Source organism: Pygocentrus nattereri, chromosome 15 (genome assembly GCF_015220715.1).
Source record: "Pygocentrus nattereri isolate fPygNat1 chromosome 15, fPygNat1.pri, whole genome shotgun sequence".
Classification (NCBI taxonomy): Eukaryota; Metazoa; Chordata; class Actinopteri; order Characiformes; family Serrasalmidae; genus Pygocentrus; species Pygocentrus nattereri.
In genome coordinates, this window is record NC_051225.1 from 17,237,773 (window position 1) to 17,309,861 (window position 72,089).

Below are 72,089 nucleotides of genomic sequence, written 5' to 3' on the forward strand. Positions count from 1 at the left end.
TAAGCAATGAAGCCCAGACCTCCCTTTCCCCAGCCACTTCCACCAGCTCTCCAAGGGGGATTCCGAGGCGCTCCCAGGCCAGCTGGGCGATATAGTCGCGCCAGCGTGTCCTGGGTCTTCCCCGGGGTCTCCTCCCAGGTGGACTCGCCTGTGACACCTCCCGAGGGAGGCGTCCAGGAGGCATCCTAACCAGATGCCTGAACCACCTCAGCTGGCTCCTCTCGACGTGAAGAAGCAGCGGCTCTACTCCGAGTCCCTCCCGGATGACTGAACTTCTCACCCTATCTCTAAGGGAGAGTCCAGACACCCTGCGGAGGAAACTCATTTCGGCCGCTTGTATTCGCGATCTTATTCTTTCGGTCATTACCCAAAGCTCATGACCATAGGTGAGGGTGGGAACGTAGATCGACCGGTAAATCGAGAGCCGTGCCTTATGGCTCAGCTCTTTCTTTACCACAACAGACCGGTAAAGAGCCCGCATCACTGCTGACCCAGCACCAATCCGCCTGTCAATCTCCCACTCCCTTGTACCATCACTCGTGAACAAGACCCCGAGATACTTGAACTCCTCCACTTGAGGCAAGAGCCTATCCCCGACCCAGAGAGGGCTCTCCACCCTTTTCCGCCTGAGAACCATGGTCTCGGATTTAGAGGTACTGATTCTCATCCCAGCCGATTCACACTCGGCTGCAAACCGATCCAGCGAAAGCTGAAGTTCGCGGCCTGATGTCCCCAATAGGACCACATCATCTGCAAACAGCAGTGATGTGACCCTGAGGTCACCAAACCAGAAACCCTCCATCCCTTGACTGCGCCTAGAAATTCTATCCATAAAAATTATGAATAGAATCGGTGACAAAGGGCAGCCCTGACGGAGTCCAACTCTCACTGGGAACGAGTCTGACTTACTGCCGGCTATGCAAACCAAACTCCAGCTTTGTTTGTACAGGGCCTGAATGGCTCATAGCAAAGAGCCATGTACCCCGTACTCCCGAAGCACCTCCCATAGAATACCCCGGGGAACACAGTCGAATGCCTTCTCCAGATCCACAAAGCACATGTGGACTGGTTGGGCAAACTCCCATGAACCCTCCAGAATCCTGGAGAGGGTGAAGAGTTGGTCCAGTGTTCCACGACCAGGGCGGAACCCGCACTGTTCCTCCTGGATCCGAGGTTCGACTATAAGCCGGACTCTCTTCTCCAGTACCCCTGCATAGACCCTTGCCAGGGAGGCTGAGGAGTGTGATTCCCCTGTAGTTGGAACACACCCTCCGGTCCCCTTTTTTAAAAAGAGGCACCACCACCCCAGTCTGCCAATCCAGTGGCACCACCCCGATGTCCACGCAATGTTGAAAAGGCGTGTCAGCCAAGACAGCCCCACAACATCCAGAGCCTTGAGGAACTCAGGGCGGATCTCATCCACCCCTGGAGCCTTGCCACCAAGGAGATTCTTAACTACCTTAGCGACTTCGGCCTCAGTAATGGACAAGCCTATGCCCATGTCCCCAGACTCAGCCTCCTCACTGGAGAACGTGTCGGTGGGATGGAGAAGGTCCTCAAAGTATTCCTTCCACCGCCCAATGACGTCTTCAGTCGAAGTCAGCAGCACACCATCTCCACTATATACAGTGCTAGTGGCACACTGCTTTCCCCTTCTGAGTCGCCTGACGGTTTGCCAGAATCTTTTCGGAGCCGACTTAAAGTCAGTTTCCAAGGCCTCACCAAACTCCTCCCATACACGGGTTTTTGCCTTGGCAACAACTGAAGCCGCAGATCGCTTGGCCTGTCGATACCTGCCAGCTGCCTCTGGTGTCCCACAGGCCAACCATGCCGGTAGGACTCCTTCTTCAGCTTGACGGCATCTCTCACCTGGGGTGTCCACCACCGGGTTCGAGGATTACCGCCCCGACAGGCACCAACTACCTTACGGCCACAGCTACAGTCAGCCGCTTCAGCAATGGAGGAACGGAACATGGCCCATTCTGAGTCAATGTCCCCCACCTCCCCCGATATCTGGTCAAAGTTCTGACGGAGGTGTGAGTTGAAGATCAATCTGACAGGTTCTTCTGCTAGACGTTCCCAGCAAACCCTCACTATGCGTTTGGGCTTGCCTGGTCTGACCGGCATCTTCCCCCACCACCTGATCCAACTCACCACCAGGTGGTGATCAGTTGACAGCTCAGCTCCTCTCTTTACCCGAGTGTCCAAAAACACATGGCCGCAAGTCCGATGACACGACTACAAAGTCAATCATTGAACTGCTGCCTAGGGTGTCCTGGTGCCATGTGCACTTATGGACATCCTTGTGTTCAAACATGGTGTTCGTGATGGACAAACTGTGGTTTGTGCAGAAGTCCAAAAACTGAACACCACTCGGGTACAGATCAGAGAGGCCATTCCTCCCAATCACACCCCTCCAGTTCTCACTGTCATTGCCCACGTGAGCGTTGAAGTCCCCCAGTAGGACAATAGAGTCTCCAGGAGGAGCACTTTCAAGCACCCTTCCCAAGGACTCTAAGAAGGCTGGGTACTCTGAACTGCTGTTCGGTGCATAAGCACAGACAACAGTCAGGACCCGTTCCCCAACCTGAAGGCATAGGGAAGCTACCCTCTCGTCCACCGGAGAAAACCCCAACATACAGGCACCGAGTCGAGGGGCTATGAGAAAGCCCACACCTGCCCGCCGCCTCTCACCATAGGCAACTCCAGAAAAGAATAAAGTCCAGCCCCTCTCAAGGAGATTGGACCCAGAGCCCAAGCTGTGTGTTGAGGTGAGCCCGACTATATCTAGCCGGTATCTCTCAACCTTGCGCACCAACTCAGGCTCCTTCCCCGCCAGTGAGGTAACGTTCCAAGTTCCAAAAGCCAGTTTCAGCAACCGAGGATCAGAAACGCCAAGGCCCACGCCTTCGGGACACTGCCCGATCCACAACGCACTGAACCCCTACTACTGCCCCTCCCATTGGTGGTGGGTCGATGGGAGGGGGGACTCATGTAACTCCTTCGGGCTGGGCCCGGCCGGGCACCATGAGTAAATGCCCGGCCACCAGACGCTCGCTGGCGAGCCCCTCCCCCAGGCCTGGCTCCAGGGTGGGGCCCCGGTAACCCTGTTCCGGGCAGGGTACACAAGTCCTGTTTTTGTGTCTTCATAGGGGTTATTATGGATCACACTTTGTCTGACCTGTCACCTAGGACCAGTTTGCCATGGGAGACCCTACCAGGAGCTTTTGCTCCAGACAACATAGCTCCTAAGATCATTCAAGCACGCAAACCCCTCCACCACGATAAGGTGGTGATCCAAGGAGAGGGAATATAATATATATTACATATAAAATGTAATATTCTCTTCATATGGAATCAAGTAAAGTCAGAGCACTTTTTGTTTAGTTATTAATAGTTAATCATACTTTCATGTTGTTGATACAGAGAACTCCATATAATAAAAAAGTAAACTGAATTAAATTATTCCCACATTGTTAGTACCTATAAAATTAGTTTCAGGCTGATCTTCAGTGTGTTAATGTCTGCTGATACTTGATGATATCTGGTCAGTGAAGTAAATAAAACACAAAGACAAAAAAATTGTGATATTACAGGCCTTGTGCTCTGACAGTTTGGAGCCATGTTTTACATCAATACAGATTTTATTTATGGTCTGTTTAGAGCTTAAGAGTGGACAGTTAGTGCTTTAAAGACTGACTACCTTTATGATCTTGATTATACATAAAATGTTTGCATATGATCCCTGATTCCTACAACAAACACTGTAAATAACAATTACAGTTAGCAAATTTGACTATACGTATAATTTGTCTTCACAACACTGTATGATGATGAAAACATGTGAATCTTGCAGAAATGTAAAAAAACTTTAATTTTCCTTTAACGTTTTACATGTTAATAAATCATTACTTTTAATAGTCCTTACTTTTTTATTATTGCTTAATGCATTGTGAATGCTGATGGAAATATTTAGAAAAGTATTTGGCAATGTGGAAAAGAAAGTCACCAATTTGTACTGAATGGAAACAAAAGTCACTCTGTAATAAAGTTGCAGTGACTCTGTGGAAAGTTGCACAACAGGGTTTTTACAGCTCTCCCTGAGTAAGACGAGGCGCGTGTGTGACAGGGAGATCACTTGATTACCACAGAGGAACCCAGTCACTCACACACACTAACACACACACACACACACACTCACACAAATTCAAATTCAATTCAGCTGGACTAAAAGCGACAGCATTATAAAGCAGAAGCTGATAAATCCCTGATGTCACTGTCATACAGTTTTTTTTAGTAAGAGCATTAAAAGCGCTGGAGAGGGAGATTACTACTTTGTTGCTCACAACACACTTATTCAGTCCGCACTGTAGATGTAAAGTTGGAGACGATAGCTCATCTGCTGCTGCACAGTTTGTGTTGGTCATCCTCTAGTCTCTAGAACAATCCAAGTGCAATTTACTTGCATGCAAGTTTCAAGCCACTAAAGCTATGTGAGAGTTTCCCCTGGTAAAGCCAGCCAGATTATCAATAACTGGAGTCAATTAGAGTGAAGAGTCTGCAGATTACCAGCATTTAAACACAGTCTAATGGAATTTACAGTTCTTAGAAGCTCTCTTAGAAGATGCTTTTAGACCCATAATATGGATAGTTATGAATATTTAATCTAGCCCTTTCGGGCAGGTTTCCCAGACTCATGTTATGCCTAATCCTAGACTAAATAGAATTTCCTGTGGTGAATCTGCATTCGCCCAGCAATTCAGTCCAAAATTAGACTTCATTCATGTCCAGAAAAAAAGAACCTGAGTCGAAGCTACTTTAACGGTAAAATACTTTGCAGCCTAATGTTACTGTATACTTTCCCTAAAGATGAGAGACAAATCAAATAATGGCCCATAGAGAAAGGAGAGATTATTGTATAGAATATGCTGCAAGTTAATGTAATGTTCATTATGTAATGTATTACAGTCAAATACCATTTCAAACATAACACAATATTATCTCAAATATGTTGCATATTGGCTAATTATTAGACATTAGATATTGGTATCTGCACTAGGAGAAATGTTATGTTTTTGTGAAAATAAGTGAAAATTATCTAAAAAAAAGTCTACATTCTCTACAGACACACTTCTGCACATTTTAATGCACAATTACTGTTTATTTTATTATATGTATTGGGTAAAATCAATATGAAATGTGACATTATATTATATTTATATTATATAAAATATTTTATTTTTTGCCAACAGAAATTATGCAGAAAAATATGATATATCGTTTTTTTTCCCTTATTTCTTTCAGTTTACTCACTTTTGCCAAGAATGTAATACAGGTCACTGATGTGGAATCACTGTATCACTTCATTCATTTCCAGAAAAAAAGAACCTGAGTCGAAGCTACTTTAACGGTAAAATACTTTGCAGCCTAATGTTACTGTATACTTTCCCTAAAGATGAGAGACAAATCAAATAATGGCCCATAGAGAAAGGAGAGATTATTGTATAGAATATGCTGCAAGTTAATGTAATGTCCATTATGTAATGTATTACAGTCAAATACCATTTCAAACATAACACAATATTATCTCAAATATGTTGCATATTGGCTAATTATTAGACACGGACCTGATTAAACATGACGTGCTTTGCCTTGGTAAGAAAAACATCCCAACTCAGTGAAAAACAATGTTATCAGTGAGTTTAATATTATATTAAAGATACGTTGCCTGAACTGAAGGTTACACAGCCAAAGTGTTGGAAAAGTGGATGTATTTATTGATTATCTTGTGTTTGATTGTGAGAACATGGCAGTAACTTAACCTAATAAAGACTTTCCAAGCACTGTTATCACATAGTAAAGCTTATTTCCTTTCAGTTGACTTTCTTCCTGTTTTGATGTCACGCACTCAGTGCACTTTATAGTTAACCTTCTGATTTGACACAGTTACTTATTATATCTAATTATTCTTATAACAGTTTAATTATTCTAATTCTTTTAATAGCACATTTTTATACAGCATCTTCAGGGTCTGTATAGATATGTGACGTGACCTCTGTTGTACAGTGTTTCCAGTGTTGCTGTATAATACAAGACATAGATGTATACAGCACTGAGCAGAGGTCAGACTAAGATGATGCCTTAGTTTATTGATATGATAGAGCCCCAAAGTTTAGAACATAGCTGCGTTTTCTGCTTCTCATGATCCAAACACACTCAGCAATGCTCGTGAGTCGTGTGTTTGGGCTCATTATATTCAAATAATTTCTTCCCAAACAAATGTTTTTCCAGAAGGTGCTGCATGATGGACAATTGTTTTTTAATTTTCTACATTGCTGATGCCAATTAAAGCCAGGTGTTGTTATGCATCTGTAAGCATCTCAGACATGACAGCTTAATAGCTGTTTAACTGGTGTTGACCCTTTTGATGGGCTACTAGGCTCTACATGGTGACTATGAGTCCCATTTTCTCATATTTTTTGAATTTCAGATTTGCAAACTCTCCTTTAGTCTTTTTTTGATGCACATGAGAATGAAATTTGAAGCTAAGGTGTTTGGACAGTTGTTTGTGTGAACATCGGTGCCTCTAATGTTCGGAAGTCAATGATAACTTCAGGAATCTTCTGTTGGGAGGACCCGACTGTAACCTTGTGTTGTAGGCTGGAATATTAAATACTGATGTTACTGATTATAAAACTGATGTTATGTCCAATGACATATTGTTTAAATGTTTTTTTTTCTCTCTTCTCTGTTGCATAATCTTCCACTTTCTTCAGCATCTCACTCTCCTGTCTATAATAACCTTCAGGTGTTGCTGCTGATGGAGGTGATGTTTGGGCCTGCTCTCCATGTAGTTGCCAGTCTATTGTAAGCGATAAACTGTCCACTTTGGTGGATGTGAAGCCCTTTGTTAAAAGACTAGACTGGAAGCCATGGGAGGTGTAGCCTTGTTTTGTTTGGGGTTTGTCTTGTTGAGGGGTTAGGTTATCGCTGTTGTCGGAAGAAAACCTCATTTCATTTTTTGACATAATTTAAAAATCCATGTTGGCCTTTATATTATGTGTAAATTTCATGAAGGATGGATCAAAATAAACAGCAAAAAATGAAAATTGTCTGGTCCCATTGACTTACATTAAAAATAATGTAGGTATTTCCCTTCTCCTGTAAGGTTACCATTTGGAGATACAAGGTTTTCTTCCGACAGCAGCGATATGTTTCTGTATTTTTGTTTCTTTTATTTTGATTAGGTAAGTTAGCTGATTGGGGATGTATATTTTTATTTGTTCTTTTTGGCTGAGACTCCTGAAACTTAAACTTCCACAATCCTGAATAAAACTCATGAGACTAGTAATATGTGTTTGAGTGTGCTTGGTCTAGCGGGCTGGTAATGGGAAGTTGGGGGAGACACATTTGTGTTGCAGCCCCCTAAACGGGCTGTAACACTGAAAATAGATAAGTTGTGCTAAATGGCTGTGTTGATGTGTTGATAAAAATACTTACAATTATGACTTGGCTTTGTAATTCCACCACCAGATCCTGCTTTCTGTTTTTGGACATCCTCTTTTCTATTACACAGAATAGTCACTTCAATTCCTCTGGTCACGAAGGCCGCAGTCGAGTCAGGCTTACAGACTTTGACAAGCCTAACAATCAGAACAGAACAATAAGGTTGGTTCTACTTTCTGCACTCTTGGTGGAAAGCTGGCGAAGCTGACGTCCTAAGAAAGACAGAGTGAGTGTTTTAGTGTTCAGTGGCACGGTGACCGTGTGAAAGCTGGGATCAACATAGCATGACCTCAGTCTCAGACTGAGTCAGCTCTGATGACAACACCATGGCCTTAGAAGATAAGGGACTTGTGTTGATGAGGCCTGAAAAAAACTTTAGCTTCCTTAAATACATTTCCCATGTAGACCTGTATTCTCTTCTGAAAGTAGAGAGAACTGTTAAAATGACATTTTTTAGAATTTTTCTTAGAAAGACACTTCAGTATGTAACATATATGGACAGGGCTGGGCAGTGATATGCATTACTTTTATAGTACCAAATAAAAAAATATGCTTCCAGTTATTAATTCACATCACCAATATTTTCTCCATTAAATTTTCTTTTCTGATGACATAACAGAAGTACCTCTCCTTGGATCACCACCTTATCGTGGTGGAGGGGTTTGCGTGCTTGAATGATCTTAGGAGCTATGTTGTCTGGAGCAAAAGCTCCTGGTAGGGTCTCCCATGGCAAACTGGTCCTAGATGACAGGTCAGACAAAGTGTGATCCATAATAACCCCTATGAAGACACAAAAACGGGACTTGTGTACCCTGCCCGGAACAGGGTTACCGGGGCCCCACCCTGGAGCCAGGCCTGGGGGAGGGGCTCGCCAGCGAGCGTCTGGTGGCCGGGCATTTACTCATGGTGCCCGGCCGGGCCCAGCCCGAAGGAGTTACATGAGTCCCCCCTCCCATCGACCCACCACCAATGGGAGGGGCAGTAGTAGGGGTTCGGTGCGTTGTGGATCGGGCAGTGTCCGAAGGCGTGGGCCTTGGCGTTCTGATCCTCGGTTGCTGAAACTGGCTTTTGGAACTTGGAACGTTACCTCACTGGCGGGGAAGGAGCCTGAGTTGGTGCGCGAGGTTGAGAGATACCGGCTAGATATAGTCGGGCTCACCTCAACACACAGCTTGGGCTCTGGGTCCAATCTCCTTGAGAGGGGCTGGACTTTTTTCTTTTCTGGAGTTGCCCATGGTGAGAGGCGGCGGGCAGGTGTGGGCTTTCTCATAGCCCCTCGACTCGGTGCCTGTATGTTGGGGTTTTCTCCGGTGGACGAGAGGGTAGCTTCCCTACGCCTTCGGGTTGGGGAACGGGTCCTGACTGTTGTCTGTGCTTATGCACTGAACAGCAGTTCAGAGTACCCAGCCTTCTTAGAGTCCTTGGGAAGGGTGCTTGAAAGTGCTCCTCCTGGAGACTCTATTGTCCTACTGGGGGACTTCAACGCTCACGTGGGCAATGACAGTGAGACCTGGAGGGGTGTGATTGGGAGGAATGGCCTCTCTGATCTGAACCCGAGTGGTGTTCAGTTTTTGGACTTCTGCGCAAACCACAGTTTGTCCATCACGAACACCATGTTTGAACACAAGGATGTCCATAAGTGCACATGGCACCAGGACACCCTAGGCCGCAGTTCAATGATTGACTTTGTAGTCGTGTCATCGGACTTGCGGCCATGTGTTTTGGACACTCGGGTAAAGAGAGGAGCTGAGCTGTCAACTGATCACCACCTGGTGGTGAGTTGGATCAGGTGGTGGGGGAAGATGCCAGTCAGACCAGGCAAGCCCAAACGCATAGTGAGGGTTTGCTGGGAACGTCTAGCAGAAGAACCTGTCAGATTGATCTTCAACTCACACCTCCGTCAGAACTTTGACCAGATATCGGGGGAGGTGGGGGACATTGACTCAGAATGGGCCATGTTCCGTTCCTCCATTGCTGAAGCGGCTGACTGTAGCTGTGGCCGTAAGGTAGTTGGTGCCTGTCGGGGCGGTAATCCTCGAACCCGGTGGTGGACACCCCAGGTGAGAGATGCCGTCAAGCTGAAGAAGGAGTCCTACCGGGCATGGTTGGCCTGTGGGACACCAGAGGCAGCTGGCAGGTATCGACAGGCCAAGCGATCTGCGGCTTCAGTTGTTGCCAAGGCAAAAACCCGTGTATGGGAGGAGTTTGGTGAGGCCTTGGAAACTGACTTTAAGTCGGCTCCGAAAAGATTCTGGCAAACCGTCAGGCGACTCAGAAGGGGAAAGCAGTGTGCCACTAGCACTGTATATAGTGGAGATGGTGTGCTGCTGACTTCGACTGAAGACGTCATTGGGCGGTGGAAGGAATACTTTGAGGACCTTCTCAATCCCACCGACACGTTCTCCAGTGAGGAGGCTGAGTCTGGGGACATGGGAATAGGCTTGTCCATTACTGAGGCCGAAGTCGCTAAGGTAGTTAAGAATCTCCTTGGTGGCAAGGCTCCAGGGGTGGATGAGATCCGCCCTGAGTTCCTCAAGGCTCTGGATGTTGTGGGGCTGTCTTGGCTGACACGCCTTTTCAACATTGCGTGGACATCGGGGGTGGTGCCACTGGATTGGCAGACTGGGGTGGTGGTGCCTCTTTTTAAAAAAGGGGACCGGAGGGTGTGTTCCAACTACAGGGGAATCACACTCCTCAGCCTCCCTGGCAAGGTCTATGCAGGGGTACTGGAGAAGAGAGTCCGGCTTATAGTCGAACCTCGGATCCAGGAGGAACAGTGCGGGTTCCGCCCTGGTCGTGGAACACTGGACCAACTCTTCACCCTCTCCAGGATTCTGGAGGGTTCATGGGAGTTTGCCCAACCAGTCCACATGTGCTTTGTGGATCTGGAGAAGGCATTCGACTGTGTTCCCCGGGGTATTCTATGGGAGGTGCTTCGGGAGTACGGGGTACATGGCTCTTTGCTATGAGCCATTCAGGCCCTGTACAAACAAAGCTGGAGTTTGGTTTGCATAGCCGGCAGTAAGTCAGACTCGTTCCCAGTGAGAGTTGGACTCCGTCAGGGCTGCCCTTTGTCACCGATTCTATTCATAATTTTTATGGATAGAATTTCTAGGCGCAGTCAAGGGATGGAGGGTTTCTGGTTTGGTGACCTCAGGGTCACATCACTGCTGTTTGCAGATGATGTGGTCCTATTGGGGACATCAGGCCGCGAACTTCAGCTTTCGCTGGATCGGTTTGCAGCCGAGTGTGAAGCGGCTGGGATGAGAATCATTACCTCTAAATCCGAGACCATGGTTCTCAGGCGGAAAAGGGTGGAGTGCCCTCTCTGGGTCGGGGATAGGCTCTTGCCTCAAGTGGAGGAGTTCAAGTATCTCGGGGTCTTGTTCACGAGTGATGGTACAAGGGAGCGGGAGATTGACAGGCGGATTGGTGCTGGGTCAGCAGTGATGCGGGCTCTTTACCGGTCTGTTGTGGTAAAGAAAGAGCTGAGCCATAAGGCAAGGCTCTCGATTTACCGGTCGATCTACGTTCCCACCCTCACCTATGGTCATGAGCTTTGGGTAATGACCGAAAGAATAAGATCGCGAATACAAGCGGCCGAAATGAGTTTCCTCCGCAGGGTGTCTGGACTCTCCCTTAGAGATAGGGTGAGAAGTTCAGTCATCCGGGAGGGACTCGGAGTAGAGCCGCTGCTTCTTCACGTCGAGAGGAGCCAGCTGAGGTGGTTCAGGCATCTGGTTAGGATGCCTCCTGGACGCCTCCCTCGGGAGGTGTCACAGGCGAGTCCACCTGGGAGGAGACCCCGGGGAAGACCCAGGACACGCTGGCGCGACTATATCGCCCAGCTGGCCTGGGAGCGCCTCGGAATCCCCCTTGGAGAGCTGGTGGAAGTGGCTGGGGAAAGGGAGGTCTGGGCTTCATTGCTTAGGATGCTGCCCCCGCGACCCGAACCCCGGACAAGCAGAAGATAATGGATGGATGGATGGATATATATTATATTCTGACTTTACTTTGGTTCCATATGAAGATAATATATTACATCAACTCAATTCTTGCCAAAAGTGAGTAAAATAGAAGAAAAAAAACGTGTTGATGTAGCTTAAACTATAAGGCCAAAAGAATGAGGACACCTGGGTTAGTTGGACATCCCATTCCAAAGCTATGGGCATATGTAACGCAGCACAAGGTAGCGGACGCATGTGCAGAGGTAAGCGACTTTTATTGAGGGCAAATCCAGAATCAGGGTCATAACGGTCCAGGGTCAAAGAGCCAATACGTAGAGATCGTGGGTCAGACATGACAAACAAACTATAAATAGACACAAACAAACATAGACCAATACATCCGTCAAAGACCGATACAAAGACCAGCAAACACAACGTGCAAACACAGGGCTTAAATACAACAGGGATAACGAGGGACAGGTGGAAAACAGGTGGAGACAATCAGGGGTGGAGTCACGAAACGAGGGGCAGGACTACAGATACCAAAACAAACGCACATGGACAGGACTGGATGCAGGACTGGACAGGACTGGACAGGACGCACATGAATCATGACAGCATAATTACGGGGTAATTGTGTAAAATCCCTCTGTATGTTATAGCATTAACATTTTCTTTCACTGGAACTAAGCATCTGAGCCCATAACCCTAAAAAACAGCCCCAGCTCATTATCCCTCCTCAACCAAATTCTACTGTTGGCACTCTGTATTCTGGTAGGTAAGGTTCTCCTGGCATCCACCAAGCCAGGAGAAACCCAAATTCGGCCATCAGACTGCCAGAGAGTGAAGTGTGGTTCATGATGTCAGCTGTTCCAGAATCCAGTGGCAGCGCTTTACTCCACTCTATCCATTACTTAGCATTGCACATAACCATCTGAGACATGTGCATCATGTGCAGCTGCTTAGCCATTGAAACCGACTTCATGAAGCTCCTAAAGCACAGTTCTTGTCTTGATGTCACTTATACAGACAGTTTGGATCTCTGTATAGTTACTGATGCAACAGAAGATGGGCAATTTCTACATGCTATATGCTTCAGCACTCGGTGGTCTCGCTCTTTGAGTTTGCATGGCCTTTCACTTCATGGCTGAGGTGTTGTTGCTCCTAGATGCTTCCTTTTCACATCAGTAGCACTCATGACACTCTCCTGCCAGTGTTAGTCTATGGAGGTTGCATGGCTATGTGTTTGATTAGTAATGGGTGTTGCTAAAATACTTGAACTCAATAGTTCTCAATAATGTTCACATACTTTCAAAAACTCTTCTGTTCACATGGAACTAATGTACACGTTTGAATCAAGTGCACTTCTGAATTTATGTAGTGATGTGATTCTTTCTGTTACATTGTTTCAAAGCCCTCAAAACCCATTCTGCAGTACTAAGTGGTTTCAACTTCAGAATAGAAGTATTTTGCTTTGAATGACTCTGTACTTAATTATGTGTATTTTATTAATACGAATGACTGGACATTCCATTTTGTCTTTACCAATACAATAATAATCCTTTCAAACCTTTGATTTGATCTAATTTTGAATGTAACACAAAAATACTAGCCAGTACATAACTAGCAAACACAGCTTTGAACAGCTGTGCACACATACAATCATAATATTTTCTTTAAAACACACACAAAATTACAGGTTGTAATGTTATATCACATTGATTTTCTGACTTCTGACTTTGGGACACATTTACTTCAAAACAATGGGATCTAACTGCTCACCCTGTGGCCATGAGGGACAGGAATGCAGCCTTACTACCTGCTCTAAAATGCAGGGCGTGGCTAAAATAAGCTCCACCTACAGCCTGAATCTCTGTGGTTCTGTAGTGACATGAAAAGTGGGACAGAATAAAGGTGAATAAATGCGTACAGTGATTCCACATCAGTGACCTGTATTACATTCTTGGCAAAAGTGAGTAAACTGAAAGAAATAAGGAAAAAAAACGATATATCATATTTTTCTGCATAATTTCTGTTGGCAAAAATAAAATATTTTATATAATATAAATATAATATAATGTCACATTTCATATTGATTTTACCCAATACATATAATAAAATAAACAGTAATTGTGCATTAAAATGTGCAGAAGTGTGTCTGTAGAGAATGTAGACTTTTTTTAGATAATTTTCACTTATTTTCACAAAAACATAACATTTCTCCTAGTGCAGATACCAATATCCAGGTACTAATGATGCAAAAACATAAACAACCTTAAAATTACAATGTGATTTGCTTGTATTCTCCCCCTGTAAAACCCAACAGCACATCTTAATGATATAATTAACGCAATTGAAAAATATTAAATATGAGATATTTACACTGGAAAAGTTAAGCTAACTAAGAAATACATTTTTGATAATAACTTCATTCAAATGTATGCTGTTCACTAGTTTTCTTTACGTTGGCCTTCCAGGAAAATCCAAACAGTCCAGTAAAGGGATGTTTTTATAGACTGTTCAAGGCTGAGTGGCTGTTTTGTTTTTCCCTCTTTATAACTATATATGCACCCCTGTAACAGAAGACAGAATGAATGTGTCTGAAAAATAGATTTCTTTAGCTTTTGTGTCTCTGAAACGTGACATATTTACATCATGACAGATGAGAAGAGAGTCTCCAAACTGTCCAATCAGACTGGGTGATAGTAAAAAGTGGGTGAAAGGTCACTTTGTGGGGATTACTGAGGAAACTGACTGAGAGCGACTGTTACAGGCGTCATTAGAAAGTGCATGACGGACCCCCAGAGACGCCCTCTTTGTTAACTGAACTTAACCAATGACAGTGTGCTCGGCTGTGTATCTGAATCAGTCCAGCTGTTGTGTTTTTTGTAAATATAAATGGAATTTGTTGTTGTAGGGTAGATTTCATTTCTCCATCACCTCAAATTCAGTCTTCCTCTCTCTGCTCTGTCCCTCCATCTCCTGTTTTCTGATTCTGTTTGCTCTGTATTTTGTTGATTATTGTTTATCATTATTTTCTTACTGTTTTATTAAACTTATGTTATTCATATTTGCTCTTGCATACAAAGTAATATAACTGAAGAGAGTGGGTTGGTGGTTCCCGCCAGGGTTTGCAGGTCTTGAGAGGTCACCTGGTGGAGGATCTAACTATGAGGGACACTATAAGAAATCTGGCATAGATTTGGTCAATTTTCTATAGATTATCTTATGCAGTACAAACAACTGGTGTAGCAAACTGGACAATTCATTTTCCTTAAATATATTGATGAAGTTGTTCCTGACTCTTCTGAGAACCACGACCAAACTATTCCAAAACATTATGTCACTGATTGTCCTCTGTAATAAACAGCATTCCTTAAATGCCAAAATCATTGTAAACTCAGCCTTGGTTAAAATTTTCTTGCAGTAATAAAAATGATTATACAGTCTATTAATATTGAGATGTTGTTGCTCTTCAATCTAATGTTAATCACTAGGAAAACTTGGGCCAGACGATAGTCAAACTGCATAAGGGCATTCATTTTCTCAAAGACTTCTGACTGTATTGAAGGAAAAAGCACCCCAAGGTTTCTCTCTTATAGAGGGACACTTGTGGGGCAGGGGGTCCATGACCTTCCCAGCACCCCTCAAATTGAACTGTGCCCCTAAATGTTTAGAAGGTACCTTGTAAGTAACTATTGTTAAGTAATTGTATTAATTTTATTATCAGCTTATTTACATTTATGTGGCTTTGTTCTTTTCGTTCTTATCGTTCATATAATTATTTTTAAACATTTTTAACAAATGAGAAGAGACTTACAGTAACTGCATCTGTGGATCCATTCAACACAGGCTGACACTGTAAACGATCATAAGCATGTTTATATTTAAATATTGAGGGTCATTATGAGCAAATCGAGACATTCAGTCAAACATGGAGCTTTAGTTTTTTGGTGTGTGGGGTCTCACTGGCAGCTGCTGCTGTGTCATGAAACAGCTTCTATGCCGAAGTAGGGCACTTAATGTTGTGTAGGATGTTGTGTAGCTGTGACTCAATAGAAATGGCCTTTTGCAAACATTTAATGCACTGTTTGTGCGTAGTGAACGTAATATAGCATCAGCTCCTAAGAAAAGGCAGACAACATGATGCGTACGGGTGAACAGACCTGTTAAAAAGGTAACAGACAGGAATAAATGCCCAACCCAGCGACACCCCACGATACACAGGTAATGCTGCAGAACACGACTTACAAGGAAGGTAGACACTTTTAACCATTAGTTACACGTCACACCCACATGATTGCACTCAGAAGCACAACTACTCTAACACAGCAACAAAGTTAGCAGCAACAGGAGCAATGTGGCCTTTTTAACCTCTAAGATCCCAACGGCAGCACAGCCCATGGAGGATGCCACACAGCCTCCCTGCTCAAGGATGGGCCATCCTGAGGCTTTAATTCAACAGAAGCCTGAATCTGATGCTTGGATCTTTAGTAATATCTCCTTGCTGATCACTCTTAACTTTGAATATGATGCTGAACTTGAAGTTGGGGCATGTTTGAGCTGAAGTCTACTGTCTCAGTGTGGCAGACTTCACTCTGCTCTGACTGTCTTTTATGTCTGTCTTTTTTTTGTCCACAGGGTGGAGCCAGTGGGGATGACTGGCTGCCTTGAGTAGCAAGGGAATAAAACCATTTCTAGTTAGGCCGCTGTACCACGTCTGCACTCTGACTTTTCCATATGTATGTGCCCCTTTTATCTGCTTGGTCTTGAGATGGCAAAATATTTTTAAAAATTGAATGGAAAGTAATTAAATATATGATATGTTAAATGAAATATGAAAAATTGTTTATTTAAAGAAAGATTGTTCTATTGTGAATGGATATTCATGCAACATGTTTATTTTGCCTGCAGCTCAGTTCATTGGAATGAATCTTCATTCTTCTATGAAGTCTTGAGCTGTGGCATTGTTCCAAACACACTTTTAAAATGAATAAAGATTTTATTTCAGAGGATGGCAGTGTGTCCCCCTTTTGATGGGTGTATATGTAATAAAGTTGTTACCTTGTTAAAGACTGATCTGCACAGTGTTCCAGGCCTGCTTCAGGAGTCCACCCATACTGGGGTTTTCCCAGCACACCTGATATAATGTTACCTCAAATTTAAAGTTAGATTTCTATGTGCCAAATATTGATTGTAGTCAATTTCTGGTCAAAAAAATCTTTAACAATGAAATTTACTTAAGGATGAAAAGTAAATGTTATATGTGAAATCACTGGAAAGTATCCACAGGCCAAAACAGAATCCATCTCTAACGCTAGTAAGTTTACAATTGTGTAAATAATCAACCAAATGACAAAAACCCAAACAGTTCTTAATAGGAACAGTGGTGTATGTGTGATACTGAGTAATCAGCCCTGCTCACTCTTACTGGAATGTCAGTCATGGAGCTTTAATGCTGCCACTCATAATGACCTCACTGTCCTTCCAGATCCCAGTGACATCATCCAGAATCCTGGAAGCAAAGGTTTACTTCTGACATCTGAGGCACATGTATACTTTGTGTGAATAGTGAGGGTTCAGTAAAATGTATGGTATTTTCTATCAAAACAAAGTGTTTAGTGACCCTATATGGAATAATGGTGCAGGAACACAGTTTGACCTCTTCCCTGATTCTTTCAGGCAAATGGTTCATGGATTGACAGTGTAATGTTTAGAGCTCCAGAAAAGTCATAAAACATAATGACAAATATGACAGAAAAAACAAGAGGAAACAATATTAATGCTTATTAATGGTGTTAACAGATACTGTTTTTCTTCATCTGTAGAGGCGATACTGAAAAAAGAAAGAATAACCATTCCATGCACAATAAGCATGAAACAAAATGATCTTCTGTTCATTTTCCCCAAACATGGTACAGAAGCCACTGCTGTGAGGAGCAATTAAAAACACAAGCTTATTAGAAAGATGCATTTTTGTTTTCCTGTCTTCGACCACATTGACCTAGTGTTCTTGTGCTGTTTTGTAGTTATACAAACGTCCAGACTGTTCATCACACCAGATGAAATAAAACGCAGTAAATGGCCAAATAGAGAATGAAACATGGATTTTTTCATTGTTTTTATAGCCAAAAGAAAAACTGTAAGATTTAGCCACATATACCATTAATACACCCTGCTGACCAGCTTTGGACATGCCAAGAAAATGGGCCTGTGAATTTCTCATAGAATTTTATGGACAAGTTTAGGTACAGTAACACCCCCCTGTAGAGAGTGTGAAGAAATACAAAGGGATTCCATTGAGTTTGATTGATTGGCATCTCCAATATGTCACACAATATTACAGTGGATTAGTTCAACTGAAGTCCAATAGTCCAATGAAGTCCAAACATCACTGTAAAATACACAGAATACCTTCCTGGCCACACAATGCGCTTCAATGTCCACACAAATTTCATCAGCTTTTATTTGTATACAAGAGAAATAGTCACAAAAATACACAAATACAAAAGACGTGCTTGTGTAAAGCTCAGCTCCAGAATAAATAAAAGTGCCTCACAGTTCAGGGTGGCAGAAATATACAGTGATTCCATTTCAAAGACAGTGATTCCAAAAGTTAGCTATTATTTTACCCTCAATACTTTAAGGAACATGAAGCAATTTTTAAGAAATCTTTGTTTGGCATTAACGTTAAACACCCCAGAGAACACAGAACTTATACAAACACTATTTTTTATACAAAAACTGCCAACGTTTATTTGTGTCTGACGTACCAGTCAAGATCAGTTTAATTTCTAACCCGTACATATAATGTATTATCAAATCACTGGCTGTTCTCTGATAAAAATGTGCTTCTCGTTTCACTTAAGAATGAATCCAGTAGTTTTGCACAGTAGTTAAAATAAGGAATAAACCTTAAAGTGCTGGGATCTTTTAAAAGAATGAAAAGAATCACTAAGGGAATAAGCTTACACACTATGATACTGAGCTCACCACAGTTGTAGTCTTTATAGCCCTGCATATTATCTCCAAATTCTCTTGACTTCAGCTCAGTGCAGTACTTTAAGGAGGCATATCTAAGAGCCTGACCTGCAGGTCATGAATGCAGAAATAAAATGTAAGAATGCCCTTGTCAATAAAGGAAATGACTACACTAAAACATGTGTGATAGTCACACATACAAGCTCATCTTCAAAAAGGAGTCATCTAAAGAAGCAGATTTCTAGCTCTTTTCCTGGGCTTGTAACATGTGCTGCCGTGTGGATCCAGTGCTGCTACCATCCGTCCCAAATCCAGGCTTCTTCCGCATCCGCTCCAGGACATAAAACCGCAACATGAGGAAAAATCCTGTAAGAAAATGACAGACTCAGTTATATGCTATGTTAATGTAATCTAAGATATACAGTTAGCTTCCAATTAGACTTCCAAACATTGAACTGATTTCAGATTGAAGCATAAACAGTAAATACCAGCCTTTCAAGAACAACAGACTGTTTACAAATGAAATATTTGGCATTCCTCATTTTCTTCTGATATCATCTCCACAGGAACAATGTAATATTCATGGTACACTGTTTCACAACATGAAGGCCTGTGCAGTTTCAGCCTTGAGACTCGTTCAAGGCCAGAACTGTAAGTGTAGTTTTTATTTTAGGACCTTTGCTCAAATAAACAAGCTGAGGGGGCTGTTTGACTTGCCCACTGAAAACATCAACATTAATTACAACTGTATTTTAAGATGATATAACAAACATCATACACTGATCAGGCATAACATTCTGACCACCTCCTAGTTTCTATGCTCATTGTCCATTTTGTCAGCTCCACTAAGTATGCAGGTGCACTTTGTTGTTCTAAAAGTAGGGTAAAAGGGGGTAACAAAGTATCAGAGAAACAGATGGACTACAGTCTGTAACTGTAGAACTACGACGTGCTGCTATATAATAAGTGGAGCTGATAAAATGGACAAAGCGTAGAAACAAGGAGGTGGTCAGAATGTTATGCCTGACCGTGTAAATGCTGACTGTACTTAACTGAATATAAATGTGTATCATAGTGAAAGGTTTGTAAGTTACTTTATTTTTTTAATATACCTTGCAAAGAGTTAATGATGCAGAAGAAAAACACAACAGTTTCTGAGAGCTGTTCAAAGAAGATCAGCATCCACGTGGTGCCAAACAGACAGCTGAGGCCCCAGATGCTGAGGAAGGCCACACGGTTCCTCCTCCACTCGTCTCGGTTATGAATCTTTCTAGCCACCAGGAAGAGCATGATGCAACCAGAGCTCACCACAGCAGCCAGCAGGCCCACGTTTAAGATGAAATGGGCTAACAGGGTTGCATGAGACTCTGTCATCCAGCACCTGAGAGAGAAGAGCACAGAATCAGTTTAATCAGTCCAGGCATGTGGACATGCTTAGTGCAAGACATACATGAGTGATCTTTCCATACATGCGATAGGGCTTTGAGACATCATCACTTGGCATAACCATCCTTTCACCATAAAAGTTCCCCATGGATGCCAAAATAACAACAGGGAGAGCTGGCAAACCTGAAAAAAAACAAGAAGTAAGGTTTGAGCAAAGTGATTTCAATCCTCACAGCAGTTCTCATGGCTGTCCCAGAGCGGCCCCTGCATCTGTGAAGAAAACTTTAGCACAAGCATTGGATCCAAGAAAAAATCCTAAAACAATTATTAAATGGTCTTTATCATGGGAAAACCATACCAGTCACTCCAAAATACAAACAATCTATATATGAAACCAGTGGTGGACAAAGTACACAAACCATGTACTTGAGTTAAAGCAGAGACACCCAAGGTAAAATATTAATCCAGTAAAGTAAATGTTCCTCCCTTTAGACCTCCATTTAAGTAAAAGTACTAAAGTATTTGCTTTCAAATGTACTTAAGTATCAAAAGTAAAAGTACTAAAAGAGTAATTATGGATCTAATTTCCTGCTATTATTTTTATAACAAGACTCACTTCATGAACTCATTTTAGGTGAAAATCCTCCAGTGTCTCTCTTGGTAAACCAGTCTTTTAATAGAATGCTATTAATTAGTGACGCTGATGTCTATTAAAAAAAATCATAAACACAAAACACTGAAGGCAAACAGTTTCCATCAGGTAGAACCGAGTGGCTCTGAAATCACTTTTTACAAACAAGCAAAGTTTCAGTTTAAGATTTATTTACAACTTAGTTACAAGTTTAAGTTTAATAAAAACTGGCTTTAAACTCAAGATCACAAATGAGTTTCCTTTACTATATTGATCTGTAGGTCTCTGTTCATAAACATAAACCAGCCCAAACTAATTTACTATAAAATGAAATCGTGTTTGCATAAATTCAGATAAAAGACACGTCAGTCACGACTGCATGTGTGGACATATTTCTATATTGTGCTCTATTTATATAAAATTAGGTTAGTACATCATTTATGTTGAATAGACTCTCCCAAAATTTTATGCTGTTGCGTTGCTGACGTTGAACCGTGTGCTGGGTTGGTATGGCCAACAGGTCAAAACAAGCTCAAAGCAAAGTGACCGCTGTGCCCTGATTGGTGCTCTTGCTTTGGCTTATTTCATTTTGACATGTTATATTTTTATATACACAGAAACCAAAAGGGACGACAGATTTCTCAAAATGTAGTGGAGGAAAAAGTCTGATATTAGACTTTGAAATGTAGTGGAGTGAAAGGAAAAAGTCACACAGAATGGAAAAACTTCAGTACACGAAAAATTACTTAAGTACAGAAACTTACTTAAGTAACAGTTACAGTTACTGTCCACCACTGATTGAAGCTAAGCTACAAAAACAGCTCATTTTGTGATGTCAGCCAAACAAAACCGAGGTAATTTACACATATAAATCTTAAAAGCACAATAGAAAACATTTATACTTTTCAGTCCATACACATATTCAGATGTCATTTGGGATTAAATACAAGACAAATGTAGGATATGGGCTTAACTTACCAAAACCCAACAGGTACCAAATGCATGTCTTCGGAGATGGGCTGAAAACCATGTAGATCATCCAGAATGTGTGGAGCACTTCTACAGCCATCCAGCAGAGGGTGCTGAGCAGGGCGTAGTGCAGCAGCGCACCCACAAACTGACACACTTCATCTTGCCCCAAATTGGCTATAGTGCCAGTGAGGACGAAGAGCAAGCACAGTAGAAAAAGAGCCACTACTAAGCCACGGTGCACCAGACTGGACTGATCTTTAGCTCTCCTAAAATTCAGAAAGAGCAGAAAAAAAAATAAGATAACAATCACCACATAAAGAACACGGTAACAAGAACACTCGAAACACAGAGTGTTGCTACTGTCTTTTGACAAATTTGCCACTGAAGTAACACGAAGACTGCAAAAGACCTTTTCCTGCAGAGTGAAATGAAGAGAACGGCACAGCTGACGATGGACACGGCACAGCCCACAGCTGTAATGAAGGTCAGGGCCTGTAGGTGGTGCACTTTTCTGGTAGGGTTCACTTGCTGTGTAAAATAAATGAGAGGCAGTGCAATCAACGTAAATCAGTAAGTTTGTATGATGTAAATATTAACAACTAATGTAAGCAATTCATTTTTAGACGATTGCTGACAAATGAATGTATTGCAGATCTCAATTTCTTCTTTCTGTTCATAAACTCGTCACTCACCACAAGAATAGCAAAGTATGTTAGGTGGTTACAGCAGCACTCAGTTTCCTTTGAGCTGATATGAGCTGTTTTGCAACCTTCCATCCTCCACTTAATCTCTTTATCTACAGTGGAAAGAGAAGAATGAATGAGACACTTTGTCATGTGTGTTATCAGCGTTAGACATTATGTATGTTACGTCATGTCGCTTGGAAATAAAATACAGTGAGATGTAGGAACACTCTCTCTTTTTTTTGTTGGGGCTCACCTTTCCGTGTATCCCATGAAACACATTTTGCAGTTTGATTTGCCTGCCCAAAAAACAGACACATCAACAATCAACTTAACAAGGCAATTAGAAGTCATTGTGAATGCAGACAAAGAAGACCAGTCATATTAAAAGTTTCCCACTGAGTGAAGAACAGATGCTAATTAATAAATAAAAAAACAAGTTGGCTTGCTGTCTTTCATTTCTTGCATCTCTAACTTGAGTGCGTCTTAACCTTCACAAGCTTTTTGAAGTGGTTTTCACGCTGGCTGCATGACAGTAGAAGAATATATGCAGCCTCCTGTTCAGAAACGGATGTCCATGTAAGATACATTCATGTTATAACCACATTAGGCTTTAGGCTCCACTGTAAACGGTAAACGAAAGGTTATTTGTTGTAACAACTATGGCAGTTGAGTTATGCACACACTTACCAGAATGTCAGAGTGATGGAACTTGATTCTGACAGGCTCTGGGAGGTGTGTGATAATCTCATTTTCCACAGAGATCCCAACCACTTCATCCAGAACATCAGCAGAACCCTGGAACCACATAGAAGTAAGATAGTAAACCACTGCTGTCCAGTCCAGAGCATAATGCTACGCTTTATTACTGTGTGAAAATATTGCTGCACCTGAAACAATGTGCTGCTCTTGAAGTAGGTGCAGACTACTTTGGCTGTGTTTGATCTTGCAGGTTTCAGGCAGGCAGGTAGGTACAAAAGGACTGTGTTTGCTGGCACACTATGTGGGGCCTAGAACAACACATTCAAATGACTTTCAAACATATATCTACATTTATACTTTTAATTTCATATTAATATAAACACTAGACATTCAACATACTTTTCAGACCAAAGGCTTATTCTCTATTTAAAGCACAGGTAAGAGTCTAGCGCTTAAAACTATGCAATTAGGCATCCAGAAGGCAACATCTTGAGCAACATCTTGAGTGTTTGTATGTGTACTCTTACCGGCAACGTGACATTGTATCCTGCAAAATCTTCATTCATCTTAACTACAACACTCTGAGCACATGGTAGATCCACACTGCCAACGGCTTTGGACCTCATCACAGCATCCTCGATCCTATGAATGCACATTATTAGAGAAATAAACTATATTTATAACTATATGTAACCATTATTTAAGATTAACCTCTACATGGCTATCAAGGCGGCATTGGTTATGTTGTGCTATTGAAGGTGTCTGCTCACAGTCATTTCAATTACTAAAAAACAACCACCCAACTTGCGTCTAACCATGCACGGTTCAATATGCAGCTCCAAAACACACATATTTACGTGCACAAATGAGTGGGTCCACACAAAGAACTGTTTGGTCAGCACAGCTTCAAAATTGCACACATCTCTGTTGCTGATGATTCCAGAGAAATAATGTCATTCTCTGGACATGCACAAGCTGACTGACAGAATATTCTACATCCCACCACCGCCCATATCATGCTTCCTGTTTATGTGCAAACTTTCATTTTACACTTGTTGCAAACAGCCCAAGAATACAGTGACCATCATTTGACAGCTGATGTTATTAATCTGTAAGAACTCACTGATATGAATCTGTGAAACAAGCATTCCAGTCTTTATGTTTATGATGTTGAAATAATGGCTGGATTACTTTAGTAAAGATCTGAAATATGAAATGTGGCCGTCTTACATGTTTGCCCCTCTGGATTCCTGGACTGCCTTATCACAGAACACTTTCTCTGCAAAAAAGGAAGTGATGGATGACTCATTGGATGTTGTTTCATTGCACATCAACACAATACTAGACACCTTAAGCCCTAGGCTTATAATGGAGTTACTACTACAAATTATTTGGTTAATATTATGAAACTAATATCTAAGACTTAATGTGTGAACTCACAACTTATAGGGGTTAAATATGAAACCTGAGCTTAGGTCACAGTCTGTTTGGTCGCTGTTGTAACAAAACCTCGCCACATATTTCTGCATGTCATGTTTTTCCCCATTAGAAAACACCAGCACATACATTAAAGGTATAAATGTTTTTCCTTTATCTTTAAAGGTACCATTAAAGAGATATGATGCTTAGCTACAACAGTGATGACATGTTATTTTCACAATCTGGATCTTACTGCAGTCAATCACGCCGCCTTTGAACTCATACACTGCAATGGCATCACCGGTGATGATGTCCCCATGGATGCTGGCGTTCACAATGCCGTGGTGCTGAGACTTGTTCTGTGCCCCAGAGGAGAGGTCAGTGCAACACATGGTCTGCACTTCACGAGATTCACAGAGTGTAGTATTCGTGTTGTTCATCTCCATGATCAGCATGTCCAACAGAGGCTCCCAGAACACACAGAAGTGAGTTGGCCCCGGGGAAGGGTCCAGGGCCCGGACTTCAGATCTGTTGCACTGAGCTGTAATCTTGCCCCTGATAGACAGTGAGCTGTCATTGGCTGAAATGATAATGTTCTCACAGCCCGTCTTTAAATCGACTATCAAATCTCGTGAATGACTGCCATGGATCCAGGATCCGCACAGTTTGAAATCTTTGTCATTCTCTGTTGCCACTATATGAAAAAACAATCATAAAAAAGACAGAACAGCACATGATCACTTTTGAACTGGAATATATTCTTTTGTATAGCACATATGTGAAGAGTTTCTAAGATATACCATGTTAAAACTAGAACTGATTACGCAGCATTTGCATTCTGTGCACTGCAAACTCTCACCTTGCCTTCCAAAGAGTGCAAGAAGGGCCAGTAACAGGATTCCTCCAAAGGTTCTAATACCAGGATCCATCACAGCATCTACATAACAACAACAAAAATACCATAATCAAAGGACATACTGAGCAAGTACTGGTGTTCACTGCCTCATGTGCAGGCGGCTGACGAATTACCCTGTTCAACTCCTTGGGACCACTGGTGGTTCCAAAACCCTTATAATAAAAGAAGCTGTTTGTTTTTCAACTGAAAGTCAACCCATTTTTAGCCAAATCTGGGCTATAAACTATAAACAGATGTTGTCTCTTCAGTGATTTGCTCTGAAAATTACTTTTATAAAATATCACAAAGAGCATCTGAGATTTTTGGCTTTCAGCAGTAAATTGTAAGAATATAGTAATATGTGTAGGTCATAAAACATGTTCTGTTAATTTGAGGGAAACTTTTACAAATATAAATAAATTAATTAATTTTTTAAATTGCATTTATTTCATGCAGATACTGAATAATTTGCCTTATGATTTAAAAATTCAGATGGACAAACCGAAATAGGAAAATAAATGAATAAATTATTGGAGAAACATGAGGAGTGCACTGCGGTGTGTATTTGACTCTGAGTAGGTTCAGCTGATATTAATTTTAGATCACGATGGCAAGAGGAAAGGTTATTTGGGCGCTGACAGCAGGAGCAACACACTGCTTAAGTGGCTAGAATTTCAAAAGTCAAAGTGATGGAAGTAATGTCTGCATTTCAATCTATTGGAAAGAAATCAGTAAATAAGATTCAAAACTGTGATCCAAAGCACTCGTGATCGTCGCTCTCGTGCATTAGTGCGATACGTGAGAAAAACAGCATAGCAACTGTTTCTCAGGTGACTGAGAATGTCAATGCAGGACGTGATCAGACTGTGTCAACAATAACAGTCCATCTACACCTATGCAGAGAGGGATATTATTGCAGGGCTGCAGTTCACACACCCATAATTATAAAGACGAATACATGTTTGAGAGTTCAATGGTGCTAAAAACACTGGACTACAGAGATGAAAAAAGTGATGTGGTCAGACTTTCAACAAGTGGACTAGTGCATGTGGTCAACACCAAGAAAACAGCACACGCTTAAATGCTTGGCTCCTATAGGGAGTGGGTCCAACTGCTCTTGTTATGCTGTGGGGGGCATTTTGCTGACATGGTTTTTGTCCACTTGTCTCCTGAGAAGGAAGGATCACTGAAAATCAAAATGAAGGTATTCTGACTGATCACCTTTATCCTATGACAAAACACTTCTATCGTGATGGAGGACAATGCCTCATCCACACAGCATGAGAGGTCACTGAATAGTCTTAACTCAACTGACCGATTTTGGTCTAAGATGTAAGCTAGCGCTCTCTTTCATCATGAACTGAAGGAATATATTTTGGAAGAATGGTATTCCATCCCTCCAGTACAGGTCCGGAGAGCTGTCGTGGCAGCTTAACAACTTAAGACACTTCGTGTTGGTTTATCCGTCAGTCTGTCATCCATCTGTATATTTACTATGAGAGGATGTGCTCAGGGAAAGCTTATGTCAATTATCTGTAGGAAACACAATAACACTTCCTGAGAAAGGCTATCTACCATAACCGCACAATATATTACTGAATTTTATCAGTCAAAACACCTTTGCTTAGTCTTAAATATACATTCTGCCAGCTTCAATGCCAGACCCATTACTGCTATTTATGACAACATTAATTATTTCCTGACAGATATAATATTATAATATGATAAGGACTGCTTCTATTCATGGTCAAGGAATATGATGTAATCCTTGGCTGTTATATGCTATATCCTTTTTAAGTATTCTCTTTTAATGTTTTATTTTTTAGCAAAAGAAGACTTGCTGGTCCAGCTTCACTGTTGCTTCATAGTGTTCTGTTCATGTTACAACCTATAAGCCTTCATTAAAGACTTGCTTGTAAAACAATTCATTTACAAGATACAACTGCTCCTTTTCAAGAATCAAGAGATGCCTACCAGCCAAGACTTAGTCAGCCATATGAATCTGCTCAAAGTGGTTGGAAAGTGTCCGGCTTCTATATGACTCACACAGCAAACATGACGTAACTGAATTATTAATAATTCAGATAGTTCTGAAATTAATATGAAGTAGTGAACTCTCCATCAAAGAGCGAGCATGGCTTTGACCCAGCTACACGATATGTCATGTTTCCAAAATTCATAACTGTGTGGACATCATTTTATAACCTAATCAAATCTGTGTCAAAATGACTCCCTTTCACAGGACAAGGTCAGTCATTCTTTAACTTGTGACTCTAAACACTTATTCTGATGATGTGAGGCTGCATTTAGTTACCAGGTAAATGATTCATGTCTTAACGTAGTTTACATATTAAACAAATGTCTTCCAAGTAAACTTAAAGATATTGATTTTAGAATTTTTATGCTATTTTAATTTTCAGTAAGTACTGAAAGTTACAGCTTTACAGTTTGAACGCAGATGTATATAGAATAGTCAACCTTTTTAATTCCTTGGGATCACCGGTGGTTCCCAAGCGCACTTCGTCATGTTCTACATTCAGCTACATTCAGAAGCTGGGCGTCATATGAGGCTGTAACTCTTCTTTCCAGTCAAAGACATGATGTCATTTTAAACCCTTATAATAAAAGAAGCTGAACTCAGTTTGTTTTTCTACTGAAAGTCGACCCATTTTTCCACAAATCTGGGCTATAAACTACAAACAGACGGCATCTCTTCAGTGTAAACGTTACTTTTATAAAATAATACAAAGAGCATCTGAGATTTTTGTCTTTCAGCAGTAAATTGTAAACGTATAGAGATGTTTAGATCATAAAACACATGTTCTGTTAATTTGAGGGTAGATTTCACAAAAAATAAATAAATAAAATTAAAATTTACATTTATTTCATGCAGTTACTGAATAATTTGCCTTATGATTTGGTCAAGAAAATTCAGATGGATAAACCTAAATATACCCTGGAGAAGAAGAATTTTGTTAAGTGTATCTTTTTGGTCTAGAAAAATCCTAAATATAACCTCAGTTACAGTGTTTAGCATGTCAGCACAGGGAAAAATACCACACTTATCCTTTAATACCTCTACCTGTTCTCAGCACTCCAGCCAGGTTGTGTTAGATCAGATAACTACACCACTGTGGTGATGATTTCAGTTTTTTTAAATGATTGTAATTTAGGGCTTAGCGACTGCTTTACTTCCATCTATGCATGTTCACTCACACTAATGTCGAGTGGTCCTGGGGAACTTTATTAAAGCAAGGGCTGGGTAAACTATCCACACCGCAGCTATGAGCTGCAGTGCCAGGCAAGCCTATATCCAAGAAATGAAACTGCAAAACAAATTCACACATTGCAGCGGTTTTCCCTCATTCAGAGACAGTTTACACACAGACATGCAGAAACTTGCAGCGCAAAGTACTGTGCAGTACACAACACCTGCAGACAGGCCTCTCAGACTGCAGGAGAAAGTGACTCATGCACTTTACACCATATTCTCATGTGGGTATTTTACTTTTAAGTGTGATTTTGAGTGTGAAAGAGTGTGAGACAAAAAAACATACAAGACTGGTTGAAAAACGCTCAAGGCAGGAAACTGGTGAATATGTTGTGTTTAGTGGTTCTTGAATCCATTAAACAGTTAAATATTTGCCCTTAAAACTCTGGCAGCATTGCTACAAGCCGTATTTAGTGCTGGAACAACTCGGTGTGCCAGCGAACTGTAGCGCTAGCTCACAGCAGCTCCCTGTAAACGATGTTCAACACTACGCTAGTTAACCCCGTAAGTATGAGTTTCTGTGAAACGCCTCGACACAGCCCTTTCTTATCTACTGCACATAGACTGCCCAGTTCCTCTATGCTGTTTACGAAGGGTGAGCCTGAACCTCAGGCCCGCCCTCTCTCTGCTACCCATTGTTCCAGCTATGTGGGCCTCACTGAAAGAATGTCCCTTTTCATTTCTTCAACTGCCTTGGAGCCTGACTGTGAGGGTGTACATGCACTGAATGTGTGCAAGTGTGTGTGCCTTTACTGAAGCATTTGTGCTGTAAAAATAATGTCTGCTAAAAAAAATATCCAAAAACAAACAGTGGCTCTGCCCTTTAGGGGTAAATTCCCCCGCTGACATGATGAAAGACCTATATTTCACTACTTCACACCAACCCACCCATTGTTTCCTCTCGAATGTGAAATAAATTTAGCACCTATATTCTTTGCTGTTTCGAGTCATGATCTCTCACGTGTCCCTTTTCAGATCTTTGCATCTTTTATCATGGATCACTCAGGCTTACAGCAGCACTCCATGGTGATTCAGCATGCTCAATGCATGTCAAGCATGAAACTGTGCTCATTAGATTACTGCAATGCAGGCGTTACCACCCCAGTCCAGCACTGTCCAACACGATTTAGGGCTTCTCCCTGTTGCCAACACACCTGATCCAAATAAACAGCTCATTAACAGCCCACTAGCACTAAAATGTGAAGGGCAGTGCAAATCCAGGTCCAGTTTTGAGAAACATTGAGCTAGCTTCTGTAGCTCTGCATTGTTTTGTCTGACAAAGCAGCCAGCCTGCAGGAACGCATAGCAGCAAGGGGCCTGTCTACTATGGCCTTCACACAGAAAAAAGGTTCCTCAGCCTCATTACTGAGTGAGACTGTGAGACACGCAGTGACTTCAAGATCATGTGCCGTGTTCAGCAGCATCACTGCGGTGGCAGGTAGAAACTGCTTGAGCCAAGCAGCTGAACCCAAGTGGTTTAAACAGGAAAACCAAAGCAACTGAAAAGGATCAGAAGACATGCTGAAAGCCTGCAATGCTGGCAGACACAGGGGCTGTAATTTGTGTTAAAGAGGTCATATCCTACATTTTTTTTCTTGCATTTCATTTGTTAACTCTGAGGTCTGCTTTCAACATTAGTGTATTTTTATTAGTGTGTTTTCATGTTGATACGCCCATTTTCTAACCTATCTTTAACAGTGTTCAAAACAGGTTTTTGCAGCTTGGTTTCAATGTATCAGTTACATTACAATTCAAACTGGTTTATGTCAGAAACAAATGAGTTTCATTATAAGGCTCCTATTCAGAAACAGGTTTTCTGTTCTTCTGCTTCACCACATTTCTGGTAAACATCCCTGAGCCAGGTTTGCGCTGTCCTGCTTCTAATGAGGCCAAAACTGAAGGCACGATTCAATGAGCCTGGCGAATCATTTGGCCTGCTATGGAAGTGAGGGTGGCAGTGGGAAGCATTCTTCTCTACTGAGGCATATTGATCGAAGTCTTGCAGGGGTTACCGGGGTGATGAGCATGCCTTTCAATCCAGCATGCGCACTCTGGGGACAGACAGGCTCGGGGTCTCTCTGATTTATTCATAGCCTTAGAGTAAATATGTGTCTGCAGCTCCTCCACCTGCGCTCCAGCTTCCTCAACGTCTCCAAGCCTGATTTGCAAACGTTACACACACACACACACAAAGGTGTGTATGGAAAAGAGATGAGTGAATGGGGAGGAGATCACGTTCATCTTTAAAACCTTTAAATGGGTAATTCTCTGAGCTGCGTAGAGTCCGAGGGGATTTTTCTACAGTGCCAGTAACCACACCTCACACGAAAAAGCAACGGCTGCTCAATTATTGTAATTTTTTGTAGGTCAAAATTCATTTCGTTCATTTAATTCTAATAAACCACATTCCTTCAGTAAAGCAAATGGTTGCCGTGGCGACGCTTTCACGTCTTTTCCTGAGAAGTAAATAAATTCTGAATAAACACATTAAAGCTGAGATGCAGTTACACCAATCACCATTCCTGAAGAGGAACATGTTTGTGCTGTTTTATATGAAGGCATGAGCCCAAAAAGTGACCAGTGTTTGTGAAATGTGCTGTCAGGTATTCTGGGTCCTTCACTGGTTTCTGTCACTCTTTACTGTGGAACCGCCGCGGAGCTGCTGCTGGAGAGCGACTGGGAGACTAGAGAGTCGATAAGAGGTTCCAAAGAAGTCACAACGCAAGAAACACAGTCAATAAGCGGAAATACACTGATAATCCTAAAAATATATATTTTAATCGCCTTTCTGCGCTTCACACAGCTGAGTAGGTCTTCGCGGAGCTGAACGGTAAATGAGGTTAAACCAGCCCACCTGAGCTCGAGCAGATCCTTCGGCTGTCCGCGGCGCTGTTGCGGTGATAAATCCGACCCCGAGCGCCTCTGAGGGAGAGACGCTCACGCGCCAGTCAAACTCGACGGTGAAAGCGCGGAACACCTCAAAGCCCAAGTCTCGCGCAACCGTCTCACGTGCCGCCTCTTGTGCAGGCAGGGAGTCCGATGAAACTCCGTGATCTCCGGACCAGAAAACGCCGCCGTGAAAGCGAAGTCGCCGTGAAAGCGGCTCGCTGTCAACAGGAGTACGGTGTGCGCGCGCAACTGGCCGCCTCGAGCCGCGAGGATGTTTGTTGTAGGGACTGGGGTTGGTGTGTGTGTGTGTGTGTGTGTGTGTGTGTGTGTGTGTGTGTGTGTGTGTGTTGGGGGTGGGGGGAGTACGCGCTGCTCAAATAATGATAATAACTACGCGAGGCGTTTGAGGGCAAAACTGCTGAGAAGAACAGCTTTCAGTGACCTCAGTGTGGATTTTACGACTGAAGCATAAAGGTTTTACAGAATTCCCAAAACAGAGAGACAGAATTCACGAAACAGAGAGACAAAATTCCTGAAACAGAGGGACAGAGACAGGGACGGAGAGACAAAGACGCAGAAGGACAGACAGAGGGACAGAGGGACAGATTCCCGAAACAGAGACAGAATTCACAAAACAGAGAGACAGAATTCACAAAACAGGGACAGAGAGACACAGACGCAGAAGGACAGAGGGACTGAGAGACAGAATTCCCGAAACAGAGAGACAGAATTCCTGAAATAGAGGGACAGAGAGACACAGAGACAGAACACAGAGGTACAGAGAGACACACAGAGAGAGGGACAGAGAGGCTGATTTAGGCTTAAAACACCTAAAGTCACTGGAATAAAGCTGCCTTAAAGGAAAACAATAAAAGTGACTTGACTGAATATGGGGACACTGATCTCTCTATGAGATAGAGAGAAAGAGACTGTGTGTGTGTGCGCGTGTCTATATGTGTGTTTTTGTGCTGATCAGTGAGAGCACCTGGCTCTCCATGTTCCTCAGCTGCTCTGATGAGGCTGTGTTTAATAAGGCTCTCTTTGCTGCCAGTGAAAGGGATTTGACTCCTTACTGGCTTGTCAACCTTCACTTCTACTCGCCTTATGACTGTGGATCAGACTACTTAGATTAATGATAATAAGGGGATCAGGAAATTATATACAGACATATATAGCTCAGTATATGGTGGAGAGATACTGTAAGATATAAAGCTATATGCAGTGCAGAGACGGTGCGAGACAGTGAGACTGCACAGTTGAGAAAGGGAAGACGAGTGTAACGCGACTAAATATCTCCAGCAGACATTCTACATATAGACTAAAAGTACACAGAGTGCAAATACGGCTGATTCTGGCTCTGAGCCGCCAAGGCCCCATGACTCTGTTTTGAATTTCTTTCTAATTTAGTAGAAGGATTTTCATTACAAATTCTGTAAAATGTGAATTTTGTCATTTGAAATTTGAATGAAAAATTGAATCATTGAAATTTGTTCTCAAGAATGTGTACACGGGCTGGCATGGACTCCACAGGTTTTGTGGAAGTAGCCTTGGAAGACAAGATCTTAGAGTTTTACTTGTTTCAATGGAAGATATAAAACAGAGAACAAGATCTTTTTGTACAAAGGCCTTAAAATGATCCACGTCACAAATTTACTTCAACTTGAACAGTGACCTAGGATTAGTGTAGAATATTTCTTCCTCTTTTCACTTGTTATAACTTTGTTTTAAATGAAAAAGAAAGTTCTGTTGTTTATTTCCAAGTTTTAATGAAAAATATAGCAGATTCTTAATGTGGTCTCAGATTTTTAGACCCCAATGTACACACAATGTGGTATTTAATATGACTGGGGTCAAATGGAGGAACCCCAGGCTGCCAAATGTTCAGAAATGGCTCTGAGGGCAAAACACCAGTTAGAGACGTTTCATCCGTTTGAACTGTTGTTGAGCCGAGTGAACATTCAGTTACCGAATCACTGAATCACTGCTGAAGTCACTAACATGATCACTTTTGAAGTTATGCTTTATTATGGGAAAAAAAACTCAAATGTCTTCTTAAAAAAGCACTAAAAGAATGTCCAAAATTCATTTTTGATAGGCTAATGATAGTTCAAACTTTTGGCTCCAAATGCACTACTTATAAATCACTATTAACCAGGTAATAGTGTTAAACATCACTGCATAGTCTAAACACATTGAGAGTCCAGCCAAAGAGAATGTGCGCTTTGCTCATTATCTGGAAGTTTCTGTTCTGCTGCTTTACACCACTTATGCAGTGTTTATGCCCCCCACACACACACGCACACATTCACACACTCACACACAGAACACACTCACACATACACACACACAGACACACACACACAGACAGACACACACATACACACACACACACACACACACACAAACACACACACACTCACACACTCTACACTCTCACACACAGACACACGCACGCACACACACACACTCACACATACACACACTCACACACAGACACACTCACACACACAGTGGGAGAAGGACAGACCCCCTTCATGAGGCTCGTTCTCTTTTCGGCACTGGGCAGCGGTTTTACAGCCCCATCTTAATAATGGAGTTGACTGTTTTACAGCTCCCTTTCAGTGATGCTGGAGCGGTCACAGCATTTCTGGACATTGGCACTGAATCCACAACAGAAGGCTTTTATAGAGACCAGGAATCTCGCAAATGTAGCTTCTATACTTAGGCTTACGGTCTCCATACATGAAAACAAGTGGCTTGACAACGAAATGAGGTTATTGTGAGAATATTATAGTTATTTCATCTATTTGGAGAAATTTTTACTTATGGAAGATGTAATTGCGAAGTCTTCCTGGGCTGCAGTGGTAGACAACTTTACTTCCTTCAAAACATTTCTTCTTGAGAACAATCAAATTTTTCTGCTAATGTCACATGATACAATTGTCTAAAGCAAAGAAAACTAATAATTAGATTAAATAATCTCATAATATTCTAAAGTCATGATGTTTATTACATGCAGTATAGCACTTTAATCCAGCCAGCAAATAACAGATGTTAGTGGCCAGAGAGAGCGAGCAAGAAAATGACCAAGCAAATCACTGACAGGTCGTCTTCTTTGTTGCTCTCAGGCTATCTCTGCCTCTCACTCTGCCTCTCACTTTGCCTCTCACTCTGCCTCTCACTCCACCTCTCACTGTGCCTCTCACTTTGCCTCTCACTTTGCCAGGTTTTGCGGCTCGGCATCTGGGGAACTCCAGATGGTTGTTTATAAAAAGCGGTTGAGAACACCAGCATGAAGCAGCTGAATCACCTAATCAGCAGTAAGAAACATACACACATACAATGGAGCAGCAAAGTGACCTGCCAGAGTTTAAGAGTGAGGCTAGTTGACACTAAGCCTTCTTTTCCTGCGTAAAGACGGGGTCGAAGTCCACTCAGCGGGCCATGTAGATGCTATTAAAGCAGTACTTTTCTCAAGGGTAAGTGTGTGTGTGTGTCAGTGGAAGTGTGTGTGAGTGTGTGAGTCTGTGTTTATTGTGTGTGTGAGTCTGTGTGTGTGTGTGTGTATGTGTGGAAGTGTGTTTGAGTGTGAGTCTGTGTGTACTGTGTGTGTGTGTGTATATGTGTCTCTGTATCTGTGTGTGTGTGTCAGTGGAAGTGTGTGTGAGTGTGTGAGTCTGTGTGTGTGTGTCTCTATATCTGTGTGTGTGTGTGTCTCTGTATCTGTGTGTGTGTATGTGTGGAAGTGTGTGTGAGTCTGTGTGTACTGTGTGTGTGTGTATGTGTCTCTGTATCTGTGTGCGTGAGTGTGTGTGTGTGTCTCTGTATCTGTGTGTGTGAGTGTGTGTGTGTGTATATATCTGCGTGTGTGTGTGTGAATGTGTGTGTATGTGTGAGTTTGTGTGCGTGAGTGTGCTTGTGTGAGTGTGTCTGTGTGTGTCTGTATGTGTGTGTGTATTTGTGTGTGTGTTTTTGTGTGTGTCTGTGTGAGTGTGTGTTTGTGTGTGTGTCTCTGTATCTGTGTGTGAGTGTGTGTGTGTGTGTCTGTGTATGTGTCTGTATGTGTGTGTGTGTCTTTGTATCTGTGTATGTCTGTGTGTGTGAGTGTGTATGTGTGGAAGTGTGCGTGCGTGCGTGTGTATCTGTGTATCTGTGTGTGTGTGTGTATGCATGTGCGTAAGTGTGTGTGTATCTGTGTGTGTGTGTGTGTGTGTGTGTGTGTGTGTGTGAGTGTGTGTGCGTGTCTCATCTGTATCTCAGCACTTAGCTTCTCCATGTCTTTGTCCTTAGAGAGACACATCCTACTGTTAATAATATACCATTTTATAATTTTTTTTTTATTTATTTATTTTTATTATTATTGTATTTATTTTTATTTTCCATGATGCCTTTTTAGGGTTGTGTGATTTTATATACCATAATTCATTGTTGCCACACCATTTTCCCTCCTCTCTTTATCCACACGATCAGTACTGTTCTACATGTATGAGCTCTTTACTGATTGGTTCTGTTTTATTCCTTGTTCAAAAAGCAGTTTGGCCAGAAACAATGCAAATAGTCTGAATGGTGGAGCTGAACTGCTTTAGGCAGAATGGATGGACCAATAATGCTGTGGGCCAAGTGATGGGGCTAAATTGCTCTAGGCTGAATAGGTGGCGTTAAATTGCTTTAGGCTTAATGTGTGCACCTAAACTGCTGTAATATGAGAGGGTGGAGCAAAGCTGCTGTAGGCTGAGTAGGTGGATATGTTTAAATATGTTGCTTTTGTGACAAAAAAGTGAATTGACATTGGGCTGTTTTTAAGCACGTAGCTTGCATATACAAACTGTACTGACTGGTGAGCTAATGATACATTTTAAAACTTCATCAATGTTTACAGTTTATATTAAACCTTTAAGCCCTTTAAGTATTTCCATACACCACACACACCCAGCTGGGAATTAAACCCAGGCCCTTCCTTCTGTGGTGACAGCAGCACCCACTGCGCCACTGTGCCGCCTTATTTCTATTGTCATTTATGCTTATTGTGTTTAAGACCTTTTAGAATTTTATGTTAATAAATTTCACCCACTTTTCATTTCTCTCTCTCTCTCTCTTCCACTGATCCTCTCCTTTTACAGCAGAGGTGCCACAGAGAGTTTTTGAGCAAAGACATAGAAGAAGCACTTTGGGCCACTTGAAAAAGAGTTCTGTAAGTGCTTCAACCTTTCAAAAGTTTAAAGAACCTTTGCAATAGGTAAAGGTTCTAAGCCAATTTAAGTTTTCCAGAACATTTGCATTATTTTGAGGATGTTTACCTTTTACAAGGGTATTAAACACTCACTCAACTCATTTACAGAAAAGATTGTCTAAGAGACAGAGGTTTATACGGCACTAAAATGGTTCTTTAATGTCATTGTGCAAAGAACCCTTTTTGACACCTTTATTTTTCAGAGTGTACATGAAAATATCTTGATATCTTGGGTATCTTGTTGTTGTTGTTGCTGTTATTATTATTATTATTGTTATTATTATTATTATTACTATTATCATTGGCTGTTTTGACAGGAACAACGTAGGTGTGTCCTATAGCTGTGTCTTATAACTGTCTAACAGTTTCTGAAATCACAATTTTTTGCGCACTTCTACATGCAGAATTCCACAACCCTCCATTTCATCCTTTTGAGCCATTTCTTGGTGGTATTACTTGTAGGTTTGGGATCTTTATCCTATTGTTTATCCTGTTGGAAGGTCCACTTAAATTTTCTCACATTCTCCTCAATCACACATTCTGTGACCTGCAGCAGCAAAGCTGGTCCAAACTGTAACATTTCCACCGCTATGCTTTATAGTTTGTCTGAGGTTCTTCTGATCAAATGTAGCGTTCCTTTTTTTGGTGAACATGGCTTCTGGTACTGTGGCCCATAACTCTATCCTTGAATTGAGGGTCCAAAGAATGTTGTTCCAGAAGTCCTGATCTTTGCCTGGATATTGATCAGCAAACTTCAGTCCTGCCCCAGTGTTCATTTTAGACAGCAAAGGCTTCCTCCTGGCAGTCCTCCCATGTAGGTCAAATTTGGTTAGATTTGCAGGGATGGCCTGATCTGGACAAGTTGGCAGTGATTTTAAATCTTCTTTACTTGTCAAAAAATTGTCAAAAAGATTTTGAGCTTGTAATCCAAGATTCACAAATGTGCTGAAATTTGTAGTTGTGTTGGAGAAGCTACATACATGCAAATCAAATTCACAAATGCCTTAAAACATTCTAGATATATAGAAAGGATTTTTGAACGTGTTGAAATCCTGACTTTGCAGTCCAGTTCTGCAGTGAGGTCACTTAATTTGCCTCTCAGATCAGACAGCTAGGATCAGACACCAATATGTCCACATACTCCCTCGGTCAGAGAGCCATTAGAGGCCTGTACCATCAGCTTACCAAAGCTTTGACTGACAGCAACCAGTCAGGGCTGTAACTGGCTAAGTCAAACTTGTTTTCTGATTGGACCAGTTCAAGTTTTGTTGTCAAAACAGCATAATTTACAAATGCCAATTTTTTTTACACATTCAAAAATCCTTTCTATATATTCAAAATATTTTTACGCACTTGTGAATTTGATTTATGTGTATGTAAACTACAAATTTCATTACATTTTTGAATCTCGTTTTACAAGCTCAAAATGTTTTTGACTCTTTATTGACTTGATATACTTGTAGATAATCTTCCAGACAGTGGAAGGATAGATGTGTAATATTTTGGAAACACTTCTCAAACCCCTCTGCAGACTCCTCTACAGCCTTCGTTCTGAAGGCCTCCGAAGACCTTTTGACCCAAAGTCTCATTACAAAGATCAAATCAGACCAAATATCTAAGGTTTAAGTAAGACAGATTCCTACAAGATATTCTGTAACGATGTTCTAATCACTGAGATCAGGTGAACCAGATCAAATAATTTTTTTCTCAAATGACGGGGTAATCATTTGATCAGGTGCACCTGATTTTATGTGAAGAAGTGATTCATAAAGGAGTGTAGTTGATTTTTCTTTCTTGAGGAAATGGAATTTCTGTTTCCCAGGGGGTTTTGGGAAGAGCAGAGAGAGAACACATCCACCCTTTTTTTATGAATGAAATCTGACACTTAATCTGAGTTAAGAATTCCCCTTTCCCTCGCTATCTCGCACTCTCACTTTCTCGCTCTCTAGCTCTCTCACTCTCTTGCTGTCTTGCTCTCTAGCTCTCTCACTCTCTTGCGGTCTTGCTCTCTAGCTCTCTCATTCTCTCGCTCTCTTGCTCGCTAGCTTTCACACTCTCTCGCTGTCTCAGTTTCTCTCACTCTCTCACTTCTTTCTCTCTTCATTAATTAAGCAGGAACCTGTCTGAGTCACTGTTTCTCCACAAACACCAAAGCTTGTCACGTCACAGTGTCGTTTTAAGAAGCTAAAGACATTTTCTTATATATTTAATTTTATATATGAATTTATAGTTTTTATGTATTTTCAGTATTTTTAGAGGTGGTACATCAGGATATTGGAGGAGGAGAAAATCAATCTCATCCAATCCTGTAACAAATCCAGCCTGAAACCCACCCTCTGTGTGATGTTAGCTGTGTATTTTGTCCTGTGGGGTTGTAGAGTGTTTGAATAGTCTGTTTTAAGATGCTCGTCCTAAATGAAGTGTTTCAATTAAAAGGCCCATATCCTAACATTTTTAGCAGTTTTCCCTTGATGTTCCTGTATAACATGTGTGTGGTATGAAGGTCATAATTCAGATCATTTTCTAACCTCTTTTTAACCCTCAGAATGAAATAGGCTGTTTTTGTTGCCATGCCTTGGAGAAAAAAAAAAGACAAAGGAGCTCTGTTCTGATTGGCTGCTCTGTACTGTGCATTCAGAAATGCTCAAAGCTGAAATATTCTTTAGAACTTTGATTGGGCAGAGCTAAACTGCTGTAGACTGAATAGGTGGATAAATGGTTCTGGTGACATCACAGGAACAATGAATGTAAATATATGGGCCTTTAAAAGCTATTTTCATTTAAGGCTCAGTCATTTTAATGAAAGTCTCAACATCAGTATCCGAAAATTAAAGTGGTATTGTGTATTATTTTTCATTAATTTATTAATATTTGTTAGTAATGATATAATCTTAAGGGCGGCACGGTGGCGTGGTGGGTAGCACTGTCGCCTCACAGCAAGGAGGGCCTGGGTTCGATTCTCTGTGTGGAGTTTGCATGTTCTCCCCGTGTCTGCGTGGGTTTCCTCCGGGTTCTCCGGTTTCCTCCCACAGTCCAAAGACATGCAGTCAGGCCAATTGGGTGTGCTAAATTGTCCCTAGGTGTGAGTGTGAGTGACTGTCTGTGTCTGTGTGTCTGCCCTGCGATGGACTGGCGACCTGTCCAGGGTGTATCCTGCCTTCCGCCCGAAGACTGCTGGGATAGGCTCCAGCTCCCCCCCGCGACCCTGACGGAGAAGCGGCTTAGAAAATGGATGGATGGATGGATGGATGGATATAATCTTATTTTTATATAATTTTACCATATTAGTGTTTTCATGTTATTACATTTTACCCAATGGTCAAACCGCAGTCTCACAGTAAAATAAATAAATAAATACATAAAAATTACATTTAAAAAGTCTTCAGACCTTAGATATTTAATATTTCATGGTATTTATTTGAACAGATATTTATCTATTATATTTAAACCCACGGGCGCTTTCTATATGGAGGTGACTGTCAAAATCCCAACCTCTAAACTTCAAACTTCTGAAAGCAAAACTTACATTTATTTGTATTTTTTTCATTTTTTAAAAAATATATGTTTTGATTTCTTTTAAAGTGAACCGGACAAATTTAGATTCATCACTAGTTTTAAATAATTATTTTTTAAAAAATCCTCTCCCACATTTTCATGTCAATACTAAAACTATTTTAGTCCATAGGCTGAGCCTAATTTTATCCACAGCAACCAGTTAGATCCCATTCTTTTGAAGTAAATGTGACCCAAAGTCTGAAACTCAGTATATAACCTTAAAAACTGGTCACTATCAAAGAATATATTTTCTGTATTTGAGTAAAGTTTTTGCACTTTTATTAAAAATATTACGATTTTATGTATTTACCCAATAATGTATGCAATTAATAAAAAAGCCTGAAATTTCTTCCCGAAGGCAAAATAAAACATTTTGAAATGAAAACCTTCAAATTTACAGGGCCTATTACTCCTTTACCCCACCCCCTTCCTCCCTCACTTCCCCTTATCCACTCTGCTTTCTGTTTCGTCTGGGCCTCTTTCTCCTTAGTCATGTGCCTCTGACTGCCCATAAGCATGATGTATGCGGTGTCTGCGGTGGACGCCTGCTGTCTGTGAAGCTGTGAAATACAGACTGATGGTCAGCTGATGGATGGGTTGGGGTTTAGCACTGACCTGAAAACAGATGGGCCTCCCTGCCTCACATTATTAACACACAATCAAGAGGAGGTTGTCACTCAATCAGATACAGTGGCCTGGTGAATCAGTCATGCTCAGCTGTCACCATGGTTACATTGTGGCAGTGGGCTGAAGAGCTGCTGAAAGCCAGTCCCCAGAGAGCTTGTGGTGATTACTGACCATCCTTTCCACCCAGGGACAGAATTGTTGATTAATAAGCCAAAGTAAATGGTTACCAATGTGGCCCAGCCTGTTTCAGAGCCTCTGTGATGGTAACGTAGTTACTGTACGCTGTGACAGTAAAGCGTATACACCCTTCTTATTGGTAGCTCATTGGAAGCACGTTCCTAACATGAGGCTGCCAATGTGGAAGCTCTTTGGACGCAGCACACATGATTATGTAACTACAATCAAAGCTCTGGTATCTTGTCCCTCCCCTGTAATTAAAGTGTTAGTAGATTTCAGGCAAACAGGTAGGAAGGAAACTAAAGGAGACGATAAGAGAAACAACAAGATTTGAAAACGTGGGATTTGTTTTGCACAACAACTTTATCTCGCTTTTGCTGTTTGAAGTGCTGATTGGATGAAAAAGCATTATACAATGTTTCCCTTGGCCGAAAGTGTTTGATATGCGAAGTTTTCTCGCACTGGATCTGCAAGGTTAATATATTAGAACAGAAATGATCTGGACACTTTAACTGCAGATAAACTTCTTCATGTTACTTTAAAACCATATCTGTTTCAGAAAAACATTAAACTGATTACAGACTCTCTGCAGAGAAAGTGTGGAGATGAATTCTAACCAGACTCCAGTGAGGGTTCAGTCTGGGGCTGTTTTTATTACAGCAGTGTCCGTACGCTTTATGAACTGTAGGCATTTTGGAAGTCTGCAAAGATCCTGTTCAAATAGTAACAATCTCTAAAACTCCAGCCGCATTTCTACAGAATTTCTGACTTTTACAAAAATGAAAATGACACTGTGTTAGAAAGGTGTATTTAAAATAAATACCACTGGGTCTGAGATTTTGTTTTGGAAAACATCAAACTTAGCAGATTATGGTACAAACCCTCCAAATCCTTTTAAATCATTGCACACTTGCCTCAAATGGCAGTGAGTGAAGCTGTATCAAATAGACACACCCTTGCACCGTATGACACACTGTTATCTAAAATTGGCCAGTAATAGTGGTAGCAGAAGTTCTTTTGTTCCCTTTTAGATGACAATGTATGATATGATGTCAGAAACCACATTAGAGCATCTACGCAAGTCTGTATGAGACAATATTTCAGCATTGAGGAAACCTACATGAGCCTCACAGCTCCAGCATAAAACTAAAGAAGCAAACTTCAGACACTGTCTTGGCTGATCCTGCAGAACTGGAAACAAACCAAAAAGACTCATTTATATGCATTTGGGCTCCAGGACTGTCCATCACTGTTGACTCAGAAGCAGAGAAGCATACACAGAGTGGACCAGTTTGGCAGGACACTGAGCTTAGCCCAGAACACATTTATATAATATTTCTCCTGTTACCTAATAAAGGAATGCTGACATGTGATCCGTGGCACTTGTACATGCCAGTTAAAGACAGTATGTAAACAAAGTAAGGTGGTATTTACTGCCACCTGCTGGTTGAGAGTGAATCATGTGTTTGACCTTGCTATTTCTCTCATCACTTATGAGAAATAACAGCGGCAAGGAGCTGCATGTGTTTGTTTAGGAGATTTAGGAGAAACTGGCCTGTTCGTGGTGCAGAACAGATTGCATTTTAGTCAGCAAATGTTCCTTGTTCTGCAGCTTCTGTTCCAACACAGTAAACATGGCCTACATACTGTAAGATCTGCATAAACAGCCAGCCTCCTTTTGAAGTGCAAATTCAAAGACATGAGCTGAGTGAACTCGAGAAAGAGGAAACAGTGCTATAGAAAGAATGAGGTTTTCTCACTGTCTGCAAGAGCGGAGGTGCATACTTTAGCCTTTTTGGTGCCGGGGTCAGGGGTTTAGCTGCGGGTTAGACGGCTGTCTCACCTGAACACAGACGGTGGAAGGGAGACCAGATTTTAGAACTTAGTTTCAGAAGCTGCTGATAATAATGCCAGATCAGTAATAACACAAAAGCGAAGAGAGGCTCTTCACATTTTTGGCACATTTTTGGTCAAACATCAGCAATCTTTCTGTTTTTCTGTTTTCATGTGAAATGTGAGAGCACAGTGTTTTCATCCCTATCAGAAAAAAAAAAACCTGACTTTCTTCTGAGCAAACTTAACTTATTTTTAATCTGGGTCAAAACAAACACTGACAAACACTTTATCAGTAGGTACATTTTATAAAAATGACTTAAAGGCAGGTTTAGATAGTCCGCCACTTCTCGTACCGCAAATGCAACACCCACTCCCAACGGCCTCTACATGTGGCCACAGCTCCCTCACGCAGTAGCAGGTCACTACAGTTTGAAGATTTCGACATGCATTTGTGAAAACAGTTTGGGTGTTATCCAGTGTTTGTTAGCACCTTTGGACTAGCAGCTCTAGTTCTAAACTGAGGAGTTCCTTTAACCCAATAACACAGAGCTTGTGAAATGGCTATAGACGAGTTAGACTTATGATGAGTTATTAAACACCTACAACCACTACTAACTTGCAGTCCAGCTGACTGTGAACAGGCCTTGATCTAAAATCATACAAAGCATTTGCCATTTAATTGTATTGTCTGCTCATCCATCCCTGCTTATTGCAGTGTGTGAATGTAGTAGCATCCAGCTCAGGTGCAGATGGACAGTTAAAACAGTTATGCATCCCTGTTTAAGAGTTATGTGAGAACTTCTTGTCAACAGCACACTCAAATAAAACAGACACATGCATGTATACACGTGCAAAGCAGCTGCAGCCAGACAGGTTTACCACAAATACCATCTGTGAAACCATTTCTTATTTTCATTCCTGCTGAAAACTCACAGTTACCAACGGCTTTCAGGTCTTTTATCTTCAGCTTTTTAACCCATTCATCTCTAACGACCCCTAACGTCACTGTGTAAACAATTATCCAAAGCGGGCATTTTAGAGGAGAATTTTACTGGAGAAGGAAACAAGTTTAACTTTAATGTCTGATACTGTAACTAATATTTTGGTTCAAGGTATTTTTTTCATGTAGCTTTGGACATTTCTATTGGCTCATCGGTCATGAAATGCCAACACAATGTGAAGGACAGCTGGCGTTCAAAGACAATGCAAAAAAGGACGACATTACAAATTATATGAAATGATGTGCCAGATAACAGGCCTTAAGACTGATAACTAAATAATTAACCCAAGACTGTGTTATCAGATCAGGACCCTGTTGGCTCTCTGGATGTGATGTGTTGTAATTGCGTTGAGCTGCTAGTGAGCGATGAGGGGTGAGAGGATAGAGGAGAGCTGTGTGATGATATTTCTGCTGAGGACAAAAATAGTATTTAAATGCAAGAACCACTTCTATAAATATGATGTGATCTCCAACAAAGACAAAAATCCAGTCTGTTTTTGTAAATCATACCATTGAAAGACACCAATCAGGCATAACATTCTGACCACCTCCTTGTTTCTATACTCATTGTCCATTTTATCAGCTCCACTTACTGTATACGTGCACTTCGTAGTTCTACAGGTACAGAATGTAGTCCATCTGTTTCTCTGATACTTTTCCCCCCTTTTACCCTGTTCTTCAGTGGTCAGGACCCCCATGGACCCTCACAGAGCAGGTATTATTTGAGTGGTGGGTGATTCTCAGCACTACACTAATACTGACGTGATGGTGGTGTGTTAGTGTGTCCATCAACCAAAAATATCCAGCCATCAGCGTCCTGTGACCATTGATGAAGGACTAGCACAAACTGTGCAGCAGCAGATGAGCTATCGTCTCTGACTTTACATCTACAAGGTGGACCAACAAGGTAGGAGTGTCTAATAGAGTGGACAGTGAGTGGACACAATGTTTAAAAACTCCGGCAGAACTGCTGTGTCTGATCCACTCATATCAGCACAACACACACTAACACACCACCACCACGTCAGTGTTACTGCAGTGCTGAGAATGACCCACCACCCAAATAGTATCTGCTCTGTGAGGGTCCATGGGCGTGCTGACCACTGAAGAACAGGGTAAAAGCGGGTAACAAAGTATCAGAAAAACAGATGGACTACAGTCTGTAACAGTAGAACTACAAAGTGCACCTATATAGTAAGTGGAGCTGATAAAATGGACAATGACCGTAGAAACGAGGAGGTGGTCAGAATGTTTTGCCTGATGTGTATTCCATCAATGCCACTGAAGAAAAAAGGGCCCCAATACAGGTGAAAATGCATTTCACTGCTGCTGTGTAGAAGTGATGAAGCTTGAACTAAAACCTTTCGATATGTGTCCTACATGCTGAGCAGGATGTGAGACTTAATATTGAAAAGACAGTGAGAGAAAATAGACTCTGTGCAGTTGATCATTCAGGGTTGACTGGGTCATTTTGCAGAAACTAAAGTGATGCTGATGAATTGGTCTCACTTCCTTCTACCTGTGGATGTGATGCAGAGGCAGATTCTGCTGCCCCACTAATCCAATTAGCCCAGCAGCAGCAGACGAAAGTGCATTTTCACTATTAATATGACACATAATGCCTTATAGCCAATAATGATTTACATTATGTGAAGGTATATTCATGTGTGAGATGGAGATGAGGTGGAAAAGAGATTTGGACATATAGATATGCAACTGCACACTTCTGTATTTTTGATAGGTGGGACATGGCATCAGCTTGAACACTGAAAAAGTGACTCAGTGTAACGTGGAGCGATGAGGAAACAGACACATGTGCTGAGAAAAGCAAGATTTATTTGGGGCAAATCCAGGGTCATGGTCATGGAAACTCAGGAAAACAAAGGGCTTAAATACAAACAGGGATGACGAGGGGCAGGCGGAAAACAGGTGGAAACAATCGGGGTGGAGTCACGAAACAAGGGGGCAGGACAGTGAAGTAAACTTGGACAGGACTGGGGGGAGGGGCCAATCATGACACTCAGAAAAATCATTATTATTATTTTGTCAATAACTTCATTTAATACAGTTGGTAACAGTTTATTTAAATGCGATACTTAGAGTCATATCTAAAAGTTTGAACATCTCCAGTCAAATTCCATGTTTTGCTGATTTTTCTAGTTGAAAATAATTCCTCTACAGGACAATTAAACATGACCTTCTTTTGCAAATTTTAACACATACTTTAACAATAACATACAGTTTAACATATTAACATAAAAAAATGTTCCATAACTTTTGCACAGGTCACATTATACCTTACATTTTTTTCTCTTAATATATTTAATTCATCAAATAAAGAGTTCTTGTGGATTAAGGTGCAGAAATGTGCTGTCTGTAGAGAATGTGTGCTTGTGTGGATTTAAAAAGGTGTTTTAAAGCATGTTTTAGTATTTGCAGGATGACATGAGATATTTACTGACATGAACTACCCATAAACTGAAATATATCGCTGCTATTGGATCAAAACCTTGTATGTCCAAAATGGTTTATAGGAGAAAGAAAAAACATACTTTACTTTTAATGTAAGTCAATGGAACCAAACTTTTTTACAAGTCATTTTGGGCCATTTCTGTTGGTCTGTCCATCAAGAACTTTACAAATATGATGGGCAAAATGTGTTTAAATTATGCCAAAAACCGAAAATGGACAAAAATGGAGATACAAGGTTTTGTTCCGACAACAGCAAAATATACACACACACATTTTCTAAGCCGCCTCTCCCTCAGGGGGGTGCTAGAGCCTATCTCAGGTTATTGGGTAGAAGGCAGCTATATATATATATAAAGGGAACACTTAAACAACACAATATAACTCCAGGTAAATCAAACTGTCCACTTAGGAAGCAACACTGATTGACAATCAATTTCACATGGTGTTGTGCAAATGGAATAGACAACAAGTGGAAATTATTGCCAATTAGCAAGACACACTCAATAAAGGAGTGGTTCTGCAGGTGGGGACCACAGACCACTTCTCAGTACCTATGCTTTCTGGCTGATGTTGTGGTCACTTTTGAATGTTGGTGGTGCTTTCACACTCGTGGTAGCATGAGACGGACTCTACAATCCACACAAGTGGCTCAGGTAGTGCAGCTCATCCAGGATGGCACATCAATACGAGCTGTGGCAAGGTTTGCTGTGTCTGTCAGCGTAGTGTCCAGAGGCTGGAGGTGCTGCCAGGAGACAGGCCAGTACACCAGAAGATGTGGAGGAGTAATGGTCTGGGGTGGCATTTCTTTGGAGGGCCGCACAGCCCTCCATGTGCTCGCCACACATGTCTGCTTAGAGCAGAGTTGGAGCAGAGTTAACCCTTTCAGGTAGCCTGCCTGCCATTAGGTAACGAGATAAGATCCTTAGACCCCTTGTCAGACCATATGCTGGTGCCGTTGGCCCTGGAATCCTCCTAATGCAGGACAATGCTAGACCTCATGTGGCTGGAGTGTGTCAGCAGTTCCTGCAAGATGAAGGCATTGAAGCTATGGACTGGCCCACCCGTTCCCCAGACTTGAATCCGATTGAGCACATCTGGGACATCATGTCTCGCTCCATCCACCAACGCCACAATGCACCACAGACTCCAAATCCAGGCCTCCATTGGTTAATAAATTTGATTTCCATTGATTTTTGTGTGATTTTGTTGTCAGCACATTCAACTTTGTACAGAACAAAGTATTCATTGAGACTATTTCATTCATGTTCCCTTTATTTTTTTGAGCAGTGTACATATATATAAAAGCATAATATATGTATTTAGCTTACATAATGTGTGTGTAGTAGTACAGTAATGATAAATAACAGAGAAAAACAAGGTCAGGGTCAAAGACAGAAATGGAGGTACAACATACAGCAGAGCTTTGAAGTTAAAGCAGAAGAGCAGCACTGAGTGAAGAGACACGCCTTCCGTCAGTTTTAAAAGAGGAAGCTGTTGAGCTGTCATGGTTACATACGCAGAGCCAGACCACATTGACTGTGATGGCGTCAAGCTAAGGAGATCATTTTCATACAGGTGTTCCTGTCTGTTTCCCCTCATCACTTCACAGATGACGATGATCTAGACCAGGAATGGATTACTGACCAGGCCACTGGGCCAAAATACAAGGCCCTCAGGAGGCCCTGCACCAGGCTGAGGTGGCTTGGATAGGTGGAACCATTCACTACTAATGTAAACTTCAGATGAAGGATTAAACATGTACAAATGAATAAATAAATGAGATAAATGAAGAAATCTGTTCTCAGGCTTCCTAACGTTCAGACTGAAATCAGCTGATGGGATTTTGCTGCTATTTAAAATGAGAAGTTTTAGTTTTCAGTGAGATAGTTAGCGTCTCTCCATGACACAATAATAAAATAATAAATAATAATTTAACTTAAAATAATAAATCATGACACAAAAATGTTCAAATCTTCAAAACACAAACTGTGATGATGGAGACACAGTAAGTTATTTTTGCTTAAAAGTAACTGTAACATGGGGGAGCGATGAGGAGACAGACCCATATACGGAGATAAGTGAGACAATGCCAGGACAATTATTCAGGACAAATCCAGAGTCGGGGTCAGAACAGTCCAAGGTCAAGGAGCCAACACGGAGAGATCAGAGTACAGACAGAATAAACAGAAACACAGAACTCCACATCAAACAAAGACCAGCAAGGGACTAGGGAAAACACAGGGCTCAAATACAACAGAGATAACGACGGTTATCATGACACATGTGGAAAACAGGTGGTTACAATCAGGGGCAGAGTCTGAAAACAAGGGGGCAGGACCAGAAAGAAACAAAACAAAAGCACATGGACATGACTAGGAGGTAAACACAAGCAAGTGGAACAGCAGCCAAGGACACAGAAACAGGAGCAGAAACAGACATAGAACACGGAACAGACGGAATATAAACACACCGAGGACAAAACAAAGGCTGGGAGGGAGGACGAGGAGGAACAACAGAAAATGACACAGAACGAAGGACGACTGGAGGCACAACAGGACGAGGAAAACAACAACGTAAGACAGACTATGCAAAAGACAAGGGAACAGGAACCAAAGCAGACACAGGCACAGAAACCGACTTGCAAACGGACACCGGGACAGAAACAGGCGCAGAGACAGGAACAGGAATCACAACAGGAACAGACACAGGCACAGACACAACAGCAGGGAACAAAACAACACCAGGAACAGAGGAGGGCAAAAATGAAGCAACAGAAAAAACAGGGGACACAGTAACAGACACAGGTGGAACAGGAGGCCCACAGGGAGCGGCAGACATAAACAGAACAGGAGCCCCATGGAGAGCAGCAGACACAGGCAGAACGGGAGGGCCAGAGAGAGCAGCAGACACAGGCGTGGGCGGCATAGGTGGGATCAATGGGGCTGCGACATCCATGGAGGCAGGCAGGCCTGCAACTGTGACAGAGGTGCATCAATGGCTGGCAGGTCCAGAGTCGTAGGTGTGACACAGGGTGCAGCCATGGGCCACCCCCAAGGCTCACCTGAGCGTTAGGACACAGGTAACTCTGGCTGCATTGAAACAGCTGGAGTTTTGTCCCAATGGAACAACCACATACCAGAGTCTCACTTTCTCGCTGCATCCTTTGGTGGCTAGTCTTTCTGTAACGTGGGGGAGCGATGAGGAGGCAGTCACATATGTGGAGATAAGCAAGATTTATTTGGGGCAAATCCCGATTCAGGGTCAGAACAGTCCAAGGTCAAGGAGCCAACACGGAGAGATCGGGGTACAGACATAATAAACAGAAACGCAGAACTACACATTGAACAAAGACCAGCAAGGGACTGGGGAAAACACAGGGCTCAAATACAACAGGGTTAACATGACACAGGGGGAAAACAGGTGGTTACAGTCAGGGGTGGATTCTGAAAACAAGGGGGCAGGACCGGGAAGAAACTAAACAAAAGCACATGGGCCGGACTGGGAGGTAAACACAAGCACATGGACAGGACTGGGAGGAGCCAATCATTACACTAATTTTGTTTATTCCTGCAGCACTCCCAGATTACAGGATTGCATCTGCTAATATAATAATAATAAGCTCCAAGCTGTAATTGGACTGTAGTAAAAAACTCTTTGGCTTGTTTGGTGGAGTTTGTATTTATGTGTTTTATCTCTACAGATCATTCTACTGAACTGGTTTAAATTCACGGTTAAAAACATATTTTGGACTTTGGACTAAAATGTTTTTGGTTTGAATGTTTATTTTATTAGAACAAATGATTTTTGTCATTTGAATGTCATTGAAATGTCATTTTTGATCACTGCCAAAACAATAATAACACTAACAAAACTGCACCAAGAGTTTCAGTAGTAACTGTCTTAGTGCTACTCATTTGGAGCAAGACTGAAAAATGCTATAGCATATGATCAGTGAACAGAGCTTTGTGAGTTGCAGGCTCATAAAATCATAATATTCTCATTAAAAGACAAAAAGTATAACTTAACTGCATGTAAAAATCAGAAGACATGAGCAGTTAAATCGTTATGTGGCTATGAGGGACAGGGATGCAGCCTCACTTCCTGCTCTAAAATGCAGTGGTGTGGCTACAATAAACCTTCTCCTATGGACCACAACATTTCTGTTGATAATTTTTTATATGAAATTTAAACTCTAAAATCTACATCTTTACTTTAAATCAAAAAGATAAAAAAATTAATTTAGGGGTAAATTTAGGGGTTGGGGTTTAGGACAGTCACCTCCCAATAGAAAACCCTATAAACAATTTAACATAGTGTGTATAAATATCTCGATACTCTGAAAGATAAAAAAATTAATTTAGGGGTAAATTTAGGGGTTGGGGTTTAGGACAGTCACCTCCCAATAGAAAACCCTATAAACAATTTAACATAGTGTGTATAAATATCTCGATACTCTGACTGTTTTACTGCCGGATCTGATTCAGTGGAACGGTGTATGTAGGACAGTGAAAAAACTCCAGCCTCTGATAGTAAAGCCCCCCGCTGAGAGCTGCTGTCTGCAGTACCTGTTCCACTGTCAGAGATTTGGGGAAAGTCCCTGTGTGGGAAACACTGGGCCTGTTGATGCATCGCTGTGTGGTCTTTCTGTCAGCAGCTTCACAGAAACACATACAACAATCAGAAACAGCTACAAAGTGAAGACAGCTGTCTGCCTTCTCTCTCTGTCTGTCTGTCTGTCCTGTTGTGGTTTTGGCCACGTCCTGCACTTTCCTGGCTGTAAGAGCTGTTTCTCAACTCGAGAGCATGATGTAGCGCTGATCTGCTTTCTTTGGATGGAGTCCTCTTTCTGATGGAGGGCGTGAAGCTCGGGAGTGTTTTGGTACACAGCTGCCGGGTGGAGCCTTGCAATCCACTACATTTGCTGGAGATGGTGATGATTTCTTTATGGGTTTCTCCATGATCTTGCGACTCTGTCATGTTCTCAGCCTTTTATAAATGTTCGCAGAACACATGGCAAAAAAATGAAGGTTCCAAAAAAAAACATCCTTCTTCTTCACATTCACACCTCTCGTTTACAAAGCGGGTCCTTTAAAGAACCACTCAGTGAAAGTTCTTACAAGAAAAGTGGGTTTTAACGGTACAACTCCAAAAGGCCCTTTCTGACATGTTTATTCACTCTGACTGTTTATAGTTAAGATAAAACAGGCCATTATTTATGGGAATAATAACTTTTCAGGTATTATCACAGTTATTATCAGCCTAATTATCACAAATTATCTTCGTGGCATACTTTCAACAAGGTGTTGGAGACATTCCTCAGAGATTTTGTTTATTTATTTGAGTTACTGTTGCCTTTCTATCATCTATCAAACCAGTCTGCCCATTCTCCTCTGACCTCTCACATCAACAAGGCATTTTCGTCCACAAAACTGCCACTCACTGGATATTTTCTCTTTTTCTGACCATTTTCTGTAAACCCTAGAGATGGCTGTGTGTGAAAATCCCAGTAGATCAGCAGTTTCTGAAAAACTCAGACCAGCCTGTCTGGCACCAACAACCATGCCACATTCAAAGTCACTTAAATCACCTTTCTTCCTTTCAAATTCTGATGCTCGGTTTGCACTTCAGCAAGTTGACCACCTCTACATGCCTAAATGCATTGAGTTGTGGCCATGTGATTAGCTGATTAGCTATTTGTGTTAATGTCACACATTCAGTGAACTCCAACTCCCAGAACACCCTGGGAGATCATGTGACTCCGGACTCAGGCACACGCACCTATCTGCCCTCACAATCCCAGACTTTTGATGAATGTCACCTGTGCCTCATTAGAGCTGAGCATTTAAGTCTGGCTCTGACAATCACAGGGGTGATAGTTGGAAAAATTCCTGAGCCTGAACTTTTTTGCTCTGCTCGGGAGGTGAGCAGGGTGGGGGTGCTATGTATACGACACACTTAAGACATAACTTGTTGGCCCCTGGGTGCAGATATACGTTTATGTATAACCCTGATCTTCATTACTGTCAAAGAATTTTTTCTTTTGAATTAGTCCCTTCAATGATAGATTGTGTTGAATTTTGTTGAAATACATGAACATCACGCATGAACATGAACTTCAGACATGAGATACACAAACCCAATATAAGCCTATATTGCAGAAGCTTGTGCAGATTATCAGAACTCTTGGGACTAGCAGGCCTGTTCAGGAATCCATAGCTGTTTTTAACTAGGCACATACCTTATTGCTTCTATAGCATAGGAGACTACAGATACTACAGCCATACCAAGAACGGTCAGCAGGTGGCAATAACAATACTCCAAAGTAAACTAGGAATTGATTAGTAGCCTAACCAATGACTAAATGACATGAACAAGGACACGTTCATTTCTTTTAAAAATATAATAGCAAACTATACACCATTTATTTTAAATATTTTAAGTATTTTAAATGCTCAGTTTATACGTTTCGCGTTGACAGTGGAAAAAAATTCGCACGTGTATTTCCCGGGATTTCCTACTGAATCTATCAGTTTGTTTGGTCAAAGCAAGTCCCGCCCGCCCTGTTGGCTTAATAGCTAGTAGGCTCGGCCTTGGTGTTGGTTACAGTGAAACCTGCGCATGTCAGATCAAGAGAAGCGTCAGATCCTATGGTCAGATCACGAGGCCAGGGGTCGGCAACCCGCGGCTTTGATCCCTCTGATGCGGCTCAGCTTTTGAAAATAATTAATTAACGTATATTATTTTTGAGACTTAAAAAAATGTTCGGGCGGAATATCACAAACGTCCGGTATTTAGTTTCGGTTCGCTTGACTGACATGTCGGCGTCGTCTGTTGCCTTTCCCTTTTGGTACTTTTGCTGATTGTGTGCATTTGTTATCGGATTTTTGGACTGTACTTTGACTACTCCTTTGTGTTTTGCCCCTTTTTGTTTCCTTGGCTGCTAGCTAAACAAATAAATCGTTTAACCTTTCATCCGCGAGCGTCTGGGTTTCAGTCGCATCGTAACAGTTAACAAGCAACTGAACCTAATAAAGTGGCCAGTAAGTGTATAGTGGTCACATCTCTGGTCATTTTGGCAAACAAAAAAACCAAACAAAATGGATACATCGTTGTTGTCGGAAGAAAAGCTTGTCATGTTCCACGTACTAACTTAAAATCAAAGGGGGGCGGGGCTTTTGCAGTTTATGCTCCAAAATTGTGGAATAATGTTCCTACTGATGTCAGACTCTCTGAATCAATTGAGGTTTTTAAAAAACGTTTAAGGACTTATATTTATTCTCTTGCTTTTAACAGCTTTTGATCAATGTGCTTTATAAGTTGATGTGCGTTTGAGTATTTAAATTGTGTGTATTACTTTTTTGAATATATAATCATAATGATCTTAATTAAACTCTGGAAAAGTGCTATATAAATAAAGTTTTACTTACTTACTCAGGTGTATATTTCATGATGGACCAAAAGAAATGGCCCAAAATGACTTGGAAAGACTTCTGGTTCCATGGACTTACATTATAAGGAAAGTAGTTTTTTTTCCTTCTTCTGTAAAGTTTCCATTTTACAGATACAAGGTTTTGTTCCAACAACAGCGATATTTACGTTGTAGACTTTGCGACCCCAGTTCCTATTGTCAAGAAAATGTGGAACGTTTCTCTACATTACATAATTTCACATCAATACATTCAGAAAGAATTTGGTTCTTAAACAACATCCTAAAGATGAATTTGGTGTAATTCCCCTTAAAATGTATAGGATATTTAAAGGTGTATTTATGTTGCGCCACAAACAGGGGTAACCAGCCAAGGTGCTTTTCTGAGGGGCGGGCTGTGCAGGGGAAGTGATATCAGTGTGGCTGCTGATGCTTTTAATGGTGTATTTTTAAATGTGTATTTTGATTACACACCCAGCTCCAGGAGCCAAGAGCTGCTGTCTGCTCTTCAAGCTGCAGGGCTGAGGGGGAGAGACAGTCACTCCAGCTAAACACTCAAAGAAAAACTCTCTGGCTCACTTTAACTTCAGTCGGCTGCTCGTCTTTCACATGTTCTCTTTCTCACGTATCATTAAGCTGCTTTCAGAGGGGATTTCCATTTTAATCACACAGACACAGCCTAGTGAACCTAAAGACTCTGCATGGGTTCTTAGTTAGAGCTCCACTGTTTTGAGAAAGGTGTTGTTTAACATTACCTCTCCCTTTCCCAGTTTTCAGTGAAATACACTCATATTAATGGAAGAACACAGCTGAGAGGGATTATGGTTGTAATGTCTTTGTCAGGCATGTCAGTTACGGTGTTGTTCACGATGATAGAACTGTAGGTATAAAGACGTGCAAACCAAAAATTGATCCTACATCACTAGTCTTGCTCTGAGAGGGACCGTAGCGACCAGAGCTCTTTGTTGCTTTGAGCAGTAGAAGCAGTTGTCTTGGCTTCCTTAGAAGAGAATTTAACTTTTTTAATCAAAATGAAAGAAATAATTATTCTTCTGATTTCTTTCATACAAAGTAACATGGCTGATGTTTTAGATCAGCTTAGCACCCACCAAGGCTCAGAACTGGACCCAATGGTCTGTCACCCACACTGCAAAAAATGAGAGGTCAGTTCAACTTAAAATGATACAGTAATTGACTACATGGTTTCTTGAGTTGAGTTCACACAACACAAAGGTCTTAGTTGAGTCAAAAATTCTCCAAGCTACTGTTTCTAGATCTGCATCTTGGTTAGATAAACTAAACTGAATGTGTTTTTTTTACTCAGTTTCCCCACTCCCCGTGACCCTGAAGGAAAAGCAGCTTAGAAAATGTTGTGTGTGTGTGTGTGTGTGTGTGTGTGTGTGTGTGTGTGTGTGTGTGTGTGTGTGTGTGTGTGTGTGAGTTTCCCGACTAGCTGGTGCTCCTTCTATCACACAGTCCCATCTGGCATATTCTCCTCTTGGGTTTCCGGATAATGGACTGCTGTGGTATGGCTGGGATTCAAACTCACAACCTCCTGATGTTGGGATGATTTATTACACAGCTGCACCACATGAGACGATGCCACGCTTCAAAGTCAAAACAACAAATATTTTCTTCAGTGTATTAAACATTTGTAGACACAAAATCTGAGTTGCTTCATGTGTTCCTGAGTGGTGCAGTGCACTGAGCCGTCTACCCAACAGGAGGTTGTGACTTCGAGCCCCAGTGATGCCATAGCCATCCATGAGTGTGTACTCAGGGTCTCGCAGGATGGTGTGATGGAGAGAGTCTTGGCTGGTGAGGAATTTCAGTATTAAAAAAAGTTAATTTTATTTACATAACTGAGACGCAGTACTAAAAGCATTAGGAAAACTTTTGACTCAACTAAAACATTTGAGTTGTGTGTCCTCAAGTTGAGTCAACTCAGGAAAAGCCATTTAATTAGTTACTATATCATTTTGAGTTGAGCTGACCTCTCATTTTTTACAGTGCATTAAATTCCATAATGAATCAATGTATGGCTGCATAGTATGAGCCGCCCTGTAGGCCCCGGCAATGCCGACCCTGAGTCTGAGGGGCAAAGAGACGTCCACACAACAGACAACTTACCATAGCTGTTCATAGTGAATTCATACATGTTTACTGTTTATGTGGCCATTTCTAAATTGATTCCTCAAGCTATAAACTATAAACCTGTTTCTAAACTTATTCACAGTCTTGTAAATTCTGAATTTTTTATAAATTTTTCCTAATATTATTGGCTAAATCCTTGTTGCTGCTGTAAAATCTCCCTTCCTATCTGTCTGTCTTGCCTGTCTAAAACTGTTGCCATGAGCTCCCCCTGTGGACCTCCAGCGCACCTGCACCCATAATGATGTCTTGTGCAGGTGTCAGTATATATTTATCTATTGTCTGACAGAGGACCCATATTAATGAGGGGGATCTTTATGCATGAAGAGGCTTGGTCTCCATGGTAACCAGCACCTGCACACATGAAGCTGATCTGCTAAGGGGTCACTGTTACACTACTGCTTGTTTACATTTCAGACTACTAAGCTTTTCTGGAACATGATACTGGTTTGCTGTTGGTCTGCTGCCCCAAAATATCCACTGTGCAGCACCTACTGTGCTCAAAGTGTTGAACTAGACATTCGCTTCCACTAAATAATATAGATATTTAAAATGTTTGCAAAATGTTTGTCTGTGGGGAGCAACTGCAGTGAGCAGCTTACAGAAAAGAAGCAAATGAAGGTGGTGGGTAGCGGCTACTAAATGCCTCTGGCTCGTTTTAGCCACCTGGTGATTTTCTCTGGCAGAAAATGACACTCAAGGTTTAATGTCATTGTTATAAAGCATTATTGTAATTGGTCACGTCTCTTTAGAGCTCCTTGAGTTCTTGACATTTGAGTTATTTTAGACCAAGGTTGCATACAAATCAGCATAGAATCCACTAAACAATACAGTCCCCTTAGCCCTGCCTGTATTCATAGAGTATGTATTGATTGGTAATATATAGTGAAATGTGGTTCTGGACACACAACAGCGCCAAACTTCAGTTTTCTGTGCTCAAGTTGTTTTTAGGCTTATTTTTATTTGTACTTGAGTCTTTATTTTGCTGAAGTACCAGTATTTTTACTCCTGTTTACCCACCTCTGTCTATTAAACTTTTTTTTATGTAAATTGCTGTTCAACCCTCAGCACTGACGTCTCAATGCTCACAAGCAGTGATATTCGTGGAGCGTTCGGTCAGATTTCTGCAGGGTCGTTATTTTAGCTTTGCCTCAGACTCGTTCTGTAGCTACAATGCTTCTTTAGCTAATTTTTTGCAGTATAAGACGATTATATTCCTGTTCTTAGATGTAATGTTGTAGTCAAGACCGAGACCTGGATACATTGAGTCTGAGTCAAGACCAAACTTTTTTTTTAGAATATAATAAAAATGGGAAAAAAATGTAGTTTATTGTACACTCATAAGCACAAAAATAATTATATTAATAAAAAAATATGTTTTATATCTTGTCATATATGACATTGAACAATATGTAATATAAAATATTATTAATTACATAGTTTTAGTCCAGCTTTGCTTTGTACTTTTTGGAGTTAAATGATGCAGTTTTTCTCTAAAACTTGTTCAGAATCACCACCTAAATTCTGAATGTAAACCAAACAACATACATCCCTTTTTATAATTAAATGAAAATATTCTGATCTGCCTCTCAGCGGGTGCTGGAATCTTTAACCAATAAACATCAACAAACAAATAATACCCTGTTAAGCATCATGGAAAGGATTAATTAAATCCTTGACCTGCAGTGAGTACATTTTATTTAAACATGTAGAGAAATTACTGTTTATTCTGATTGTAGATTGTGTTAATATTCATTAATAATAGAGGAAAGTTCAGCTTCCAGTCACCTCAGCAGGCACTGCACTCATCTAATCTCAACAATAATCCAACTTTCCCCAAGACTGAGGCAAGACTGAGACCAAATGATGTGAAGACTGAGACCTTTGTTACGATCGAGGCTGAGACTGGACTCTACATCACAACACTTAGAAAAGAGCAGAAACCCGTTGACTGAAAACATGGTTATAATAGAAGACAGTGGACAGTTGCTGAATTCAAACCCCAAAAAAGCCCATTTACTTGTGTTTTATTTATGTTCCCATGTAGTTACTGAGTAATAAGCCAAACTGTTACTGCTTTCTTTGCTTTCTTTGGACTCCATCCTCCAGACTCCTCCTGGAAGTCACATGTCTCCTGCCACCTCTGACCTGCCTGCACGTTCCACCGGTCTCACTCGCCGGAATACTAATAAGATTCACCTGTGTTTTGCGAATAGCTTTAGCTTATAAGCAAAGGCGTCGCACCGGTTCAGTGTGAAGAATTGTTTCGTTTCACGACACACTGAGCGTTTCCATAGTTCCAATCTAATCGTGTACGACCTGTTTGCCTGTTTTACGTTCACTCCCTTTTTGCTATTTCCCTCTGGATTATCTGCCTGTGTGGTCTCCGTGCTCTGACCTGGTGACCTGTTTTCTGCACTTCAATTTCATGTCTCATCCTTTGGATTGTTTTGGTTTTGACCCACGCCTGTTTTTGACTTCGAGCTCGGATTATCTCTTTTTTTTATTAAAGCTTCCCTTGTTCTATTTACCGCACGCGTCTGATTTCATCTGCGACGCTACAGAGTGTGATGCACCCGCTGAAACTACAGATAAATTAATCCAATATCTCATTGGCGGGCACACCTCTGGTTCTATGCCTGCTTCCAATTTGATGATTTTAAGCAGAAAGCCTGATGGGCTCTTGCTGATGAGCTGTCTGGGGAAGAATGTGTAGTTACTTTGCCAGACGGCTTTATTTGCTTCATGTACAGTTTTCTCATGGTAATTCAGACCTGCTGTGGTCACTTAGACTCAGATCCAGTATTTCTAATCGACATTAGATGAATCTATCACCATTTTTTTGCCTAAACTTTTATTCGCACACTGAAGTGGTTGGACCTCATCATGACCCTTTTTTGTCGTAAAGAGAGGACAAGCAAGAGCATTTGCCGAGATACTTTGCACATGAATGTATGAGAAAGTAAACCACAACTTGGACACAGTCTTGATTTCTTTTAGCTGTGCTCGATATTTCACATCACTCGACTGCAGTTCACAGTTTGAGCTGTGATGACAGTTTAATGTTCTTTGTTGGAAGCTTGAACAGTGCTTTCTTGTCTCGATGTTTTGACGTCTGCTCGTTTTTTTGGTTTGTTTGTTGACTTACTTCTCTTCCCAAGATGCCACACAATTTTACTTGCAATGATTACTTGAACGTTGTTTTATTTTGGAGCGAATGTAAATGTCTCTGATGGGTTACAAAGAGGGTATAAACATCGCATGCCTGATTTGTGAAAGCTGCAGGCAGAGTAAACGAAGGACGCCAAAGCCTGCAGACCAAAGCTACGTCAAGATCTCAGAGGCCCACTTGTAATTTCAACCTATAGCCCCTCTGTTCCCAGTCTGGAGCCCTCAGCCAGTGATCCACAACTTTGGTACATCTCTGAAGGCACATGCTGCTAAACTCATTAAAATAACTTGCGTAAATTGCTCATTTGTTGAATTACTTTGTGGATGAGCTGCACATCAATCAACCCAGCATGAGAATTCATAGCTCTTCTCCAAGATCCAAGGCTTCTAGCAGAAGGGCATGAAATAAGCAATTGGCCTGGAAAGATACTGGCTACACCTGAGAGTCTATCAGTTTCAGCAATGGTTCATTAAGGCACTCTTGTGTAAATGTGCCAGATTCGGGGAGCGATTTAATTTTGTCTCTCATTAACTTCCGTTACCTTGTTCTTTCCTTTCTGACCTTCATGTCCAGGAGATGGATGTGTCTGAATGAATCCCTCATGCTTATGATCTCATTGTCAGAGGTGATCCCTCATCCTGCGCTCAGAGCTGGAAAATGAGCGAATAGAGGAAGTGTGTCTATCTTGTTTGCACAGTGTCTTAATGGCTTCTTGAAGCAGGATCACTGCTAGAGCAAAGTGGGCGGTTATGTATCCTTTAATTTACTGGCTGCTCTGCTTGGCTTGAGTGATGCTGTTGTGCTCGAATGTTCACGTGTGCAGCTCCTCAGCTTTGCTTGCTAAGTTGCTTGACTTTTGCCGAGCCCTTAGCCGGTGGTCTCTATGGTAACAGGCAGATTCAGGAAGACACATATGACAGTGACGAGGTAGTGAAACAAGTGCCTGATATAAAGCCCTCTCTTCTCCATCTCTCTGCCCACCTTATTGTACTCCTGTAATAAAAAGCCATCAGATCACTATGAATGTATTCTGAATGTAGTGAGCAGGTTTGGTTTGGCTATTACTGTTGACCTGCCAAGTGCCCTTTACCTTCACTAACTTTGGACACCCATGCTGACACCTGTGTTGACTGGTGGCAACCATAATGACGATCCTGGAGACGAGCAGCCCAAGGTGGGATTCATCCCTCTGGGTGTAAGCAGATAATCAGAGTTGGCAAGTTTTCACTAGAAAACAATTGACAAATGTAGATATTTTCCAGTTTGTGATGACATAATGAATAGAAATCTGGATGAACTCATTGTGCACTGAATACAGGGTTAATGGAACATTGAGTAGAGATGCGCAGAGAAGAGCAGTTTAGTCCACATGATGTTCAATCACTTGGAAGATTTGCTTGAATGTGGGAAACGAGCCATAAACAAGTAACTACTGCAGTTAGTGTTTTTTTGGATTATTTCACCTGCAGATTTAAAATGTTTTAAAGTTTTGTGTTACACACAACACAACACAGTTAGTTTCGGCCCATGCAAGCTGATTGGTTGAGTAGCGTGCTAACTGTTCTAACAAACACTGTATCACTCCGCTGAGACACTGTTGCCAAGCAGCAACCTTGACAGCTGTAGGAGACGCTCAAGCCATTTGAACATTTTTAACAAACAGAAAATGGACACTTTTAAGATCATATTTGACCGTCAGCTGATTTGGTCAGACTCTGACGATGAGACAATACTAAATTCCCAAACTGTCATCACGAGTAAGCAGCTTTTCAGTCAACAGCTGTGACAGAAGAACAGCTAAACAACCTGGAATCAGTCAGAAATTAACCCAATACCATTCGCCAAACTAAATGGGCAAACTAAGATGCTTTACAGACTGGCTGGAACAAAACAACATTAATACTGATCTGGCAGAAGCAACATGCTACAAGCTGCTTGTTAAGGAACTATAATTTGGTGCAAGGAACTGAATATTAAAGCATATTAAACACCACATTTATTCAATATAATATTTATTATAATATTATTATTGTCATATTTTGGGCTTAAAAAGACATTTCTGGACATTGGCTCATGGCTTCGCTGTGCTCAGTACAGCCTTAACTTGCAGTGATAGAGTTTATTGACGACAGCTTTTCAAAGTATCCCGGAGCCCATGTGATGATGTCCATCACAGAAACGTCAGTATTTAATACAGTGCTGTCTGAGGGGTCAAAGCTCAGGTATTTATTTGTTATTTTAATTTTTTACTTTTTGCAAAGATGTTTCTTTGGATTTCCTGAATCTTTTGATGACATGCACCGTAGAGTGAAATAGCTGAAGTCCCTGCAGTTCCTGGCTGAAGAACTGTTTTTTAATTTTTATTAAATTATTCTATTTTTAAACAGCTGAATTTTTTGCTGATGTGTTTTTGACAGAGAGAAGATTCATGACTCAGTCTGTCACGGTTGGCTCCTCCCAGTCCTGTCCATGTGCTCATGTTTTGGTTTTGTAACTCCGCCCCTGATTGTTATCACCTGTCCCTCATTGTTCCGTGTATTTAAGCCCTGTGTTTGCCCCTTCCGTTGGCCAGTCTTTGTATCTGTACCTTTTGTATTGTATCATTGTATCGTTGTACCTGGTATTTGTTTGAGTTGGTTCTGGTTGTTTTCGTCATGTCTTACCCTCGATCTGTCCGTGTCGGCTCATTGACCCTGGACTGTTCTGACTACGACCCTGGATTTGCCCGTAATAAATCTCGCTTATCTCCGCGTATGCGTCCGCCTCCTCGCTCCCCCTTACAGAAAGACTGGCCCCCACAGGACGCAGCAGGTAAGCGAGACTCCGGCATGTGGTTGTTCCGTTGGGACGAAACTCCGGCTGTTTCAAAGCAGCCCGAGTTCGCCGTGTCCCAACGCCACCAAGCCGGAGACAGCAAATCCCCTGGCGCTGAGGGAACACGAGCGTCTCGTCGGTCCCGCAAGAAAGCGGAGGACCTTCCCGCCTTGTGTCCGGGAGGCGAGAGCTCAGGTAAGCGCCTTGGGTCTGCCCGTCTTGAGCGCCACTGCAGGGAGGAGCGACCTGCAGTGCAAGACGGTGTCAGACAGAAGGAGCATTCAGATGACCCGTTTTTTGGTACTCGGCTCGTTCGCAAGCGTCACTGCGAGCTGCCAATCGCTCGAGTGAGCTTTGGGAACGGCCGAGTGGGTCCAGTATCTGTGTGTTCCTCCAGGTTGGAGCAGAGGTCCCCAGCCCGAAAGCCCGATCCCGTGGCCGCACCCCGCGGCACTTCTGATCCCGTGGCCGCACCCCGCGGCACTTCTGATCCCGTGGCCGCACCCCGCGGCACTTCTGATCCCGTGGCCGCACCCCGCGGCACGCCTGCGCCTCCGGACCCGCCGCCAGTCGCCGCGCCTCCGGACCCGCCGCCAGTCGCCGCGCCTCCGGACCCGCCGCCAGTCGCCGCGCCTCCGGACCCGCCGCCAGTCGCCGCGCCTCCGGACCCGCCGCCAGTCGCCGCGCCTCCGGACCCGCCGCCAGTCGCCGCGCCTCCGGACCCGCCGCCAGTCGCCGCGCCTCCGGACCCGCCGCCAGTCGCCGTGGACGTCGCAGCAGGCCCCGCGCCTGCCTCCGTGGACGTCGCAGCAGGCCCCGCGCCTGCCTCCGTGGACGTTACATCCCCTTTGTTCCCTCCCATCCCGCCCTCGTCAGTGTCTGTTCCCTGTGGTCCTTCTGTGCCTCCTGTGTCTGTTTCCGTTCCTTTGTTTCTGCCTTGTTCAGTCCCTGGTTTTGTCCTGTTCCCTACTGTTGTGTCTGTCTCGGTTCCCGTTCCTGTTGTGGTTCCCGTTCCTGTGTCCCCTTTTGTTTCTGTTCCTGTTTCTGTTTCCGTGCCCGTTTTCGTTCCTGTGTCTGTCCTGGTGCCTGTTCCCCTGTCTTTTGCGTGGTCTGTTGTTCGTTCTTGTTTTCCTCGTCCTGTGTCTCCGGTCGTCTCTCGTTCGGCGTCGTTTTGTGTTGTGCCTCCTCGTCCTCCCTCCGTTTTTTGTCCTCGTTCTGTTTCGTCTGTTCCTGTGTCTGGTGTGTCTCCGTCTGTGTCTGTTCCTGTGCCTTGTGGGTCTGTTCCTGTGCCCGTTTCTGCCTCTGCTCTGGCTTCGGTGTCTGTGCCTGTTTAGTTTGGTTTTGTCTTTCTCTGGGTTTCGCTTTTTTGTTGGGTTGGTTTGTTTTGTTCTGTGTGGCACGACCGGTGTGCGTGCCTTTGGGGGGGGGGTTCTGTCACGGTTGGCTCCTCCCAGTCCTGTCCATGTGCTCATGTTTTGGTTTTGTAACTCCGCCCCTGATTATCACCTGTCCCTCATTGTTCCGTGTATTTAAGCCCTGTGTTTGCCCCTTCCGTTGGCCAGTCTTTGTATCTGTACCTTTTGTATTGTATCTTTGTATCATTGTATCGTTGTACCTGGTCTTTGTTTGTGTTGGTTCTGGTTGTTTTCGTCATGTCTTACCCTCGATCTGTCCGTGTCGGCTCATTGACCCTGGACTGTTCTGAGTACGACCCTGGATTTGCCCGTAATAAATCTCGCTTATCTCCGCGTATGCGTCCGCCTCCTCGCTCCCCCTTACACAGTCTTGATTTTAAAGGAGGACATCTTTCCTGGATGCTCCTTTTATATGCGATCATAATTGCATCACCTGCTTTTTTTGAACAATTAACTGTCTCTAGTCTTAAATTGCCCCTGTCCAAACCTTTTTTGGAATGTGCTGCAAGCACTGGCTTCAAAATTAAATTATATTTATAAATAAAAACAATATGTAACGTGATGTGGTAAAGTATCACATATCTTTCTACAGTTTTGTTGAAATGCCAGTCAAGGTTTATTTAAATACAGTTAGGCCAGAAATATTTGGACAGTGACACAATCTTCATGATTTGGGCTCTGTATTCCACCACATTGGATTTGAAATGAAACAACTGAGATGCAATTGAAGTTTTGACTTTCAGGTTTAATTCAAGGGGTTGCACAAAAATATCCTATGAAAGGTTTAGGAATTGCAATCATTTTCAACAAAGCCTCATTTCAGGGGCTCAAATGTGATTAGACAAATTAACTTTACCATAAATAAAATGTTCATTTTTAATACTTTGAGAATCCTTTGCAGGCAATGACTGAACTCATAGACATCACCAAACCCTGGGTTTCCTCCTTTGTGATGCTTTGCCAGGCCTTTACTGCAGCTGTCTTGTTTGTGGGTCTTTCTGCCTTAAGTTTTGTCTTAAGCAAGTGAAATACATGGTTGAACAGCTTGAGATCTGGTGATTGACTCAGCCATCGCAGAATATTCCACTTCTTTACCTTAAAAAAACTCCTGGCTTGCTTTCACAGTAAGTTTTGGGTCATTGTCCATCTGTACTGTGAAGCGACATCCAATCAACCTTGCTGCATTTGGTTGAATCTGAGCAGAAAGTGTATCCCTGTACACGTCAGAATTCATCTGGCTGCTTCTGTCTTCTGTTGCATCATCAATAAACACTAGTGACCCAGTGCCATGCACGCCCATGCCATCACACTGCTTCCAACATGTTTTATAGACGATGTGGTTTGCTTTGAATCATGAACCGTTCCAAGCCTTCTCTGTACTTTCTTCTTCCCATCATTCTGGTACAGGTTGATCTTAGTTTCATCTGTCCAAATAATGCTGTTCCAGAAGTTCCAGGCTTCTTTAGATGTTTTTTGGCGAAGTCTAATCTGGCCTTTCTATTTTTGAGGCTGATTATTGGTTTGCACCTTGTGGTGAACCCTCTGTATTTGCTCTCATGAAGTTTTCTCTTTATGGTAGACATAGGTGCTGATACACCTACTTCCTGGAGAGAGTTCTTAGCTTGGGTGGATGTTGTGATGGGTTTTTCTTCACCATGGAAAGGATTCTACGATCATCCACCACTGTTGTTTCCCGTGGACGTATAGGCCTTTCTGAGTTCCCGAGCTCATCAGTGCACTCTTTTTTTCCCCTAGAATGTACCAAACTGTTGATTTGGCCACACCTAACATTTCCGCTGTCTCTTTGATGGATTTCTTCTTATTTTCAGCGTAATGAAGGTCTGTTTCACTTCCATTGAGAGCTCCTTTGACTGCATGTTGTGGGTTCACAGCAACAGCTTCCAAATGCAAATGCCACACCTGGAATCAACTCCAGACCTTTTACTAGTCTAATTGATGATGGATTAATGAGGGAGTAGCCCATGCAGCCCACAAAATAGCTTTTAAGATAATTGTCCAATTACCTTTGGACCCTTGAAAAAGAAGCAGCTATAGAGCCGTAAGAGCCGTATTTCCTAAACCCTTCCTACAATTAGGATGTGAATACCCTCAAATTAAAGCATATAGTCTGCAGTTTAAACTCATGTTGATTATACAACTGTATCTTGAATATGTTTTGGTAAACGGCTAAAATACCAAAACTTGTAGGCCTAACTGTATGCTTTCTGTGTTCTGTTTTTATTTGCACTTTACCTGTCCCAACATTTCTGCAATTGCATCTGAACATCTATATTATATTATATTATATTATATTATATTATAATATGGCTGACAATCTGTCTGTAGTGTTTCCTGCGTAGTATCCAGAGTGCATTGTTTTTGAAAAATCTCAAGCTGGGCGATATAGTCACGCCAGCGTGTCCTGGGTCTTCCCCGTGGTCTCCTCCCAGGTGGACTTGCCTGTGACACCTCCCGAGGGAGGCATCCAGGAGGCAATCTAACCAGATGCCCGAACCACCTCAGCTGGCTCCTCTCGACGTGAAGAAGCAGCGGCTCTACTCAGAGTCCCTCCCGGATGACCGAACTTCTCACCCTATCTCTAAGGGAGAGTCCAGACACCCTGCGGAGGAAACTCATTTCGGCCACTTGTATTCGCCATCTTATTTTTTCGGTCATTACCCAATGCTCATGACTATAGGTGGGGGTGGGAACGTAGATCGACCGGTAAATCGAGAGCTTTGCCTTATGGCTCAGTTCTTTCTTTACCATAACAGACCGGTAAAGAGCCTGCATCACTGCTGATGCTGCTCCCTTGTACTATCACTCGTGAACAACACCCCAAGATACTTGAACTCCTCCACTTGAGGCAAGAGCCTATCCCCGACCCAGAGAGGGCTCTCCACCCTTTTCCGCCTGGAAAAAAAAAAAAAAAAAAAAAAAAAATATATATATATATATATATATATATATATATATATACATACATACACTTTATGGACAAAAGTACCTAGACATCCTATTCTAAATCCATTAATATGGAGTTGGACCTCCTTTGCAGCTCTAACAGCTTCTACTCTTCCGGGAAGCTTCTACAAGATGTTGGAGACAGTCTGTGGAAATTTGTGTTTGTTTATCCAGAAGAGCATTTGTGAGGTCAGATGCTGATGTTGGACGAGAGGGTCTGGCTCACAATCTCCGTTCTAGTTCATCCCAAAGGTGTTGATGGGGCTGAGGGCAGGGCTCTGTGAGGGTCAGTCAGGTTCTTCCACACCAAACTCACCCACTCAGGCCTTTAAGGAGCAGCTTCGTGCTCTGGGGCTCAGTCTCACCTGCACAGTATGGCCATGATTTTTGTAATGTTAATCATTTAAAAAGAAAACAGATTATTCCAGCTGTCTGGTGATGAGCAACTAGGCTCTGGTTACAGGTGCTAAACTGCTTAGTGCCTCAACAACATCAGCTTAGTACAAACAGCAAACATGAGCTTGGTTCATCAGTGATGGAACACACCGCTGTCACTCCTACCACATCTGTATCAGAGCATATCTCAGTATTCAGACACCAGCCAGCAGATATTTGGATTTCTATATGCTGTCATAGCAGTTTAAGGGTAGAAGAGCTGCAATACATTTGACCCTTGCTGTGTAAAGACAGGCCTCGGCCGCACTGACTGCAGTGTGATTCTCTTTCACCTGACAAATAATGTCCTTCTTTTAGGTTCATTTAAAGTGAAATCAGTGTATTTTTTTTGTTTATTTTATCGTTGTAGTTCACTGTCATAGTACTGCTTCATGTTAGCCAGCTGCTAAGAACAGCTAGGAAACTCTTTCTCTCCCACTGTCTCATGCTACACATTCAGCTTACTTTCATTTAAGTCAGTGCTTTAGCTAATGGCCAGTACAGTTACATGCCACATATCATGTCACTCACACTCGATCACAGGAGAACAGATTACCTGTCTTTTAGTACCCACCTCCTCACCGGTCAAATTAATCAATAATTGGAACTGCACCCTCTTCTGGCGACAACAGAGTAGTGTTGATTTTCTTGCAGCAGAAAATGCCACCAGGGCTGTCGCCTACAATGCAGAAGTGTTAATATTTCTATTGATGGTCTATATTGTGATAATTTTATTTATTTATATATATATATATATATATATATATATATATATATATATATATATATATATATATATATATATATATATATATATATATGGGGCAGTCAAGGGCTGGAGGTTAGGGAACCAGCCTTGTTACCGGAAGGTCGCCGGTTCAATCCCCAGAGCCGACAGTCCATGACTGACACCTAAGCCCCAGCTGCTCCCCGGGCACTGCGGATTTGGCTGCCCACAGTCTGAATGTCTAGTCTTGTTTGAGAAGTTTTCACTCTTCTAACTCAGCAATATTAAAGACTTCCTATCTTGGTCGAGTCGGGGCTCTGAGGACCATTCCAAAAGTTTCAGGTTGTGTTTCTTGATATAGTTCATAGCAGATTTTGAGGTGTTTTTTGGACCATAGCCCTTTTGTAGAAGCCAGTTTCTTTTCAGCTCCAGTTGTTTCTTCAAAACACACAGCAATTAAGCCAAAGAGCTATGGTTTTACCCCATCAGTCCACCGTGCTTGCTTCCAGAACACCTCTGTCTTCTCTAGGTGTTGTTTGTATACTTCAGACAATGACTTTGTGATGAAGTCACAGGTAAATTCTCTTGACTGTTCAAGCAGATCATGCTTGTGCAGACAATGCTGCACAATAGAACTTAGCCGTACCACTAATGTATCAGCGCTGTTTGCTTTTCTGGCCTCAGCCAGATGCTTAGAGGAACCCATGACTATTAAGTGTTAGTGAAGGGTTTGAGTAATCAGAGAATTCATTACGCTTTGGGATTATTATCAGCTGACAATTGTTAATGACAGCTCTGGACCTGCCTGACCACTCTTAATGCATCAATAGAAGCCCAAAAATTAAAGTAAATTACAAGACTTTACAACTCGAAGGGTATGCAAACATGTTCACATATCACAGATAAGATTTTTGATCTTTTATATAATCATATATAAAATATCTGTGCATTAATGTTTGCAGAGCATATATAAGTTTGCTACAGAGGTTTTTACTTCCTTTCGCTTCAATCAAGAACAAATGTAATTGCCTAAGTGTGTCCAAACTTTTACACACAACTTTTATCTCAATAATAAAGAAATTATACACGTCTTATTAATCGCATCTCATTCTCTGCATGTTTCTACTGTTTATGTTCAATTATTTTATGCTCTGGGAGGTTCATCTGTAAAGATGTTAATATAATAAACAGAAAAAGGAAGATTTATCGCATACTATGACCAGTCAACACTGAGCACAAAGCATGTGAACTACCTGAGTTCCGCATGGTGTGAAGGACATGTCCACTGATGAAATTTGTGCATCATGCCTTCCGATTTCCCCTGATGACTCTGAGCTGATGCAGGTCTGAGACATGCTCCACATGCAGGCAGACTGCTGCTAAATTAATCCAATATCTCATTGGCAGACACTGCTATGGTTCTTTTCCTGCTTCCAATTACCTGCTGCACTCCCTCCAACGGGCCTTCCACCCAGAAGGGCCTGATTTTCGGCAGACCCAGAATGGACAGGCACCCAGCGATTATATGAGGCCTTATTTCTTCCATGCATAGTTTGTTCTCAGGGCACTCCGGACCTGTCAGGATCACTTACATCAAACATTCAGACCTGGATCTGCTGCACACATGACGCTCATGCTGGAAGAATTCGACTTTATGTCTTGTTTGGCACAGTGTTCTGACCTTATGGTCATCTCAGCACGGCTTTATCAGACAGTGAGACACAACTTAAGCTATTATACACTTACTGTGACTAACCTGATATTCCTTAATGGAGTCTGGCAGGGGAGCATATTTTGGACCGAAATGCAACAAATGAGGTTATTGCTTTTCTCACTAACAGCCTATATTGATTCAGTTGTCTGAAAACAGTCTATTCTCATTACATGGATCTCATCAGGACTTAAACAAACTTAAACAACTTAAACAAAGGCCGGGGGGGTCCACAGTGATTGTGCCGGACTGAAACTGTACCCCCACTACTCAGAGAAAGATCACATTTCTCCACTAGATACCTTACCAGCAGAAGTGGTGGACAGTAACTAAGTAAATGTAATTAGTTTCTGTAATTAAGTAGTTTTTTCGTGTATCTGTACTGAAGTTTTTTCCATTTTGGGTGACTTTTTACTTTCACTCCACTACATTTCAAAGTCTAATATCTTACTTTTTCCTCCACTACATTTTGAGAAATCTGTCATTTCTTTTCGTTTCTGTGTGTATAAAAATGTAACATGTCAAAATAAAGAAGCGCAAAGCAAGAACACCAATCAGGGCACAGCAGTCACTTTGTTTTGAGCTTGTTTTGACCTGTTGGTCATACCAACCCAGTGCAGCACACGGTTCAACGTCAGCGCAGCCGAGTCTATTCAAAATGAATGATGAACTAACCTAACTTTGTGTAAATAGAGCACAATATAAAAATATGTCCACATATGCAGTCGTGACTGACATGTATTTTTTTAATTTATACAAACATGATTTCATTTTATAGTAAATTAGTTTGGGCTAGTTTATGTTTATGAACAGAGACCTACAGATCAATATAGTGAAGGAAACTCATTTGTGATCCTGAGTTTAAAGCCAGTTTTTATTAAACTTAAACTTGTAACTAAGTTGTAAATAAATCTGAAACTGAAAATTTGCTTGTTTGTAAAAAGTACTTTTACTTTTGATACTCAAGTACATTTAAAATGAAATACTTTAGTACTTTTACTTAAGTGGAGGTCTAAAGGGAGGAACTTCTACTTGTACTGGAGTAATATTTTACTTTGGGTGTCTCTACTTTAACTCAAGTACATGGTTTGTGTCTGCCAGTGGTCACCAGTCGGGCTGCGTCATCACTACACAGCCATATTATTATTATTATTATTATGCTCCTAATAGTTTGTAATAGTTTGTCATCCATGATAACTGATGTCAAATAAAGGTGGGTGGAGACAGAAAGAGCGTTGTTCCTGTCCATGTGCACCACTGCCCCCCGTGTTCATGCATTTGTTCAGGGTAAATAATAATAATAATAATAATAATAGTAAACTAGAAAGGGAAAGTTCGTGAACAAACTTTAAGTTGGTTTGAAAAAGACAGGTAATTTAGTTAAAATTGGTTGAAACTGGTTGATAGTTGTTAAAATGTTAAAATGGTTGAAATCAGTTGAGAGTTGTTGAAATGTTTTGAAAAAGTTGTAAAGCAGAAGCTGCAATATCTGTGATTGATGGTAATTTGTTGCTAGGTGCTACTGTGAATGAAGTTCCACCTTAAATTTTGTTCCATGTTAATTTTAGGGCTACCTTAAACTAAGTTCCACCTTAAACACTGTGCCACCTTAAATTTAGTGCTATGTCATTTCAAATTCCACCGTAAGGTCTGTGCCACCTTAATTTCATTGCTATGTTAATTAAAGTTCCACCATAAACTCTGTGTCTCCTTTAATTTTGTGCTATGTTAACTGAAGTTCCACCTTAAATTTAGTGCTAACTTAAAGAGAGTTCCATCCTAAGTTCTGTGCCACCTTAAACTTAGTGCTAGGTTAATTGCAGTTCCACCTTAAAGTCTGTGCCACCTTAAAAGAAGTTCCACCTTAAGTTCTGTGTCTCCTTAAAAAGGTTCCACCTTAAACACTGTGCCACCTTAAATTTAGTGCAGTGTTAATTAAATTCCACCTTAAACTCTGTGCCACCTTAAATGTAGTGATATGTTAATAGCAGTTCCACCTTAAATTTTTTGCTATGTTAATTGAGGTTTCACCTTAAAGTTAGTGATATGTTAATAGCCGTTACACCTTAAACATAATGCTATGTTAATTAAAGTTCCACTGTAAATTTATTGTTATGCTTGTTCCACCTTAAAATTCAGTACTATCTTGGGGCAATTCCACCTTAAAAGCAGTTAAACCTCAGCAGAACTGCTGAGAATTAGGCTGGGAGCAGGTGAGACATTGACTTAGTTAAAATGTTAAATTGGTTGAAACCGGTTGATAGTTGTTAAAATGTTAAAATGGTTGAAAACTGTTGATAGTTGTTGAAATGTTGTGAAAAACTTGTAAAGCAGAAGCTGCAGTATCCGTGATCAATAGTAATTTGTTGCTAGGTGCTAAGGTGTTAATTTTAGGGCTACCTTAAACTACGTTCCACCTTAAATTTAGTGCTACCTTAAAGGGAGTTCCATCATAAATTCTGTGCCACCTTAGATTTAGTGCTAGGTTATTTGTAGTTCCACCTTAAGTTCTGTGCCACCTTAATTTTATTGCTATGTTAACGTTACACCTTAAATTCTGTGCCTCCTTAAAAAGGTTCCACCTTAAACACTATGCCATATTTAATGCATTGTGAATAGCAGTTCCACCTTAATTTTTTGCTATGTTAATTGAGGTTTCACCTTAAAGTTAGTGACACCTTAAATAGCCGTTCCACATTAAACATAGCACTATGTTAATTGAAGTTCCACCTTAAATATATTGTTATGCTAGTTCCAACTTAAATTGTAGTTCCAACTTCAGTGCTATCTTGGTGCAATTCCATATTAAAAGCCGTTAAACCTTAACACAACTGCTGAAAATTAGGCTGGGAGCTGGTGACACATTAAGCTCCGTGCATGGTTTGTAGGTGTTGTGTGACAGAACGAGGCATTGTGACATCATGTCTGGCAGTCTGCCAACAGCCTCCCCATTCATTTTCAATGGAACAAAAATTCCCATATTTTGGGCTGCTGTTCGGAATCCGTGCATCCGATCAAAAAGCTGTATACAAGCAGGCATCACACAATCGGGCCGGACAATCTGGAGTTGGAACGGGGTCCATATCCCGAAAACT

At 41.7% G+C, this 72,089-nt stretch overlaps 1 protein-coding gene across 1 annotated transcript; it reads right to left on the reverse strand.

Annotated features, from left to right (window-relative positions):
- Nucleotides 1-17,895: 17,895 nt before the first annotated feature.
- Nucleotides 17,896-31,581, reverse strand: LOC108426776 (adhesion G-protein coupled receptor G5-like). The gene is made up of 14 exons (XM_017696499.2): nucleotides 31,248-31,581; nucleotides 25,087-25,164; nucleotides 24,481-24,921; nucleotides 24,039-24,087; nucleotides 23,336-23,450; nucleotides 22,997-23,116; nucleotides 22,797-22,904; nucleotides 22,363-22,405; nucleotides 22,116-22,219; nucleotides 21,833-21,951; nucleotides 21,430-21,689; nucleotides 19,904-20,003; nucleotides 19,547-19,815; nucleotides 17,896-18,800 (listed from the first exon to the last, which is right to left on the reverse strand). Exons 2-14 carry the CDS (start codon nucleotides 25,154-25,156, stop codon nucleotides 18,676-18,678), a joined length of 1,923 nt encoding a protein of 640 aa, XP_017551988.1. The 5' UTR covers nucleotides 25,157-25,164; nucleotides 31,248-31,581; the 3' UTR covers nucleotides 17,896-18,675.
- Between the last annotated feature and the right edge of the window lie 40,508 nt (nucleotides 31,582-72,089).

Excerpts from the sequence above, each read along its gene's own strand:
- LOC108426776 (XM_017696499.2), bottom strand. The coding sequence starts at position 25,156 with ATGGATCCTGGTATTAGAACCTTTGGAGGAATCCTGTTACTGGCCCTT. Across the intron at positions 24,922-25,086 it reads TGCACTCTTTGGAAGGCAAG|TGGCAACAGAGAATGACAAA; the intron begins GTGAGAGTTTGC and ends TTTTTCATATAG. Across the intron at positions 21,690-21,832 it reads ATTTCACTCTGCAGGAAAAG|GAGAGCTAAAGATCAGTCCA; the intron begins GTCTTTTGCAGT and ends TCTGAATTTTAG.